General features: G+C 32.6%; 7 protein-coding genes across 9 annotated transcripts in view; 4 read left to right on the forward strand and 3 right to left on the reverse strand.

The window, feature by feature from the left end:
* The window catches only part of LOC105131379 (uncharacterized), a 3,021-nt gene extending 809 nt beyond the window's left edge, over positions 1-2,212 (forward strand). Inside the window, exons 2-4 of one of the 2 annotated variants that reach the window (XM_011034320.1) lie at positions 1-60; positions 180-604; positions 1,250-2,212. The exon at positions 1-60 is cut by the window's left edge and continues 4 nt beyond it. In XM_011034320.1, coding sequence (XP_011032622.1) covers positions 206-604; positions 1,250-1,999 — 1,149 coding nt within the window. In that variant the 5' untranslated portion in view covers positions 1-60; positions 180-205 and the 3' untranslated portion in view covers positions 2,000-2,212. The remainder of the gene's footprint in view (positions 61-179; positions 605-1,249) is intronic. The other variant, XM_011034319.1, reaches the window with a different exon arrangement.
* A 1,053-nt stretch (positions 2,213-3,265) lies between these two features.
* LOC105131378 (guanine nucleotide-binding protein subunit gamma 2-like) lies at positions 3,266-5,864 on the reverse strand. The gene is made up of 4 exons (XM_011034318.1): positions 5,197-5,864; positions 3,816-3,868; positions 3,646-3,690; positions 3,266-3,561 (listed from the first exon to the last, which is right to left on the reverse strand). Exons 1-4 carry the CDS (start codon positions 5,353-5,355, stop codon positions 3,477-3,479), a joined length of 342 nt encoding a protein of 113 aa, XP_011032620.1. The 5' UTR covers positions 5,356-5,864; the 3' UTR covers positions 3,266-3,476.
* An 874-nt stretch (positions 5,865-6,738) lies between these two features.
* On the reverse strand, positions 6,739-8,967 carry LOC105131377 (ammonium transporter 3 member 2-like). Its single transcript, XM_011034317.1, has 3 exons — positions 8,428-8,967; positions 7,960-8,245; positions 6,739-7,521 (listed from the first exon to the last, which is right to left on the reverse strand). Exons 1-3 carry the CDS (start codon positions 8,965-8,967, stop codon positions 6,977-6,979), a joined length of 1,371 nt encoding a protein of 456 aa, XP_011032619.1. The 3' UTR covers positions 6,739-6,976.
* Positions 8,968-14,425: 5,458 nt separating this feature from the next.
* LOC105131376 (2-methyl-6-phytyl-1,4-hydroquinone methyltransferase, chloroplastic) lies at positions 14,426-17,845 on the forward strand. The gene is made up of 3 exons (XM_011034316.1): positions 14,426-15,351; positions 16,061-16,367; positions 17,528-17,845. The coding sequence occupies exons 1-3, from the start codon at positions 14,792-14,794 to the stop codon at positions 17,681-17,683; spliced, it is 1,023 nt and encodes a 340-aa protein (XP_011032618.1). The 5' UTR covers positions 14,426-14,791; the 3' UTR covers positions 17,684-17,845.
* Positions 17,846-20,323: 2,478 nt separating this feature from the next.
* On the reverse strand, positions 20,324-26,533 carry LOC105131380 (peptidyl-prolyl cis-trans isomerase CYP63). Of its 2 annotated transcripts, none has more exons than XM_011034322.1 (14): positions 26,384-26,533; positions 26,029-26,117; positions 25,877-25,931; positions 24,471-24,559; positions 23,575-23,599; positions 23,418-23,456; positions 23,209-23,326; positions 22,876-23,036; positions 22,447-22,789; positions 22,203-22,336; positions 21,807-22,029; positions 21,347-21,721; positions 21,182-21,262; positions 20,324-20,949 (listed from the first exon to the last, which is right to left on the reverse strand). In XM_011034322.1, exons 2-14 carry the CDS (start codon positions 26,104-26,106, stop codon positions 20,628-20,630), a joined length of 2,043 nt encoding a protein of 680 aa, XP_011032624.1. In that variant the 5' UTR covers positions 26,107-26,117; positions 26,384-26,533; the 3' UTR covers positions 20,324-20,627. The 2 variants fall into 2 exon arrangements, with proteins under 2 accessions (XP_011032624.1, XP_011032623.1); XM_011034321.1 differs by having other exon boundaries at positions 26,029-26,125.
* Positions 26,534-34,816: 8,283 nt separating this feature from the next.
* LOC105131381 (calmodulin-like protein 11) lies at positions 34,817-36,596 on the forward strand. The gene is made up of 4 exons (XM_011034323.1): positions 34,817-35,183; positions 35,504-35,661; positions 35,998-36,075; positions 36,336-36,596. Exons 1-4 carry the CDS (start codon positions 35,108-35,110, stop codon positions 36,471-36,473), a joined length of 450 nt encoding a protein of 149 aa, XP_011032625.1. The 5' UTR covers positions 34,817-35,107; the 3' UTR covers positions 36,474-36,596.
* Positions 36,597-53,158: 16,562 nt separating this feature from the next.
* Positions 53,159-56,969, forward strand: LOC105131382 (calcium-transporting ATPase 12, plasma membrane-type). The gene has a single exon (XM_011034325.1). The coding sequence runs from the start codon at positions 53,329-53,331 to the stop codon at positions 56,506-56,508; it is 3,180 nt and encodes a 1,059-aa protein (XP_011032627.1). The 5' UTR covers positions 53,159-53,328; the 3' UTR covers positions 56,509-56,969.
* Positions 56,970-72,089: the final 15,120 nt, after the last annotated feature.

The raw sequence follows: 72,089 nt of genomic DNA on the forward strand, positions 1-72,089 counted from the left end.
CTGATCCTCTAAATCTTTGATCTGATGTAACAAGATGGAATTTTGAGTTTCTGTTGGCAGGTTTGGGACGAATCCCTTATAATTTTTCTTCGTGTTCGTTCTTGTTATGATATTAAAAGATGGCACATGGATACAATGCTAATTATTCTTTCTGCTAAATTCATTGCTTATATTTTCAGGTTCAAGCTTGAGAGGCTCTTGAATCATGAAGTTTAAAGAAGGGAATTTGGTGGAGGTTTTAAGAAGAGACCATGAGCCATGTGGTTCGTGGTTTCCCGGAAGTGTAGTTTCGGCCCGTGGCAATTATTGTAAAATTAGGTACAAATCACTTTCAGACAACAAGGGAGAGCCAATCATGGAGAAGGTGCGTGAGGAGGATGTCAGGCCTCAGCCCCCTCGTAAAAAAAGGAAAAGATGGATGGTTGGTGATGTTGCTGAGATATTTGATTTTCAATGCTGGAGAGAAGGAAAAATTGCAAAGGTTTTGAATAATAACCTCTTTGTTGTGAGGCTGTTCGGGTCCATCCAACTCAAAGAATTTCATGAATCGAGTATAAGGATTCAGCAGGCCTGGCATAATAATAATTGGTCGGTGATAGGAAAGGTATTTGTTTTCCTGCTTATGCTTATGCTTATGCTTTGGTTTACCTTCAATTTCTCCTTGGCTAACCCTTTCGAGCTGTTCAAAAATCTGCCTCCTCCCTCTGTATAAATGCTAGTTTATCATACTTTGAGATTGAACTGCATTTTGATCTGCAAACTGAATGTTTGACATTCTCTTTCTAATATTGAATTGCATGCAAAAGTTCTTGAAATATCAGCTTAATAGTATGCTTTTCTTGACTTTTCTATATGAGATCTTGTGCATGTGTGCTGCTGCTTGTGAACACCAGTCTTCTGATATTTCTGATAGTTTATCATACTTCTGGTCTTAATGTATTATGTCACTGCAATGTTTCATTTAACCTGTTTCCTCTGTTTTAAATCCATGTATTTTCTAGTCATTCACTATCATATGGCTAGAAGTTTTCTTCTTTGAACCCAGTGTGTCTAGCTGCTCTTGATAGAAGTCTTTGTTTATTTGCTTTTAGTTTTCCTCTGCTGTGCATCCATACACTCGTGTGAGAACAATTACAATTTATTTTGACAAGAATTGTGTCATTTTATTCTTCTAGTCCAAATGGTAAAGGTTTCTAACAAGTTTTGTAGGGAGAAACTGTTACTGATATCCAAATAACTTCAATTGCAGGTTTCTCAAAATATAAAACACACCAAAAAATGTGCAGAAAATAAGTCAAAGCATTCTGGTAGCTTGGTGCGAAGGGCTCTGGTGCCAGTGACGAGGAAGGATTCATGCTTACGAGAGAAAGATGGACAAAAACACCTTAAAGATGGACACCATAATGTTAAAATGGGTCTTGACCAGCATCATCTTGAAAGATCTTCAAAGGACCTGGTTTCTTGTATGGAAGGATGCCACAAGCAACTTGTACGGAATCTTCCTTTTTTTAAGCGGGCAGACAACATTTCTTCTGAAAAATTAATAGTGGATGAGAAATTTAAGGGATCTAGTGAGATGAATGCCAACATGGTAAAAGCAACTACTGAGTGGTTGTATACTTCTTCCGGGCCTCTTTTGACTGCAGATAGCAACCAAAGTTCTGTTGCTAGCTGCAGTTCTAATGGCTTCGCCGACTCCTCCAGTCATAATTTCCAAACACCATTGGATAATGCATCCCATAGGTCAGATGCCGAGTCATCATTTGTTTCCTTTTCTTTCATCAAGCGTTTAACTCCTTATTTTGAACAAAAGCTAGAAGCTGAAATCCATGAGCTAGAGTTTCATGCTTATCGGTCAACTGTGCAGGCATTATATGCCTCAGGTCCCTTAAGTTGGGAGCAAGAGTCACTTCTAACAAATCTTCGCCTATCCCTTCACATTTCAGACGAGGAACATCTGCTCCATCTGAGGCAACTATTGTCCACTCAGGTCCTGTAATCATCTTCTTTTCTTCACCACCTTTTTCTTTGTAGGTCTACACAACGATAACTCTGGAATTGGTTCCAGCTGATTTCAAACTACTTCATGGTTGGTGGCCTCGTTTCAACTTCTGATTGTACATCACTGTTACCGTGTAAATTGTTTTGAAGTATTCTGGTTTTTGTTTTGAAATATTCTAGTTTCTGTTCCTCATGCTTGATATGATAGAAATCCTTGTCTTGCACGTGCTCTCGGAATTCAGCACCTCACCAGGTAAGGTTACACGTATGAGTAGAATGTTTTGGTCTGTCTTGTTAAAACTAAGTTGGCTTGCATGGCACTCGTGAAGATCCATCGCCAATCATGCCTGCTCATTTCTATCAGGTGGTAGACTGCATATACCGGACTGTGGTTCTATCACAGGAAAGGGCTCATATGATATTATAGGATGGATATGGAGGCGTTTGCCTAAATTAGCGACCTGCTATGGAAATTATAGTGTTTTTCGGCTGCTTCTTGAAGCCCTGAGAAGTTGAAATCGATCCATTTGAAATCAAACAGCAAGTTAGTTTCTGCAACATTGATCCATCCTACATCTAGTTTCTGGAAGTCTGGTGCAAACCATTCCAACATGGCAGTCTCTTTGTAAGTGTCATAATATCCATTACATCTGGCTGTTCACGGTGCGTGCGCATATGTCGGATATTTTGGTCTTCTAAAATCTGGCGTCGCAACTGCTGCTTCAAGACAACAACGACCGCTATTTCTGGCTCCGGGTGTCAAGAACCCACGCAACCCCTTAAGTCAACCCCGCTCCAAGGGAATAATATTGGCAGCTTTGTTTATGAAAACGGGGGGGATTTCTCGTATGGAGGTCCTTTTATATATATATATATATATATATGCATGCATATGCAGTATTAAGTTGCATCGACGTTCCTTGCAAAATATAATAGGGTGAAAATGCAAAGGGCGGTTTATAATAAGATTAGGAGCGCCTCTGAAATTCATCAAAAGCTCAGAACCACCACCATGTTATGACTTCTTGAGCTTTCCCGTGTTGACTGATCATGTTTCCCGAAAGTGTTGATTTTGTAAAAACGAGTAAGGATAGTGCCCTTTTCTCATTAGCACATTGTTTCAAGCTAACGGTTATATAGCGCGTAAACTGCTTTCTGGAATGTAAAAAATCCCCCTGATGATTCTCAACAGCTATCAGGAATCTGTCAAAGAAAACAAAATAGCGACTGGTGTTAACATGCTCAACTTGCTAGATGGGAGGATACGTCCTTGAGAGAGTGAGAATCTCTTAGATGTCATTGATTTATAATTTTATGAAGAGGAAATGGCTGTAATATCAGTTGTCAAAACCCAAAATTTCTCTATTGCGGTGGGAAAATTCATTGACCATTCGCTAAAATAATAATTGTGCTGTCATATTTTCACAAATCTGTTAGATAACAGTCTTGAAGTTTCCAACAACAAATGTTACAAATCAGAGTATCCTGCACACGCAATCTTGTGATTTCTGAGGCCCCTCAAACCATCGATCCCACAATGGGTTTGCAGGGCCATTTGTTCTGTAATGGAAGAAACCAATGAATGAGCATCATAAGTCATAAGAGGAAAACAAGAGGGCATATTGAGGGTGTTAGTGAAGTTACAGTGAGAGAAGTGGATCGGGTGTGTTCTCCACATTGCGCAGCAACCTGAAGAACAACAATTAAAACATATTCAATCCTAAGAAAATTCTTAACAGCTTGGAGAAGAGATTGAGGAACTCTTGAGCAAATCCCATAGTTTTGAAAAAAAATAAATCATTTGTTATACTTACTCTTCACACACAGTTGATACATTATCTGTCTTTTCGAGCTCCTCCAACTCTTCCTAAAAATGTGGATGAAACATTCAAAATAAGATGAATCCAGAATACACTCTGCCTCCAACTGAGTCCATAACAATGATGCATAATTAAATGAACATGAAGAAATGGAGATGATAATGCCCCCACATTGATCTGCACAGCATGGCTGAGAAAAACATTTTGAGTGAGGAGCAAGCCTCGAAGACTCCTACCATTAACCTCCACACCAACAGGGTGGTTGCATTTCAAAACCCTATTGAAGATGCCAGGTTAAAGCAGTTGTTTTTTATTCAAGAAATACAGTCAGGAGTAAATGCATAATAAACCTGTAGCTAGATGGTGATTTTCACAGACATGTTGATGTTTTACTCGCTTTTTCTAAATTCTCCAGAGTCACAATGTCAATGGGGTACTGTGCTTAATCATAAGCGAACAGTCCAAAGTAGCCACAAGTATACAACTAGAAATGCTCCATCCCAATGCTATAAGCAACAAAAGGACTAAACTCTTCCTAACATCTGAGCCAAAGCTCACCTGCTATGATGCTTTGTGTGGTATACAAATATTTCCCAAGCATAAAAAAACAGCTCTTGAAACAAAATGTTAGCCATGAAACTTAAAAGTCACTCCGTTGACTAGAATCATCGAAAGAGATTGAAGATCTTCAACCATAGCTTTCAAAAACAAAATTCAATGAGCACGGCCAAGTAATATGGCTTGGATAACAACAGTGTAGTCAAACAGTCCAACTTTCTATAGCTAAATAAAAACAACAGAATTCATGTTAAGATATAAGTCATCAAAACTAGACACTAAAGATGAGAAGTATAAATTATGTGCTGCATTCTTCAAATTTTCCCCCAAACCATTCCTACTTGATAAATCCCAGAACTTTGCGCATGACTTTTAGTCCACTCAGGAAAATTGCATCATGTTAGGCTCTGCCAATTTAGATAGCATAATTGCCTTCCCCATTTACATTGACAATGAACTCAATTTCCAACCAGAAAGGATCATTTTTCCTATACAATCATCTAGCTCCCACCAAGTTCCCAGTGATCTCTACTTCGGTCTTTCCATACAATTCAATCAAAGCATAAACCTTCTATGCCGATGCCCAGTCTAAACCCAGTCAGCGGGATTAAGCATAAACCTATGCCAATGTCCAGACATGCCAAAAAAGAAAAGCTTTCCTGTGATCTAGACAAAATAAGCTAAGGTCTTAACGACATCATGGGAGAAAACTACTTTCCCATAAAACCAAACCTAAACGGCACATCTCATACGCTAATAATGTAGGCTGTCTATAGCATTTAAAATATCCAACACAAAAACAAAAGTTCAAACTGACCTCCAAAAACTTCATTTCTTGCTCTACGCGCTTTAGTTCAGCAAGAATCCGATGTTTTCCTCTCGTATCAGCTACCGCCGACGCACCTCCTCCTCCTCCTCCTCCTCCACCACCACCGCTAACTTGTTCATCAACCGACGACGCCGTTTCAGACTCCATTCCTTTCCGGCCACGATTGAGTTCCTACTCCTCCATCACCACTTCTTGTTTTTTTAACATAAAAATATCTCACTTCACTGCATTAAATTGAAAACAAGAATCGGTACATACAGCCCTACGGATGGATCTACAACCAAACAAACTACTAAGAAAGAATGCCCGTACAACTCTTGGAATTTTTGGGGGGTTTTTATTACTGCGTCCTCCTCCTCGAGGCTCCAGTGGCTCCTGTCTCTTATTATTTTATTTAAGAGGCAGAAAATACAGCGACTTTCTTTTCTTCTTCCCTTTGAACAAAGCTGCTTTGCTTTTTCTAACAAAAATTAAATAGTAAGAGATTTCTACTATCCCACGAGTCTGCCGACTAGTCTACTTTCTTCTTCTCCTTGTTTTTTTTCTTTTTAATGAACCAGACAACTCATCTACTTCCACTGCCATTGCTTTTTTTTTATACCTTTTATAAATTAATGGTTATTCAAATGGAAATTTTAAATTCCTTAAAGATCCATATTTTTCTAACCTTTTTCTTTAATAATATAAAATTCAATGTGTGATTTACTTTTCTAATATTTTAATTTATATTTCATTAAAATTATATTCATTCGTCATTCCATACTTGCACACACCAACATGTTCGCTGTCCTATATGAGTTCACACCCAGCAAATAAGGAGCCCAACTTAAACATGTTTCTTCTTGTTCATTGATGCCATTGTCAATTCTTCTTGCAAATTTACTTTGAAAACTTCAACTCTTCGCAGGTTGTATAAATAAGCAACTAAAAAACAAAGAAGACCTGTGAGATTTCCATGTCAGGTGCCCAGCTAAGAATTGTTTCGGCATTTTGTTTTTGTTTTTTTATAAAATATAGAATACTTTACAGGGCATCCACTCGTTGGTGGCGGCCACCACCATCAACATTCCGTATTTATCTTGGCAAAGTTGCTTTTCTTGATAGGCACTCCCCCACACATTTAGGCTGTCTTTTTTGTTTGCGTCTGTATGTTGGCACATGCCATTTTTTAATCCATGAAGCCTCAAAATCATTAAATTATCTATAAGAGGTATTTAAATACATATTTGGTATTATAATGTAAAGTATTTTTTATTTGAAAATAAATTAAAATAATTTTATTTTTAATATTATTGTATTAAAATCACAAAAAAAATCACAAAATAATATTAATTTAATATTTTTTTAAGATAAATATATTTTTAAAAACACTAAAAACTAAAAATTAGCAGAACATTAATTTATCATACTATTCATGAAACTTGAATCCAATTATCCATGGCAACGAGGAAGAAGGAAAATGAATACAGGCGACACAGCCCACTCCAAATGTTGCTTCCATTCACGCTATTTTACAGCCTTAATTGTTTAGACTTAAACAGAATATGTCAATTAAACTTGCAAATTAAAGCAACATTAAATGCAGAAATGCCACGCAATTAGCACAAGCAATCACTAGAAATCCCATGTCATTGTGCATGCAGGTCGTGTTTATTATTTTACAACGTCACCCCAGATTAAAAATCAAACGAAGGAGAAAGAAATGTAAGAACACACAACGATATGAAGAAAAAAGAGGAAACATTTTCAAATAAGCACGACCAAATCATCAAGCCATCTCAACCTCTTTTGAAACAACTTGAGGGAACTCTTCAACGCCATGAAGTGAGTTGTGCTTGGACTCGTACTTTTCCCCATCACCCCACAATGCATAGGCTTCTTCTCCGTGAATAGCATCATCACCAGTTTGCAATTCCTCATCAGTCAATCTTAATGGAACTACCAACCGAATCAACAAGCATATCGCACTAGTGACCAAAACGTTAAGAACAACAACAAAAACAATTCCTAGCAACTGAACGCCCATTTGCTTGAGTCCTGCAGCGGTCCTGCCATTTTGTAGGCCATAGGCAAGTCCTATGTAATGCTGCCAGTCATCTACCATGTAAAAGATGCGGTTGAGCTTCGGATTAGCAAAAAAGCCTGCGAGGATGCCTCCTAAGCTCCCTGCAACAGCATGGGTGTGGAAAACTGCCATGGTGTCATCAACTTGTTTGAGAAACCATATTTTCTTGTGCAGGACCATCATGCTGTACCATGGAATGCTTCCGGACAATATCCCCATCAGGATGGCAGCCCAACCTTGCACAACTCCTGTTCAATGGTAATTTTCTTACTTCAATAAATTTGGCCAACGGCAAGCTAGGTTGACTAATCTTATGTAATTTTACGGAGGATATTTTATATATATGCTAAGAGTCCGACTCACCATCAGCCATCACATCGCTGTGTCTATGGACTAGTGATGAGTCCAAAATTTCTTCCTATTTAAGGATGTAGATGCTTTGCATTTGCGGTCCTTACAAAATTTGAATTCAAGGGATGTAATCACCTAACATACTAATGCTATAATTAAGCTATACTGCAAAAGTTGATGTTCACAATGTTTCTTTAGTCTCTTAAGAAATTTAATTGGTTTGATCCGATATTGCCAAAAGATAAAGGCCTTGAAAAGATTAAAATTAATTTGCAGAGGGTAATGGCCAAAAGGGCAAAACAAGTGTATCGTTATATATATGGGCGTGATATTACCGGCAGCAGGGGTGATACAAACGAGACCAGTGATCATGCCCTGTGTGGCTCCAATCACAGAGGGCTTTCCAAAGAAAACAATGTCAAGAAGGAGCCAGGTCAACAAGCTGGTAGCAGTGCACACATGGGTGTTAAGAATGGCCAGAGATGCATCTGTACTGGCAGCGAAAGGACCACCGCCATTGAAACCACTCCACCCCATCCAAAGCAGCCCAGCCCCTGCCAGCATCAGTAGAATGTTGTTTGGTGGGAACCTTTCCCTGTCCTTGTTTGTCCTTGGTCCCACCTGTTCCATATAAACCGTTAGCATTATATAAAGGTAGATTTTCCACTTTAATCCATCATCTTCGCAGGCTTTTGAGCCTTTTTTTTTTTTGATATTATATGGATACTAGCTAGTAACACTACAAGTTTCTAACATATGTCCCGTTTTAACTGAGCCATGTGTGCTAGTTAACAGTTAGTTACCCAATATGCTGCGGTAAAACCAGCAACGCCAGAGGAAAGGTGAATGACATATCCTCCAGCGTAATCAATGATCCCTCGCTTAGCTAACCAACCATCTGGATACCAAAGACTATAAGCAGTGAAAGTGTAAGAGAAGGTAAGCCAAAGTGGTACAAACAGCATCCACGCATGAAAATTCATCCTTCCAAGCAACGCCCCAGCCACCAGAATCAACGTGATCGCTGCAAACACAAACTGGAAATAGACCAGGGTCGCACTAGGCAAGAACCCAACATAGGCTCTGTCCAAAAGAAACTTTTGGTCCAAGGAAATATCGGGCCTGCCAAGGAAAGGAAGCATTTTCTTTCCGAATGACATGTGGTAGCCCCAGCCCACCCAGCACACGAGCACAGCCGCGAAGGCGTATAAGGCCATAAATGCGGAGTTAACAGCCCACTTCTTTTTCACGATACTGCCATAAAGGATCACAAGGCCCGGCACACTTTGGAGACCCACAAGAGTTGCTGCCGTGAGTTGCCACGCGTTGTCTCCTTTGTTCATCCACCCCGGGCTTGCCTCATCGGGCAATAGGTTTGCTGGAATTTCTGCCATTTGGACTGAGCTTTGTCTTGGGCTACGGTTTTTTTCCCTCCGATATACAGGAGTGGTGTTGAATCTTGAAGCAGACAGGGTGCGATGATTTTTAATTTGGAGGGTATTTGCGCCTATATATAGGTGAAAGTAGTGGGCGAATCTGCTCCTGTGCTTTCTCTAAGGTGCCTGGACTCTGCCCCCGTAATCGGCTTTTGTTAAGTTACTTATTAGCCCTAGCATCGATATTTTTGTAAACTGAAATTTGTCATATTGAGGGTTAAACAAGTAATGTCATTGTCTAACAAGAAAAAGAAGAAGAAGCTCAAGTACTGTGTCTTTCTTCGGTAAGCGGAGAATCCTACGAGTTTGGAATCTCGGCAATGAAATGCTCGCCGGAAGTTGGCTGTTATAAAGATACTACCTAAGGAATGAAAGATACGTTAACAAATGATGGGGTATTTTCTTTGTTTTTTCCTTTGTTATAGAAGCTACAGCTTTTGGCCTGATTATATTAACATATATGGGTACAGCTTATTGATCTAAACGCAATCATCAATGTTTTGGGGAATATTAAGCGACATGGGAATGATTTTGTCAGGTAATACGTTGATCGCATTCGTGTCAAGCAGTAAAATCCGTTGAAACGGAAAACTCATAGACAGCAAAGAGTTGTGAAATCCATCAGAATCTCGTACCGGAGGAGCAAGCAGAAAAAATATTATCTTTTGTGCTAGCAATCAGTACATTGTGCTTGAATATAAATTACAACCGATCACCTGCATCAAACTGATAATTAAAGTCGATGGCCGTGAAAAGGGCTGTAATTAATGACTTTGTAGCACCGAATAGATGTCGAAATTCTCTCATTACTTGAGTCGTAGGATTATCTGCGGATTCTACACTGCATGGATTCCGACTTCCATCCACTCTGTATTATTTTGTTTTTCCTCTACATTCAACGTGTTAGTTTTAGTACCACTACAATGTAAAGATTTTAATGGCTATTTTATAAAAAAGAAAAAAAATAAAAGATTTTTGTCAATGAAGGTTCTATGGCCAACTGGCTTCGACTTTTTCCAATTAACTTTTGTGTTTCAATTTCCAGTGCCAGCAAGAAGAAAGATTCCTCGTGTATCTGCCATTAATTCTAACGGAAGCCTGGAAAATTACTGTGATAAACTTAAATTTAATGAGATAAAAAAAACATGGGAATGCCTAGTATCCCATGTGGCTTGAGCTACCATTATCAAACCCAATGTGTTTTAATTTAGGTAGGATGTTGCATAAGCCGAACACTTCCTTGTAATTTTTTTAGGATCTTACACGAATTTTTTAATATTTTATATTAGTTTAATATATATTATTTTAAATAAAATATAATTCAAAATATTATAAATGTAAAGTTGTACTTTAGCTACTCATTTCTATAAAAAGATAACACTTATAAATTATAAATAAGATTTATAATCTCATATATATTTTTAGAGCTTTTTTATTTAAAATATCATCGTATTTTCTCTCTCTGTAAAGTTACTTACTTAAACACTCAAGAGTCTCTATATTTATTAAGATGAATCTTTTGCATGTATTAACTATTAATCATTTGAGAGTTTCATATCAAGCCACCAAATACTTTGGCTAAATAAAATAAATCAAATTGCTTGAACTAAGAGATTAACTTATTATCTAATATATAAGTTTTATTCTAAGCATTTTGTATTTTAATACTTTTATCAAATTGGATCTTAGCTCGTGAATTTAGAATGGCGAGTGATTCATTTAACATTTAGTTAACAAAGAAACAAAAAAAGATAACTTTCATTTACGATGAAAATTGTAACATAGGTCAAGTTTTATACTCTTCATATCTGAACAGTATAAAATCACTATTTAAATCCCACTCAAACTCGATTGGATATAGGTTTTTTATACCTAAACTCAATCCGATCAAATTTTGGATATCCATTGAGTATCTATAATTCAAATTCAAACCTAAACCTAAACCTAAATAGTGGTTAATAAAACACATTATTTATGATCTTTCAACTTTTTTTTATTGTTATATATTAAAAATGAAAAATATATATTGAGCCTAGATCCATGTAATATATTTATTGACTTAAATCAAATTAGTATAATTACTATGTAGTACAAAGATAAGCTCACTAAGCATTTTATATCTCTATATTTGTACTAGTACTTGTAAAAGGACTTGTAAACATGTAAAAATAATACATCAACATGAATATAGCTAAACATATTCATTGGTTATATAACTTTGGATATATATATATATATATGCTTCCAGCTCTAAAATAATTAGTTCATTTATAGATGATGATTCATGATTTTCTAATAAAAAATCCATTTAAGACATTCTTTTATGTGAAAAAAATTAAGTTGCTTTGGATTAGACAATGCATACTCACCACCCAACATCAAAACTGGAGATGATATGCTTTGTTTATATTTTGGCTTTTGTTACATGCATATCAAACCCACATGAATGCATCTTAACACTTTAAATACAAAATAAAATGGATTTTTAAGGTCTTAAAATGACTAAGAATAAGATTGATTGGAGCTTTATTATTAATTTTAAAACTTTAAATTTCAATCATGCTTATAAAATTGGCACCATATATAATATCAAAAAACACAAATTAAAGATATAAGAATAGAGAAAGAAGCACACTAATTTTTATAGTGATTTAGATAATCACCTACTCAACTTATTGAACTTTTATTCAATTATTTACTATTAACTCATTGTCTTTTTAGTGGGTGATATTTTACTGTTTACATTAATTTTTTTTTCAGGATCAAGATTAGAAAACGTTACACAATGTTTTTCAATGATTAAAATTTAAACTTTTCACAATCCTTTTTAAATGTTAAGATTAAGTCTTTTACTGAATGACTCATAACTTAAGATTAATTATCCAAGTGGTTCAAGTATCACTTTGCTTTCACAATAATTATAACTTTTACAAGAGTTATTACATTGCATGAGATAACGTGTAAGAGGACTAAGCTCAAGTTTTTATATAATTATAATCCAAATAAAGAATGTGAATGAAATATGAAATAAAAGCTTTTTAAAGGATCAAAGCATTAAGAGTATGAATTGTAGAATTATAAGAGTGTAAGAGAGTTTTCTCATAAAATCAAATAGGTATTTATAAGAGGAAAACTTATTTAGTAGTTACTTTCATGACAGAAATAAGAATAATAGATTTTGGTTTTTCAAATGTTATTTTTCTTTGTGAGAAATAGTTAAGAGCCTTTTATTTTAGAAGAGACAAAGAATTGCTATAAAAAAACTAGAATGGTAGACAAACTCACTTCCAAAATCACAAGTTTTCCATCTAAGCTAATAATAGTCAAATTTTAGTTAAAAATGGATAAGAAGCTTTGCTTTTTATAAAAATAAATGAAGTGATTGTATCAGAATATATGATTAACATGGTTTTTCATAATGTATTTATAACTATACAAGTCTTAGTAATAAAAATAACTTGGATGATGAATTTTGGCAATATAAAAATAATTTTGGATGAAATTTTGTAAAACCCGACACACACTAGCGCGGGCGCGCGCGCGCAAGAGGGGAAAAAATGATTTCAAGAATTGAGTAAATTGATTGATATGACTTGTATAAGTATGAAATATAAAAATCTGAATTTTTAACAAAAAATTACAAACCAACTAATTTTATGTTCTAGTACATAACTTTAAATCTGGTCGTTATATGAAGTTTAGATTTTGCATGGAGTCTTATAAAATATTATTTTAATCTCGGTTAAAGTTTTAGAATTTTTGGAGTATAATAATAATTTGTTTCAGATAAAAAAACAAATAGCACAAATAAGTATCTAGAAATTATTTAAGGGCCAAATTAAAACTTTACCCAAAACAATTCTCTTCACAAGCTGCCAATAATAAAAAAGAAAAAAAAAAAGAAGAGGGAGTGTGCAGTCGGCTAAGAGAAGAAAAATGTGAAAATAAAGTTTTTGTTATTTTTCATGGAAATTGCTTGAAAAATAAAAAATACAAAGTATAAATTAAAAAGAATATTAAGTAATTAAAGAGAGGGTCTGATACATTAAAAAGACTATAAAAAATTATTTTTCATGAATTGTATTTAACTAATAGAAGAAGGAAAAATAACATGTTGAATTAGATGTAAAGAAATTGAAAAAAGTTTTATAGTGATATAACATTCTTGTATATTGTGATAAATTAAAAATTCAAGTAAATGTAGCATTATATAAATTATTTGTAGAATTATTAAAGAATATAAAATTATATTAAAATAATTATAAAAATTTCAAATATTAAAATTATATCGATCGAAAATCTTACTAAACCTTTTATCACCAATAACATGCAAGGAAAAAAAAGAGAGACCACCAGCTAAAAAACACGAAACAAATAAAAAAAAATGATGTAATAAAAAAAAGCTTTGAAGACTAAAAAAGCAACAAGCAACAATGAAATCTACAGTGCTCGGCAAGGAGTTGCACAGTACAAGACTGAACATCAAAACACCTAGTAGTTTTAGTTAGTCTTTTTTTTTGGTTAATTGTTAATTATTATAATATAATGTAATATGCATGATGTACGCTTTTTTGTTTTTTCCTCGCCAGGAAGGGGGTCAAGGCCCAGAAAAGGGGTCAAGGCCCAGAAAACACAAGAAGACACTAATTAGTAATCACATCGTATTTCATGTCCTATGCCTTTGTAGCCTGGAGTGTCTTGCGCCGACACAATTGTACATCAACAGCACGATGACGTTTTATAACTCAGTGCACTGGGTAATTTGTTAGTACTCGTACACTTGTCAATTTGTACTTGCTTGTTTAATCACTATCAAGTCTTTTCTTTTTCCTTGTCTGTTTTTCCTTATTCGCATGAGAATCCTCCCATACGGCGAAAAAGGCTTGAGGTGTATTTTTTTATTTAAAAATTAATTAAATAGTTATTTTTTAGATTTTTTAAAATTTTATCATTTTAAAATTATTAAATATATTAAAAAAAATAATTTAATATTTTTGATGACAAAAACATCTAAACATAATTTTAATAAAAAATAAAAAAACAAACTGGCTTATAATCTCCATAGCTACCTCCAGGTAATTTTATAATCACGTGACAAAGTAGTAGAGGGACTTATAAAGTTAAATTAAATGTAGAGAAATCAATTAAACAAAATTATAATAGTAAAGGACCAATATGGTTTTTTAACTTGCTAAAATGACGAAGCGTTGCTGTGAAGTTGATCGGTAATATGTTTAAAATAACATTTTAAAAAAAATTGAGTTTATTTATTTATTTATTTATTTATTTGATGTATTAATATTAAAAATAAAAATAAATATTTTTCTAATATATACACACACTTCAAAAAACAAAGTCATTTCCATTCATATCCTAAAAACCAGTGCGTTTGTCACCGGATTGGGATCCTTGTTTACCACCAACCGAACCCACTTCTACGCACATAAATCCCAACCTCAAGTACCAAACCCACTGCATGTTCTGGTAACTGGTGGTGAGCCTCCTCGACAGCTGCTCTAGGTCACTTACTGGTTGTTTTATCTATATTTTGTTTCGGTTCTTGAGAGATATAGCGAGTAACCACAACCTTGCACACTAGAAACTTGTACATCAACATCACTTTTTGAACAACGACACACCACAGCCAGTTAAGTTTTTTGCAAGTGGGTTTTCTCTATAATCTCCAAATTCATTTCTATTCCTCCGTGGGTTTTCTTTGTTTGGCTCGGTCATGACATCCTCAATGTTCAATGGAGCTGAAAACCTCACTCTAATAAGAGGCATAACCCCTAAAGGGTTAGGCTTTCTGGGGTCAGATTTGCAAGGGAGGCACTTTTCTAAAGTGACTTTAATCTCTAGCACTAGAATCTCAAAGCCAGGAACTTTAACACCCAAATGCAGTTTATCAGCCCCTAGGCCAGCTTCACAGCCTAGGTTTATCCAACACAAGAAAGAGGCTTTTTGGTTCTATAGGTTTCTTTCAATCGTATATGACCATGTCATAAACCCTGGGCACTGGACCGAGGACATGAGAGATGAGGCACTTGAGCCTGCTGATCTCAGTGACAGGAATACGATAGTGGTGGATGTTGGTGGTGGCACTGGTTTCACCACTTTGGGTATCGTTAAGCATGTGGATCCCAAAAATGTAACCATCCTTGATCAATCTCCGCACCAGCTTGCAAAGGCCAAGCAGAAAGAGCCTTTGAAGGATTGTAAGATTATTGAGGGCGATGCTGAGGATCTACCATTTCCTACCGACTATGCTGATAGATATGTGTCTGCTGGGAGGTATATCTCCGAATTACATGCCTTGCCTTTTGTTTGAACTGAACTATTGTTTATGCTATTAGATACTGCGATTTGTTGTGCTAAATTCTGGTTGTTTCATGTTCTGGTGGCCGAAGAAACAGTCATTTAAGTTGGACTACAAGGAGGCTTTTCTGCAAACTCTTTTACTACCTCTGAGCTTTTTAATTTCTTTTAAGCACTATCCAGAATGATTCTCCTGGTCAAAATTCCATCGAATGGTTTTCGTGAATATGCTTTCCTGTAATTTGTCATCTACTTTCCAGAAGGCGTCAGAACTTAAAAAAATACAGTTCCGTCAAAGTGGCACCGGGCAAAAAAGTGGAAGAATTTGGAGAGAGTCATCGTCTTCAATATTTTGCATTAAGTGGCTTCTCCTGATCTATAACCTGCATATTCCAAGTCTTACTTGATTTTAGCAAGCGATGGCCTCTATTTGGTTTCTATGAATCAAGTATGTTAATGGTTACTCTACATGTTGGTAATGTACCATTGATGTAATAGAAGCTTTTGGGTAATCTCTTAGGAGTGTGCATACATCAATTGTGGTCACTCAGTATGTAGCTTAAAGAGTAAGAATATGGTGGATTTTCAAGAAAAAATAAATAATTGGTGCTTTGTTGTTGAAATTTGAGCGAGGTAAACTTCATTAATGATTTTTTATGGGAATTACATGTCTGCACCTTCTCAGTATTGAGTACTGGCCTGATCCCCAGCGTGGCATCAAGGAAGCGTACAGGGTTCTGAAGCTAGGAGGTAAAGCCTGCTTAATTGGTCCAGTGCACCCAACATTCTGGTTGTCTCGCTTCTTTGCTGATGTCTGGATGCTCTTCCCGAAGGAGGAAGAGTACATTGAGTGGTTCCAGAAGGCTGGGTTTAAGGATGTTCAACTAAAGAGGATTGGTCCAAAGTGGTATCGTGGTGTTCGTAGGCACGGGCTGATCATGGGATGTTCTGTAACAGGTGTCAAACCTGCATCTGGAGATTCTCCTTTGCAGGTAACTATTCTTGACTTACCATTGCATGATAATAACTACCCACTTTACTCTAGCTTTGCATGTCATTTAAATGGAATTAATACGAGTCTGTTATTTGCACCTGGCTGGCTTACCTGCCATGTTATTTTTTGGTCATTGCCATTGAGGTTTCAATTTTTAGATCATTATTAATTTAGAATTAGAGCTTATGTTTATATTAATATGAAATATAAAACTCGAGTTATGAATTGGTTGTACTCTCTTGGAGATTCAACAGGAGTTTATTGATATTGAGATGGCAGTGGATCTTTTAGTCTTCTATCATCAGTCTTTTCATTGCTGGGAGTAATTCACTGTTTTAGGTCATGGGGTTGGATGTAAACTTGACAGCATAGAATCACCAATAAGAAGCAAGTCATTGATCCATATTCTGCAAAATGAATTCCAGTTGCTTGGATCTATTCTGTGTTGATCCTGGCTGAAAGAGCTTGTAATTCCGAACAGTTCAGGTTCCACCAAGAAAAGAAAGAAGGTTGTTGCCCTCTTGTAGAACTTCTTTAGGTTCTGGACGTAAATGAACTTGGCTTGAGCTTCCAGATTTGAATCTTGATCCTGAAATGATATAGGATTTTTGGAATTTTCCAATATAGCATTTTAGGAGAAAGTTGACAAGTTGAAAGCTAGAATCTGATCGATAGGTTCCTTGCTGAGTAAGAATATGATTTAACACACAACATTTGTAATTAGTCTTAATTTCATCATCTTTGCACCATTGAGGTCAATATCACTGCCTACATAATCAGCATCACAGCATGGTTTTGTGCCCAAATTCTTGAACGGCTAAAATGATGAAATTGAGAAAATTCTTCTCGCCCTGTTTACAGGCACCACAACTTTTGGTTTTAATAGTGGCATGATCAGATTCCTGCAACTGACTGGAAAGTAGTTTGACAACTTTTGGTTTTAATAGCGGCATGATCAGATTCCTGCAACTGACTGGAAAGTAGTTTGAATGCAAGGTTTTTAGTTGACTTACGATTTTGTATGTGGCCATGAAACTGATGCCCTTGGAGCAATTGACATTGGGAATCTATTTGAAAATTATGCCTTGTTCTGCAATTGAAAGCTTCTTTACTAATCTTATCTTTCACCTTTGCATTATTTCCTTTCTTTTACCACAGCTTGGCCCAAAGGCAGAGGATGTGTCAAAGCCAGCGAACCCCTTCGTCTTCTTTCTGCGCTTCATTTTGGGTGCCATGGCAGCAACGTACTATGTGTTGGTTCCCATATATATGTGGCTCAAAGATCAGATTGTACCCAAAGGTAGACCAATCTAAGAGAGAGGTTGGAGCTGCTCGTAGTCCTTGAGTTTACATGCATTCCCCTGTTTTGTTTTTCTAATCACAATGCGTAAGTCATAGGCATGCTGTGATATCCAACCCTAATTGGGTTTTAAACTCGAGTTGTTTATTTAAAATCTCCTCAAATTATTCGTGACATTTCTTCCTCATCTCCTCTAGTTCTCTTTAACAAGCATTGGTGATTTTAAAAAGCCATGCCAAGGCTGCTCGGATATGGAGTTTCTTCCAACAAAATAGGACGAAAGCCACTATACTTGAGACAAGCGATGCTGCTCTTCTCTGAAGAGCACCTGACAAATTTATGTAAGCAAAAATAGCCCCTTATGCTACGAGGAAACAAGCGTCTCAGGCCCCTTCTTCCCCGCCCATCACATGCAATTTGCACGGCATGAATAAATACTTGCGATGGTAATGAATCATGAGGATAGAGAGAAATATATTCGAATGAATCCCGAGTAATGCTATTGCTGCAGAATATAGCCTTCCCGAATAGAATACTCCCATGTTAACACTTATTCTGAATTAATTTACTGTGAAGTGGACCTTCCAGTTTTGCTATCCCTGTTTGAGTCTTCATCTCCACCAGATAAACATGAAAACGTCAATTGCATCGTCCCCGGTGTCCCCCAGCCGTTTGATCCACGGGATTATATCTCCGTCCGTGGTAGCTGAAAGTACCATCACCGTTTATTTGCTGAAAAGTGGATTTTATGAAAAAGGTAGCCATTCGCATTAAAAGCTAACCGGAATAATGGTGGTTGTTGGTTTTGGTTCCCGGTTGCCGAGTGTTCTGGTTGCTGATTTGTTTCCTTAAAGCAAAAGGCAGCTATTAGTTACCTAATAAGATAAATGGCCGTGCTACTCCAAGAGTTAAGAGTTAATCTATTTTTTTCATTGGAGAAAAAATATTAAAATGATGTAAATATTTGTCTTAATTTTTTTTAAAAATCTTAGTCATTAATTTGAAAAAAGTATAAACTTAGTTAATTTAATAATATGATTGAAATATGAAACATTGATAACAAAAGCAGAAAAAAAATAACAACGATTCAATACAAAAAATAAACATTTGTTAATGTTATAAAAATATATTTACAATATTTCTAAAATGTTTTAATGATTTTATTTGTTAACAAAGAAAAACTTAAATTAGAATGAGATGATTGCATAAAAAGAAAAATAAAAAAAATAAAAATTAATTCCCAACAAATAAAATGATAATGACAAAATTAAAAAAAAAAAAACCTGAATGTGTCTAACATAGGCACATTCTAAAAAGTACATCCTCCGATAGAACTAGACATGCAAATTTTGTCATCTAGCTTTAGCAAAAATTAAACCAAATATATAACTTATTCGTGAAACTAGGATAATTCTGTGAAAATTATTTTGAATTAAATCATAAAACTCAATTTTCAAACCAGCTTAATATTGAAGGGACATTAAAAATTAAGATTAAAAAGCAATGAAAAAAAAAAGCTCAAGTCAAACTTGATGAACCTGGTGAAATCATGACCCAAGATATGATATCAGGATGACCATAGAAAAAAAAAAGTAAAAAAACAAAGCATATCAATTTCCAACAAACCTAATAATAATGGATGAAATTAAAAATAAAAATGACTAAAACCAGTTCGGCTCAATTTTTAAAACTTGTGATATGAATCGTGCAGGCGGATCACAATGTAAAATTCTCAATCAACCAAAATAATTAAGGATAAATTTGAAAAAAAAATTAAAAAAACATAAAAAGAAAAAAAATATAGATTTAAAAAGAATAAAAATCAAATTTAACATAAAAATCATAAGGAATGAAATTTAAAAAAAAATCATTAAAGGATTCAAGATCAAAATATTGCAATTAAAAAAATAAGGATTAAATATGAAATAAAATTAAAAAATTAAAAAAATAAAATTAAAAAAATAATTTAATAAATAACTCAAAACCAAATACATTGCATTCAAAAAAATGCTTACCTAATTTGAATCAACAAATAACCTTAATTTTTTGTTTTTTAAGAGAGAGGAGAAAGGAAAACAAAAATACATTATCGGAGCTCAATTATTGATTTTTTTACTACACACACCTCCCCATCGTGATGAAATCGCTGCGCATATCAACTGTTATATATATAACCTAATTATTCTTGAAATCACAAATCACATGAAAATAATAAAATAACCAAAATTTATTTAAATTCAAAGCTAAGAATAATTATTTTTAAAGGTATTTAATTAATTTTGTTTGACAAAAAAATTAAAAAGCCCCTTAACCCAATAAAAACGTTTTTTTTTCTTTAAAGATGATTAATTAATTATACCGTGGATAAAAAACATGTAAAAATAACAATTAACCCTCTCCATTCTATAATAACTAGTAGGTCCTATTAAAAATACCTTCATACTCCGAAACCCAGGATGCGAGTTTACCGACCAAGAATAAAATAATAATTTTACAATACAAATGATCTCTTTTAGTTTTTTTTTATAATTTAAAAATTAAAGCATTGACGTGGCCTGCGGAGCAAATTGCCAGTCATTCGGGTAGACTATTCGGGAATGCAATTCTGTAAAAAGGCTTTATTCGTATCCCTACTGCCCACTCGGCAAGGCATCTTATGATAGTCAAACCAACCTTTTCTCGAATACGTCAATATCCCATCGTTCTTGAAATTGAAACGACTATAAAGAGCAAGAAGGTCGTACATGTATCAGAAACAGAAACAGAAAAAAAGAAAAAAAAATGCTGAGCCTCGTGTTTAAATGGAGAGCAAGAAAGAAACATACGAAAGTTCATTTGGCCCAAGTTCAGAGACACAGAGAGCATAAACTCCCACCAACTATGCCCACCACCATAATTTGAACATGGCAATGATTGCCGTTCTCCTGTTCCATGACAAAAACGCCTCTCAAGGCTACCTCATTTCAGTATATCAGGACTAGCATCCCCGTAGGAAACTAAAGCTTGCTGTTCAGACGGTGAGCTTGATGGAGACATGCTAGCTCTAGCTGCCATGCCTCGATGTTTTGGTGGTACAGCATCAGGAGATCTAGAATGAGAAGATCCACGGCTGCTAGACCTGGAACTGGACTTGGATCTCATTCTTCCTTTGTTAGGAAATGGCTGATCATCAACACGGGGACCTAATCGAGATTTCAAACCCTTGCTTATGGAAGGTCGCTTATCACCAGGTGTAGGACTTCGTCGTGGACTCCTGCTTCTACTTCTCCGCCTTCCATACCTATGAAAAATCAAGTCTGATTAAAAATCGCCATGCATGTAGTGCCTCAGTTTGCAAAAATAAAGCAACATAACTGCCAAGAAACTAAGAAAATGAAAATAGCATGGAATGGAGTTGTCTGACTGCTGGCATCGGTCAGAAAGATGGTGAAAGCCAGCCTAGCCATATCTCATGCATGACAGATAATTTGTGATTTTTGAAAGACAGAGAGAGGGAGGGCGAGAGAGAGAACCTAGGGGGACTCCTGCCTCTTGGTGAGCTTATATAACGTCTTGGTGGAGAGCGCTCAGAATAACTTCTGTAGCTTGGCAGCCTAGAGGGTGAGGGAGTAAAAGAGGATTATATTCAGATGATGGAAGTCCTTCAAATGAAATGCAATTTATGGCATTGAGCTTACCTACCACGGTTCCTCCCATCGATATTTCTTCCTCCATAATGGTAGGACCTCCGAGGGGATCGTTCGGGAGAAGGGGTGCGATACCGACGTGCAAATGCATAACGATCTGTGAAACCACGCCCTTTCCTAATGCGCGTGGGGGCACCATTTGGGGATTGATTCTGGTTTGACATAGAAGGTTCATGGCGGCCTTTGTTGACAGGACTACCCAGTGGACTCCTTGATGACCTTCCCTGGCTCAGCTCCCCAGACTTCCTAACTGGACTTCTACTGTCAGTTCTGAATCTTGGACTCCTGGAAACTTCTTCAGGACTCATGCTAGGACTGCTCCTACGGTTATTGTTTGGCCTACTTTTGGAGCTTGGCATTGCTCTCCTGTAAGAATGTGCAATTACAATAAGTTATGAACCAGTGAAGAATGTGCGATGCAACAAAAGCACAAACATGTAAAAGCAGAAACCTGGACTTGTTTGAGTTATCTGAATGGGGATGCTGATTAGGAGTTGCGCCCGATTTAGAATCCATCCCATGCCCATTATTTAGATGTTTGTCATTCCTGGGAGACAATTCACCTTCTTCATGTGGCGAGCTGCCCGCAGCTTTCATGGGCTTTTGATTCCTTTGGTGTTGTTCCACCACAGCTTCTTTCTTGGAGAGATGGGATGGGGATTTTCCACTTGCACCTGCAATATCAAGTCAGCAAAAAGTTAAAACATGCAGCACCACTATCAAAAATCTCAATGCAATTCACAAGTCTTGCTGTATTACAGCATTTAAGCCAGGAAGAGAACATCATGTAAATATAATACAATATAATGGAGTTCGTAACATGTAGAAATACAAGGAAAATGCATACCACAACTCTGAATTGATTTCTTTCCAGCCTGAGTTGAGTTACTGGTCTTATGAGCAGCAACAGGACTTCTATCATCAGATGTGCTAGTAGTGCTAGAACTATCAGTCTCTGTACCACTTGAGCTCTCAGAACTCCTGAAACAAGACCATTATGTACAATTAACACCATTGAGAAGTACATGAAAATACAAGATGGGAAAGGGCATCATTATAGAGGTTGAACTTCCACTAAATATAAACCTGACCATTTAGATTTCCGCCTTGATCGTTTATCACTTCGGCCTCTCTTCCTCTCCCTTCGTCCATTCTTCTGTTTTCTCCCATGGTACTTACCTCTTTTCGCTGACCTTCTCCTTTTCTTATGCCTTCCATCACTAGATGAGCTTGAATCAGAATCTGATTCTGAAGATGATGTTTCAGAATCAGATGAATCCGAATCCGAATCTGAATCTGAATCTGAATCTGAATCAGATGAAGAGTATCTCCTTTTTCTTTTCTTCCTTGTATCCTTCAGGGATTTTTTACTTCTTCCTCTAACTTGCTCATTGGGACCATCGTTTGAAGGCTTCCCAGCTTTCTTATTCTTTCCTGAGAGAAAGTAGCATCATAGCGTACATCTTAAGAAGTTTGGCAAGCATGCTCCAGAAACAAAAGTGCAACTACCCGAGTTTTACCTGTATCTTTCCCAACAGCATCCTCAATTTTACTTTCAGAAGTTTCACCACAATCCACAATTTTTACAGGTCTGGCAGGTTGGCCACGGGCACTTCCCACCTGTTCAATTTTCTTCACAATGTCCATTCCCTTAACCACCTTTCCAAAGACAACATGTTTCCTGCCATACATCAGAAAATGGGAACCTAACAATATGAGAATTTTTTAATAGTTACCCTTATTTGAAAAAAAGCTTTATGAGATATGAAAGCAGCAATGAAAGGTAAAAGATTTGAAGGCTAATGGACAAATAAGAGCCAAACAAGTGAACGGAACAAGTGAAGGTCAAATACCCATCAAGATGGGCCTGAGGCTTTAATGTTATGAAGAATTGGGAACCATTTGTGTTTGGACCACTATTTGCCATAGAGAGACGACCTGCTCCTTCATGCCTCAGTATAAAATTCTCATCTACAAAACAAGAGCATAAATTTTTATAAGAAGTAATGATGGGAGGAATCCATCGTTGCAAGCGCACAGATGATTAAACATGGAAGATTACCTGAAAACTTCCCTCCATAGATGCTTTCTCCACCAGTGCCTGCAAACCAATTAAAGGTCGAACCTCAACCTTATTAGTCTGGCTGAGAGTATGGGGCTCAAACAGAGAAACATGATTCATTAGCAGGATAGAGAACATATGGAGTCAAAAAGTGTACCATTTCCCTTCGAAAAGTCACCACCCTGTCAGGACAAGAAAATTGATTGAAAATTTTGCTCTTAATCATATATACAAAAACCTAAATAACTTGCTTCTTTCTGCAGCACTATTTCATAGATAGAAGCTACCCTCTGATTGCAATAACTTTTGATCTGTGTAATTCGATGTACTCTGTTATTCCATCTCCCAAACAATGGATCCAGTTAAATAGTTGTGCAGAACTTTGATCTCATAGAAACAACATATACAGAGTAGGTATACTAATTATTTGCACAATCAAGAAACCAGGATACAGCTGTATAGGGGTCACATAAACAACATCTACTGAATGTACAAGTTTATCCACAAGTTGATGCGTCATAAATTCATACTGCGAAATCAAAGTTGGTGATTTAAAAATATAACAGCCAAGAAATATTTGTAGATAAGTAATCTTTAAGCATGACATGTTAGAAGACAAAAAAATTGATGATAGGTCAAAGAACCAGAGTTCAGTATTTACAAGTATTCGACATGTTCAGAAGCATGCATCAAGTCAATTATTTAATTCATTGATTATGGCAATCAGTAAGTTCCCCGCCAAAAAATGATCTCCTGAAAATTATTTGGTGCGCAGGTATCAAAGCTTGACCATATCAGTTTATGGACAAGAGACTATGGCGTCCATAACATTGGGATTCAAGAACATGTGCATAGAGATAAAAACCTGTCTTCTCAAACAAATATGAAAACTTAGAAAATCTTAAAAATGGAAAGCAAGCAGTGAGAGAAACCAGGTAGCTTTTGCCAATAGCTTGACAATGTTTAAAAATTAGCAACAAAACTACTTATAATCGAAAGACAAGCATCACAATATCTCACAGTAACACTTATTCACAGGGGAAAAAAACATACTTGGGCCATGAATTCTTTGATTATTCGATGGAAAGAAGAGCCTTTGTAGTGCAGAGGTTTCCCAGTGGTTTTTCCAATACCCTTTTCACCTACAACGGACAACAAATAGAGGTGAAATCCACCACACTGCTAGTTAAACTAAAAAGGAACACCTTCAAACATATTGACTAGCAAAGAAGAAAATTCAATCAAAAGAAACTATGCCACTCATTTCTAATGCCAACAAAAAGAAAAGGATAACATCCAAATTAAAATTGCAGAACTATAATAACGGATTGAAAACATCTTTTTGATGTGGCAGCACTGACAAGAGATATAGGCATACTACCACAAAGCTGACCAGTCACGGCCAGAATTTCTGAAAAAAGAAATGTCCTGCTAAAAGGAAGTGCAGATGCTAAAGACAACCATCCTTTTCAGTTGCATCCCCTTCCTCATGGAGAGGTCCAGTATTCTCAGCACCATGATAAAATTTTCAAAGGATTACCAAAAAGGGGAACAAGTTTGACCAGGCAATTCAATGTACTTGCTATTAAATTCATATTCACAATGTCACCTATTTTGATCCCATCAAAAGCATAAGTTGTTCACCATTTTCGAATTTTCAGTTCTCTTAATGTGGTTTAAGGTGACATTATAGTGACATTTAGATATATTAGGGATCCGGAGAGCTTTAAACAACAGCATGCTCATGGAGTTGGTCTTCCAATTTATAACATAAGATTTCTTGTTTCTGATCCTTTTGAATGCAGATCACTCTCCAGAGTCCAGACATGTGTAGTAATTAGAAGTTAAATATACATTCTTACAGTTTAGTGAACATTTTGGCCACTATCATGTCAATACATCCTAGTCCTTTGTTCCTTGTCCCACCCAAGAATATCCATCAAAAAACCATGCACATTTTCTTAAATTGTTACAAGGAGTGAACTGCTTATCAAAATTTCAATAAGGTATATTGGCGGGAGGCATTCTGAAACACTGTCCTTAAAGAATAAGTAACTTGGGCCACAAAAGAAAGAAGAACAAGGTATTACATCTATAATCAAGCAGAAAAACAATTTGGAAGTGGAATAGGATATTATGAATTGAAATAAGCTTCCATAACTTAGCAGATCAGAAATTAAAATCAGACTCTTTCATTCTTGGCATGAATGCTAAATGGTTATACACATTATAATATGCAACCATTTAATCACTAATTCGATTTTGCCAACAACTTGCATGTTTCAAATGGAAATTCATTGCACAGAGAACACAATTGGATGAAACACAAGATCCCATCAATAAATTACAGGCAAAAGTTCATAGTACCAGTGCCTTCAGCAGCTTTTCTTAAAGCCAAAAGACGACGAGTACGAACTGATAAAGGAATTGTAAGAATGTGAGAAAGAGATTCAAAATACCTGTACAGAGTGCCCGAAAATTCTCCGCAGTCCTGGGGACAACATCTGCGAAAAGCTGTCCATTCAAATGAAACAGGTTTTATCTTTATCTTGATGCTGAAAAAACAAACTTCAGTTACCTTCCAATACAGAAGATTAAGAAAACGCATTACCTCGATAAAAATCCTTTCGGCAGGATCTCCGTCGATGGACACATCTAAGAATACGAGAGGATTCTTCTTCTTGTTCATCTCTACTCTATCTAAAACACTAGACAACAGCACAAGATTAGAATTTAATTTAGAAATGCAGCCTGCTATTAAAACAGAAATAGAAAAATCCTAAACCCTAAATCTTAGATTCAATCCCAGAAAACAATAGAATCAGGCTTTTTTCGCTTTAAATTCATCGAACGTGTACAGTGGAACAAGAGTTAATTATAATTAAAATGCTCGAATATCTTGAAAGAAAAAATAAATCAAGGAGATTAGTAGAAGATTTCAGTGCGAGATGGCTTTTCGATGTTACCTTAATTACGTGATTAACTTAACTCGGCTCTGAGTGGACTAGCGAGTTACAACTGGAGAAAAGAAAAAACAGCGGCCGCAAAAGTGAGCCGACGAGCGAGAAATGTATGTTTTTTGGCTGGGCTGAGCGTGTGCCCTGCGAGGTTTTGGTACAGTTTTTACGTGTTTAGTGAGCTGGGGTACATTCTCGTGTTTCGCAGGGAAGAAGTTTTTCGTGGGGATACATGATTGCTCCTTTATCTGACGCCACGTGTTGAACCGTCGGTTATTTGGGCTTTTTGCTTAGAACCGTTAGTAGTCAGATACAATCCGTGTCTCATGTCACCTATGGGCCAGCCATGAGCTGCCGTCCATTTGAAAAAACAACATGTGAAAACACCGTCATTCAATTCAATTTCGAGAGTTGCTCTTATGAACAAATTCAATTCAGCTTCGAGAGCTTCGAGTCCATTTGAACCGAGGAGGTTCGTGGATACAACGGGTGATGATGACGCCGGGATCCGTTTGTTTCCGAGTGCATTTTTTTTTTTAATCATGGATTTGCGAGTGTTTAATTAATTAATTAATATAGAAATTTTATATTTTTTTATAATATACATAGAAGTTCGGTTGTAATGCCTAACCGAGCAATCCTCTCCTCTTTCTTTTTTTTTTTTTTCCTTCTCTTTTTCTCTGATCAAGTCTAATTGAGCTCGAATTTCCGTGTGACTGACCTCACTAACCTTAGTTTATAATTAATATATGCATGATACTATTCATAAACCATACCTTTTCACTTGTTTTTATATTAATATTTTATAAATATTTTACAATGCTATATATTCTTAGATTTTATAAGGGAAAGTTCATAAAAACCAACACTATATAAAAAAACACACACGCATGTTTATTTATATATAACAAAATACATATTAAATCATTTTGATTTTTTACATGTTTGTCACTTATAAAAATACATTGATATAGTATTCTTCTTCAAGTGAAACACACTCAAGAGTATAAACTACTACACTCCTAAACACTCATTTAATAAAAATATTTTATTTAATGTTAAAAGATTAAGTTGATAATTTAATATTGAGTGTCATCAAAAATAAATACGGTGGCATCATCAACATATATAACATGAATATGCTTACATTTCACAAGTTGATCATTTATGTTTTCACTACAAGTTGGACCTTAAATTTTTAAAACATAAAGAAAAAAAAATATAGATTGATTAGTACTTAAAAGTGCATTTTTATCATGGTTTTATATCATCATTTTGCACTTGAAGTATCAATAACTCCTTAACTTAAATATGTTTTATAATAATGTATCTAATAATATAAGATACCTATAATTTGCAAAGCATGTTTTATAATAATATATCTAATAATATAAGATACCTTTAATTTGTGGTAAATGTCTATTTTTAATGCAGGCCTATCACATAAATGAAAGGATTGATTGATGACTTGAAGAACTTAAATTGCAAGGATAAAGAGATGGCCAAACTTAGAAAAGAGATGTCGGTGCAATCCAAACCGGAACACTGTTCGGTAATTGGGTCATATCTGGAGCTACAAATCTCAGATTTAGGTCCAATTTATATGGATGGAAAGGTAAGACATAGGCCTACAACTTTCATATGGAGCCCAAGATCTAAAAAGGCCATTATCAAGTCCAAATTGTAGCAACAACAAAGAAGCCCGAATCTGTCTTCCAGCCCGAGCACTGTTCGGTATTTTGGCCATATCTGGAGTTCTAGAAGTTCAAATGAGCTGAATTTTTAACACAAGAAAGCTGAGACAATTGCCTACAACTTTCATGTTTACAACTGGCTCCAATTTTGACGTTAGCAATGACGTTTTGGGCAGACAAGAGAAGATAAGGATTGTCACCAATTCAAAAGTTGGCCACCCACTTATCAATTAGTCATCAAATCAATAGTTCCCAATTTTGGCCTATAAAAGGAGGCATTTGCCATGCATTTAGGCATCTTGGTTTCCAGATCAAGATCATGCTCTTCCTTTCTCTCTTTGTATTCTTTGTAATATTTATGCTTTGCTTTCATTAATATCAAGTTTATGCCTTTCATTTCCTTTCCTTTACTTAGTTAGCTTTTATGTTCTTATTTTGTTTATCTATTTTGCTTTCTTTCATTATGTCTAGCTAAGTTAATTATGTCAAGGTGAAAAGGTTACACTAATGGTGTGAGAATAAGTATAATGTAAACTTAATATGGACTTTAATGTTTGATACTAACATGTTTTATATTTGTTATCTTGTTCACTCTTTAATACTTTGCTTGTTAAATGACTAATTTTGATTTATGTTGTATAACACTTGGTACAACAAATGCTTGGCACTTTCATAGCCCATAATGTATGGTATAACCGACACCTGAGCTATGAAAGGAACTTGATTTGTTGTTAACATAAGTTATAATCATGAATGCTTGACGAGATTTACAAGTATTAGCATTAATTAAATAAGATGACTAATGTAATCATGTTAACAATATATAATCTGATTGGAACCTCCTTTGTGTGTGGTTTCCAATTGAATAATAAGAGTTTATACTATACTTGTTTGATATACCATTAGTGGAACCTCTAACCTTGACATTTGTTATTATTATTGTTTAATCCTTACATTAATTTTCCATCTCCAAGTTCTCATCATCTTCTTCTTCTTCTCTTTCTTTATTATTATTATTATTATTATTATTATTACTACTACTACTACCACTACTACTACTAGTATTATTATTATTATTATTATTATTATTATTATTATTATTATTGTTATTATTATTGTTGTTGTTATTGTTATTGTTATTGTTGTTGTATTATTGTTATTTATAATTTGTACAATTAACCTCCCTGTGGTTCGACCCCGGTCTTGCCGGGTTATTTATTACTTCGACACTCCTACACTTGGGAGAAGACATCAACCTTTTAGTCGTGTCATAGATCATTAGAAACTTTATGACATTGTCACTAAATTTGTTACATCAGTTCAAACTTGAAAAACTCAAACCTAAGTATTTTCTTAAACTAGGTTTTAAATTAAATTGAATGAGAGTCAACTCTATGTAATCTTGTTCACTAGGTAGGTCTAAAGAAAAAAGAAAAACAAATTGTTCATGTTCACCCCAATCAACCAACAAAACTTACAACTCAGGTTATGAACTTTATTAAATTAAATTATTTTTTTCATTTATAATATAATTAAAAAAATATAAAAACTAATTCACAATCAACCCAATACTAAATGATAAAATCAACTAAAAATCATAAGATATACAGGTCCTGTTAAAAAATCTGTGGCATATGGGCCAAAGATAGGTTAATACGTTTGGGTTGTGTTTTTCATCCACAATAAGTTGTCTATCATTTAAAATAAAATATTGCTCCAAGTCATAAACTCACAACTTCAACATTATTTTAATGTGTTAACCACCGAGCTACAATATAAAGTTGTTAATTAAATAACAAAAAACATATGTTAACCTAGTCATTTATCATTCATAAGAAAATATTGTCCCCACAAGTTTCAAACTCGAGACCTCAATGTTACTCTCACATGTTAACCATTGAACAATAACATTAATCTGTTAACCAAGCAATAAAAAAAAAATACATCAACATGGTCTATTGTTCACACGAATAGTAACCATTTTTCTTTTTTCCGTTTGTTTTTTGTTAATGAACCATTATAGAAACCTCACATTAGTTTATTATTAAATTTGACTTTTTATGTATAATGTGAGTTAAGAATGTCATCTCCAGTATGTGTTAACTACCACTTTTCGCGAAGTTGATTTGATTAGGTTACTTTGAATTCAGTTTTTCACTAGAAAATCTAATTTGTTTTGAACTCTACAAAATTAGATGGCCCATTGTCATTCTTTGATTGAAAAACTAAATACATTTAGCACTCAACGATTTATTGCAAGTCACAAATAAGAAAACTAGAACTTATAAAACTAATAACATTCACATTAGAAATATTTAGTCATGAGCTACTAGCTTATTGTTAAAAGAATTGTGAATGCAATTCAGTAGATGCTAGTTGTATTTTTACCTCTATTGTATGTTAATATACGATTCTTATTATAGATTACTTCCATTACTTCAACCATTGAGCTAAAACACAGAGTTGTTAACCAAGCAATTAAAATATATATTAATCTAGTTGTTTGTCGTTTATAAGAAAAAATTATACCCTCAAGTTTCAAACTTGAGACCTCAACATTGCTCTCACGTATGTAACTAATGAAAAACAACATGAATCTCGTAATCAAATAATAAAAATAAATACATTAACATAGTTTATTATTCATATGAATAGTATTATAGTAACCTAATTTTATTTTTTAAATTTTTTTGTTAGTATACCATTATAGAAACCTCACTTGAGTTTATTAAGAAAAATCAACTCTAATCTATGATGTGAGTTGCGTATGTAATCTCTAGTTTATGTCAACTACCACTTTTCATAAAGTTTATTTAACTAAGTTATTCTAAATTAACTTTTTCACAAGAAAATCTAACGTGTCTTGAATTCTACAAGATTAGATAGCCCATTACTATTATTTGGTTAGAAAACAAAATAACACCTAGAATACAAAGATTTATTGCAAATCACACACACACATATAAAACCTAGCACCCATTATATGAATAACATTCACATTAACAATATTTAGCCATAAGCTAATAAATTGTTATTAAAAGAATTATTAATGCAATTCATATTATAAATGGCAATTGTATTTTTGTCTTTATTGTATGTTAATCCATGATTCTTATTATAAATTACAACTAAATTCATATTTATTATATTCGATTCAAAAACCAACCTCAAGAAAGATAAGGGTAATCAGGTCATTAGATTAATTCATATGTTATCAGATCAATTTGGCTCAACTATCTTTATTAAAAGTTTGGAACTTATACTTTTTTTTATAAGACATTAACTAAACTTTAGACCAGTTAACCAAGTCACTAAAAACTTAGTCATGCAAAACAAGTTTTGTAGAATCAATGTCATGTTCAATTGAACTAGAAATTAAAGTTAAGACAAGGTATAAGTCCAGTTTTTTTTAAATCAACCTATAAAGACAAGCCAAATTTAACAATTATAGTTGTATTTTTGCTTTGTTATATGTTAATTTATATTACACATGAATAACAATTAATATTTAATACTAAAAAAATAAAATAAAAAGTTTAATTTTTCACTTTGTATTATTTTGCATGCTCTTTTATTTCATTGTTGATGCAATAATTGATGAACAATGCTGTTCTTTTATTTTTTATTTTTATCATTCAATTTTTTTTTCAAATACATTCCTTTCATTTGATGTTTGTGATATTTGATTTGTTGATATTTTATTCTTCTTATATTTGTTTGATAATTTAATGTGCTTGATAAAATTTTAGAATTGAATTTGAAACTAGTCTTGTTAAATAAAAATTAAATCTATAATGTTAATTTTTTCTTAAAAAAGGATAAAAAAATCAACAGGAATGCTTTAGATTTATACAAAAAAAAGGTAATTTCATCCAAAAGTATCCAAAAGTTCTCCACCTCTGACTTATGTTCCGTAACATTATATGGACAGAGAAGACAACAATTTTCATTTACAAATATTGCTGCTTTACTCATTAAAGCTTTCCTGGAAAGTTCACGTACCTATTTTTATTTATAAATTTGTACAATCACACGTGTGTAACTACAAGACACAAAATTATTGATGTTTAAAATGAATTTTATTTTTTTTGTATTTCCTGCTTTCTGTTCACGTGTTTAAAGATTGGTTGGAGTTTTAAATTTATTGTAGCTATGTATTAATTAATTCCATACCAAAACAACTAAAATGCAAGGTGTGTTTACTATATACTCGTATACATTTTAATAACGATTTTCATTTACCAATACTGCTACTCTACTCATTAAAGTTTTTTTTGGAGAGTTTACGTACCTATTTTTGTTTATAAATTTGTACAATCATACATGCATAACTACAAGATACACAATTATTGGTGTTTAAAATGAGTTTTTTTTTGTATTTATTGGTTTCTCTTCACATGTTTAATGAAGGGTAATATGGTCTTTTTAAACATGAATTGTTATATATCAATCAAAAAAATGTTTGGTACGTGCTTCTCACAGGCAATCACGTGGGAGGTGCATGCAACGCCTTCTGGTGAAATAGCCAACCCTTTTGCCATCACATTAAATGCATTGTTGTATTCTATTTCTCTTGATGTAATATGTGTTGGTATTAACTAGAAGGATTGTCACTAGGAGACCCTTTTCTTTTGTCTCCCCTCCCTAGAAAAATGTAGGTTTATCATCTTTTTTTTTTGTATTTTAATTTCAGTTCTTTTCTTTTTCTTTTTATCCTTTTTATAGAAGTATTTTTATTTTGAATCTTTTCGTGTCTCTTTACTATACTTCAACACATGGATTATACCTTTTATCATATCATTTTTATTAAACTAAAAGTTTGCATACATCACGTTCTTGAATCCATTTGAATATTGATTTTGGTTGTTCAAGCATAACTTTAATATGCTTGAATTGGAAGGTAAAGATGACAATACACTCATTTTTGAGTCCTTTAATTTTAGAATTTTAAGTTTTAATTGTAAGCTTTGCATGTTTAATTCTTATTTTTTTAGAAACAAGAGAAAAAATCATAGAAAAATAAAGGAGGGAAAAGAAAGTGATCAATTAGTCACATTCTAGCACCAAAAAAAATTTCAACATTGGTGTCATTGGATTTTTCTTAACAAGAAAAGTACCATTAAGGTTTTTTGAACTTTCATCTCGTTAGAAAAACTAGATTGAGGCTCAAATTCTTTTTTTATTTGGTTTATTATTATTATTATTTTGCAGATTTAGGAGTGTCTTGAGATAAAAAAAAAATGAGTTTTTTTAGATGTTTAAGGTGTTTTAAAGTAAAAATAAAAATAAAATTATGCTTTTAAGATTAAAAAAATAAAACCTTAACTTTTCAGTCATCTTCAATGCAAGAATTTTTATCAATAAACAATATATTGTATGTTTTTGTAATCGACACACCTAATTATTTATTTATAAATAAAACATGATGAACAACCTACTCTATATATAAAACAAAAAAAAACAAACCAAAAAGTCAGGTGTATAGGCTTGGTTTTGGAGGCCTACACATGCTTGGGCTTCTTTATATAGGGTCATGTATATAGATCTAATCATCTATGTAGAGGCACCTAACCTCCTTAATGCAACCCTTTGGTTTTTATTTTTCCTTTCTAGTTTTTTTCAAAAAACAATTAATTGGTTTACAAAAAAATTATAGAATAATTTTTTTTCCTATCAATTGCAACAAAATATTGAGACATGATTTTTACTTTTTCTATTAAAACTTGTTTTGTAAACCATGAGAAGTTTTTTAATTTAAAAAATAATGCTTGTGATAAAAAAAAAAGATGTATTAATAAGAAAATGTAGTTTGGATTGAAAAGATACATTTTTCCTTCTTATTTTAAATTATTCTAATTTTTACAAAAAAATTCTTTAATTACCCTTACTTTTAATTGAAAAAAAAAGCTATTAATAAAAATAATGTTTTGGTAAAAAAATGGATAAAAAAGAATAATTTATTTAATAAAAAATATATTTTTTCAAGAGTTTAAATTATGATTTTTCTATAAAAATATCTATTTCAAGAACTATCATACAACATCATATGAGTAGATAAAAACTAGTATTATACTATAATATCAAACAGGATTATATAATTGAGCTAGTAGCTGAAAGTGATAATAATAAAGTGATAACGAGTTAATAAAAGAAAGAGGATGTCTTTCGTTAGAATTTTACCACTAGTATTTTCCATTCCAACCCACATGCAAATCTATGATTGACTGAGAACCTTGAGCTACCTACTCGTGAGTAGTGTTTATATATATATATATGTATACACACACACAGAATCAGTTAGAGTATAAAAACTATTTCTATAATAATCTAAAACTCTTATTTAATAAAAAAATAAAAAAGATATATTTATAAATTATACCTTATGAAACGAGAATTGCACAAGAATTGCTCTTCTACGTACAAAAAATGAAGATATTACAATGCTTCATTTATAAGATATGCATAAAAATATATCTTTAAAAATATTTCACTTATAATTAAACTCCATATCCTTTCACAGTCACTTTAGACTGCTCTGTACACATGTTCCGACTCGGTCCACCAGCGGAGATTCATGCGAGCAATTATTTAAATTATTAAATACTAATTACTAGTCTCCAACATTTTAATTAAATTTTAAATGTTGTCGTATTTTGAAAGGAACAAAAGGTTTCACGGGAAATCACGTGCAAACGAAAAAAAGTCACCGCGTAGACGACATTTTTAAGGGTCAAGACACAGACACAGACGCCCGGTAGATTATGAAAGTGGGGTTTTGAAATCTCGCCCATTCAAGCTTTGATTTCCGACTCTATTCTAGATTTTTTCTACCTTTGAATGGAAATCATCGACTAAAGCGTGTATGACTGTTTCAATCTGCCCCCTTGAATAATTTTTAATTTCTACCCTTCTTTGGGAGGCCTCCATGCCTAAACCCTAAAGCTCAAGCTTCCATATAAATCTCTTTCCTCGTTGCTCATATTTTCCATCTACCGGCAAACAAGAGAGTTTTGTTTTGAATCTCTAAGGAAAAAAAAGGATGGCAAATTCTCTGACAGAAGAACAGATTGCTGAGTTCCGAGAGGCCTTTTGCTTGATCGACAAGGACGCGGATGGTGCGTCCTTCTACACTTGTATTTTATTTTTGTTCAATAATTGAGAACCTCGTTGTCACATTATTTATTTGATTTCTGTTTATTATTTGTGTTTTATTACTTTTATTTTATGAGAAGTTCTATTTATTAGATAGTCATGCATTGAGACCATGTTAGGAATTTCTCGTCGTCAATTGGTTCCAAGATTCATCCATGCCAAGAATATATAGACCCCTGGACCGCGCTCATAACTAGAGTTCATCGTATTTCAGTCGGGGTTCAGCTCGAAAATATTGTTGTTTTAAAAAAATATATATATTAATGTCATTTGTAACGTGTAGGTTTCATTACAATGGAAGAACTGGCAACCATTGTCCAGTCATTGGATAGACGTCCCACGAAAGAAGAAATTCAAGACATGATATGTGACGTTGATCTTGACGGAAATGGGACGTTGGATTTTGAAGAATTCTTGAACGTCATGGGGAGAAAGCAGGAGGTAATTGAAAATATAAAAATAATATTGTTGAAACACGATTAAAAAAAAAAATGCGTTATTGTTAATGTGATAGAATGTAATTTTTGTTTGAAAATATATTGAAATTTTTTTAAATGATTTTAATATTATAACATTAAAATCATTTAAAAAATATTAATTTTTTTTTAAGATAAACATATTTTTAAAATATATCTAACTATAGTTAAAAATGTGATATCAAACAAGCACAAAACACATACACACACACCCATTGTTGGTTTGCTTTTATATATATGGGAATGCTCGTTGTTTTCTCAGAGACTATATATGGGATTAATGTAAATGTAATTCTTGCAGGAAAATGTTACTGAGGAACTAAAAGAAGCTTTCAAAGTTTTTGATAGGAACCAAGACGGATATATTTCGGCCACTGAGGTGAAGATCATCGCCACTGCCTTTTGGATATTCCTAAACTTACTCTATTTTGATCTTTACTTTCTTCTTACATAGTAAAATTTTTGGTAAAAGAAAAAACTACATTTGATTTCTCCCTAATCTTAAAATACATAAAAAAATAATTTAAACCAAAAAATAAAAAATATAATTTTAAAAAATACTTTTAAAATACATAAACAAAAATTGATTTTGTTTAATAAAATTTATTTAGATTTTCACACAGTTTTGATAATCTACAGCTGAGACAAGTGATGATGAATTTGGGAGAGAGACTGACGGAGGAAGAGGCTGAACAAATGATAAGAGAGGCAGATGTGGACGGTGATGGTCTAGTTAGTTTCGAGGAATTTGCAAGGATGATGATGGTTGCTTTCTGATTGTTTTGTGAACAACTAGCCACCACTTTCATTTTTATTTTTATTCTCCTTGAAAGCAGACATTTTGTCGAGGATTTATTTTATAAAATTAATATATACGCAGTATATGAATGTTCACGTTTTATTATTTTAGAGTAGAGATTATTTTCAAGTTACGAGTTCTAATCACAATGGAGTTAGGACATATTGGTATCGTAACACGTAATATTTTTTTAAAATATTTTTTATATAAATATAGATTAATATATATATTATTTTAATTTTTTTATTAATATATCTAAACTATCAAAAATTAGTAAAAAAACATACTCGGAGTTAGGATTTTTTTATATAAATATACATTAATAGATTTTTTTTTATATCTTTTTTCTGTATTTGATATTCCTGTCTTCTCCTTTTATTTGTATCTCATTATAAATGTTGGTAATTATAACCCGAGGACGTTAGGATTTCTCAATTTATTGTTACCACTATTATTAATGCCAATAAAACAGTATATTTTATCTGCATATCCTGTATTTATTTATTTAATCTATAAGTAATTTGGACTATATGTATAATTAACAATTTTTCCACAACCTCAGTTGAGAACATGGGTCCATAATAACCATTTTCTTTACAATACATGGAGAGAGAGAGAGAGAGAGAGGCAAGTCTTATGCATGTATATAACGTTGTAATTTAAAATGAAAAAGGTATCGAAAGATGAAAGAGGTATCAAAAGAAAGAATAGGAATTGAACAGTTAAATCAAACCATTGAAATGTCGATATAATATAAAATAACTAAAATAAATTCTAAAATCGATAATCTTAAAGAAATCAATCCAGAGTTGGGGTAAGTCTGAATTCTTTCAGACTTTGGATTGAAAATACTAGTTTTTTTTAATTATTTTTGTCATAATCCAAGTTTTAGTTTTTTTAAATAAAATAAAATCAAAGATTGGGTTAAAACAGTATAAATTGAATATTTAAGGATTAATAAGAATTGAATTATAAATTTGAGAGTCAATTTGATCAATAATTAAAAGTTTAGGGATCTAATTGAACTTAAAATTAGTTTAATTAATAAAATTAGAGGTTTAATTGAAAAAATATCAAAGTTTAGAGTCAATTTGATCAATAATTAAAAATTTAGGGACTTCATTGAACTTGAAATTAATTTAATTAATGAAATTAGGGGCTTAATTGAAAAAATATCAAAATTTAGAGCCAAGTAAGAACTAAATTGAATGATGCAAAACAAATAAGGACTTTCTTGTAAATGGAGATAAAATCTAGAGATACAATTATAATTTATCCAGGAGCTTGATTACAAAATAACGAACATCCTATGATCAAATCGAAAATAGCCGTTTGAATTGGAAAAATGGAGCCGTTTTCAGAAGAAAAAAAACTATTCATTGCCTTCTTCCTCAGAAACCGTTTCAGGGAGGCAGAAAACCAGAGGAATACTAGAACGGGAACGAAGAACATAGACACAAACAGAGGGGGAGAAAAGGATGAACCAGCGAACTGAAAACAGAGGGGAGGAGGACGGTAACTGAGGCAAACAGAGAGTACGGAGAGCAAACCAAAGAAAAACCAGACGACGGAAACGAAGCTACACAGCACACAGAAAAACGGGAACAACAGACCAGAAACAGGAGCATGCAACAGAGATAGAAACAGAGGATGAGAGAAGTTAGCTTTGTCCAATCAACACATCTGCGCCATTGTCTTCGTCATCAAACTCCAATTCCAGGCAGACACTGAGATAGACAGAAAGAACAAGGAGCAGGAAGGAAGCTGAAGACAGGAGCTTCGCCCCAAAGTCTCTGCAAACTAGGTAAGTTTCCGCTCTCCCCCGTTTTGCAATTTTAACTACCTCCTTGCGGTGCAAAGCGTGCATTACCTGATGCACGAGTGATCAGCCAGCCGGGTCACTGGCTTGGGCCAGTGACCAGGTTGGACTTGCTGGCTTGATTCCATTCCAAAAAAACAAATAAAAATTGAGGCCGGGCTGGCATTAGCCTCAGCCCCATCCAACCCAATCTGTTTTGAGTCAAAGATGTGTTGAATATCTTTGATATTTTATTTTCATCTTTTATTTTTATTTGATATTTTGCTAAATAAGTATTTTTAAAATAAAAAAATTCCAAAAAAATTCTTACTTTTTTAAGGATATTTATTATCATCATAACTATCAACATCTATATTGCTGTTGATGGTGATAAAAATACTGTTAACAATGGTAATTTTATTATTGATGATAGCAAATTATTAGTTTTTTTTTCCTTGCACGATGTTGTGGGGGTAGTTCTTACTTTTTAAAATCAAATTTTATCTATTTATTTACATTGAAATTAAAATAGATATTTTTAAGAAAAGCAGCAATTTAAATCTTGAAAATGAAATATCTATTTATTAGGTGAATTTTTATTTTTTTTATTAATGTATTTTTTTGTTTGTTTTAACAATAAAAAAACATGTTTTTTTATTAATATCATATTTTTTGAATAAAAAACTAAAAGCTGTTAAAATAAATATTCAAAAAAAATGTCAATCATTTGATTTAAGAAAGGAAATGTATCTCTTCAATTGAAACTCTGTTTTTTTTTTTTCCCCGATTACAGAGATAGCTAAAAACTTGGGTTTTGGATTCTTGGCCCCGTAAAACTATTTTGAAGTTGTTTTATATGAATTTTTTTTTTTTTCCGATTACAGAGATAGCTAAAAACTTGGGTTTTGGATTCTTGGCCCCGTAAAACTATTTTGAAGTTGTTTTATATGAAAAAACCTACAAAATATCATAGGAGCCGAATTATATCTATTTTAACTTCAAAACATTTATCAATAAAATAGACAAAATAAATTTAAAAACTTCACCAAGCTTCGCTCAACTTTTGTTTGGCAAGGTTAAACTTCAAGATTATTTTTATGAAATTCTATTTTTCAATACAAACGCATTAACAATAAAATAAATATTTTTAGTTGTTAGGATATGCTCAACCAAACATCTCCTCTCTCATTTCTTAGTGTAATAATATAATTATTTTTATCTATCAAATAAACTTATTAAGCATATAATTGGGGTAAATTTGCTTTTTTTGTGTGGTATATTTGGCATTGAAATAGTAATTAGAGACAAAATGATCCAAGTTGCGTTATATACTGACACTAATTTGCTTTTTAAAACATAAAATTTTATAAAAATTAAAATAATACATTTTTCATTCATTCGTACAAGAGCTGCATTTCAAAGAAATTTTATTATGTTTTGGAGTAAACAGTAATCTCTCTTATTAGTTACTCTTTGAAATCTGGTTTCAAAAAATAAATAGATATAAATATAAAGGTTAAACACCGAATAAAGATATTATTATTATTATTATTTTTTAAAGGTTACACCTTTACTCTTTATTGAACATGTATCGACAATGAAAGATATTACAATGTGAAACACATAATTAAAGGCAAAGGACCACGGCTTCTAGTGATACCTTCCAGCTTTTTTCAGAACTTTTTTTGGAGCTTGTCGGCAGATGCTTGGACGACATGAATGTATTATCTAATTTCCAAGTTTTCAAAAAGAATGGACCTGTGCATCGATGCCAAGAGATACCTCTGCATGGGTTAGAATACTCGAGGTCGGCAGAGATAACCCAGTTGCTCGTTTCGATTAATTTCACATGAATTGGACCAGGTTCAGCTTGGTCGTATACGACACGCACCGACGACTACTTACGAAAAGGGCTATGAACTTGTCCGGCCATTTGATAAATTAAGTTACTTTGGACATCGTGTGCCAAAGGACATGTTCAACTCTACAAACACTTCAAGCAAGCTAATTTTCTGATGGAAGTACACCTGTTCTTCTTGTAACATTATACACCTGTTCTTGTAACATTATAGGGTTTAGATAGTGGCTAACGCAAGGATTTTGATGAGAATGCGTTTCTTAGTTGCTAGTTGACGGCTGATGTGTTAAACGAAGCGTGTCAAGTATTATGTATTTTGAAAATACTATTTTATTTTTAAAAAATAAAATTAGATAAATATTATTTAATATGTATTTTAAAAAAATCTAATTAATTCAAAAATAAATTTTTTGAATTGAATAATTAATTAATCAGTCAATTATAATAATTTTATCTATTCTTTCTTGTTAAATAGTTGTTGGTAGCTTATATTTAATATTTGATAAGTCATAATAATTTATAGTTAGTATATGTAAAAAATTTTATTTGATGAAGGTTGAATTATCTGATATTTAAATAAATATTTTTTAAAATAAAAATATTCTGAATACATATATATATTTAAAATAAAGAATAAAAATTACAAATATTTGTGGTGATATATAATCTTCTCTTTTCATAAAAAAATATAAATATATAATTTTATTCTAATAATATTTAATAAAGTATAAATATTTATCAAAAGAAATTTATTTGTTCGTAGATGTTCAAAATTATTCTGTCATTGTCGTGGGGATAGATATCTTAAATTCAAATGATTTGATGGATATTAAAATATCTTAGCGCAGTTATCTGGACGTTTCCGAAGCTCACGATCTTAAGAAACTAATACCAGTTTTCGTACGGGCAAGAACAAAACAAAAGGAGACGAAGAACATGCAAGAACATTGCCTGGCTCAAGTAGAAAAAAAATAGTTATGCAATAATGCAAGCATTCTCCTCACCGCATCAAAACATAATCACCGTCACACTCGTCGTCGTCAAACACCAATATCAAAAGAAATTGCACGATAAAGCACCCCTCCCTTTAGAAAATTATATTTCAGAGTGCAGCCACCTCAAGTTTCGAAAATTTCATCGATGTATGTGTATACATGGAGACTTCGAAGAAGCTGCAATGGCGGCTACGACTAAATTAGCAACGTCCTTTCAATCTTATCAAAGTTTGCAACGAAATTACAAGGCAGCTTCCCTTGTTTGTATGGTGATGGTGAAAGTTGTCGTGTCAGGCAGGCCATCCACTAGTAGCGGGACGTAGAATTTATTAAATAAAAAAATTAATTTTAAAATAAAAACATTTACTTCATAATTTTTTTTTAAAAAAATTTATATTTTAAAACTACTTAATAATAATTTTATTTTTAATCTTATTAAAATTAAATTTTAAATTTTAAAACTATTTAATAATAATTTTATTTTTAATCTTATTAAAAATATCTTTTTTTATAAATAATTTTTTTTATTTAATTTTAATATTTTAAGAGTCATTTCACTATAAATAAATTTTTTTTATTTATTTAATTTTAATATTTTAAGAGTCATGATAATTTGACAATAATTTTATTGTAATATCTAATATATAATATTTAAAATTATAACTTAAAAGAATTGTCATAAATTGATGTTGTTTTTACTTATTTATTGTTTTATACAAGTGGATTGAATATAAATATTAAATATTTTTAATTTATTTATTATATTTCTAATTTTTTAACTATCATGTATTTTATTTTTAATAATAATTCATTATTATTATTTATCATATAAAATTTATAATAAAATACTTATTAATTCATTAAAATTTATATTTATTAATATATAATGTTACTTGTATATATATTAATTCAATAAATCTATAAAATTTATTAATATATAATGTTACTCGTATATATATTAATTCAATAAATCTATAAATTATTATAAATTTTAATATTTTCAATAACTTATTAGTATATATAAAAAATTAATAAATAGTTAAAAAAATTTATTTTTTTAAAAAATAATCTAATAAATAGTTAAAAAAATTATTTTTTAAAAAAATAATAAAGGGTCAATTGCCTCCTTTCCACCCATGTGGCTCCGCCACTATCGACAGCTTATTATTAAACACAAAGTTGCAAATTTAATAAGAACGTTGACAAAAAGAGGAAGGAAGCTGGGAGGAGATCGTTGCGTAATAAATTGCAATTGAAAGAAAATAAAAAGGATCACAGTCGTTGACTGAGTCATCGGAATTTTTTTTCTAGAGGGGTTGAGGGGTCGGGGGGAGATGCATAGAAAATATGAACACGATATTAATTTAAAGCAACTGCTTGTTGATATATTTCGTGTATTAAAAATATTTTTGCCAAAATTTAATTTTTAATTTTTAATTTATTTTAAATTAATTTATTTTTAATATTTTTAAATTATTTTGATAGACTAATTTAAAAATAATTTTTCAAAATAAAAAAATTATTAACATGTATTTTAATATAAAAATTTATTTCAAAAGTAATTATGAATATATTATCAAATAAGCTTATAATCATGAATAAATTGAGAGGATGATCATAACATGTTAATTAATTTAAGTTTTTCTTTATTGTATTACCATGGAATTTTTTTTTTTTGAAATTAACATGGTTAAATTTTTTTTAATAAAACAACATGATTTATGTTATTGCAGTTTTAAAACAAAATAAACAAAATATATAAAAAATATAACATTAAGTACCAAAATTTAATTTTTTATTTATTTTAAATTAATATATTTTTAATATTTTTAAATTATTTTGATAGACTAATTTAAAAATAATTTTTCAAAATAAAAAAAATTATCAACATGTATTTTAATATAAAAATTTATTTGAAAAGTAATTATGAATATATTATCAAACAAGCTTATAATAATGAATGAATCGAGAGGATGATCATAACAAAATTGCAATAAGCTGAAACTATATGGACCTATCAGTTAATGTGAACCTCTAAACTAGTTGAAAGCTAAATAAGTCTGGGAGGGAGGAAAAGCAAGTAGATAGCATGGTTGATGTTGTATTTTAAATTTTTTTATTTAAAAATATAATTTTTTTTATTTTTTAATATTTACATTTAATATCAACACATTAAAACAATAAAAAAACTAAAAATTCAAATTTGAGACAAATGTTGTTTTAACCACACCCTAACTATTTATTTTGTATTATGATAATGAATTTTTTTTTAAAAAATTTATATTTGATATTGACACATCAAAACAATCTAAACATATAAAATAAAATTAATTTAAAATAAAAAAAATATTTTTAAACAACACGAACCAACGTACTCTTTGGCTCAAAAGGAAAATCAAAAGGAAGTGAGAGATAACGGGGAGGAAAATCTCCTCTCATGTTTCGACGAATTGAAAGTGGGAGTGATGAATCCTGATGGAAAGGGAAGAATATTAGATTTGCCTGTTCAACGAGATGAAAGCTTGTTTTTGAAGTAAAAAACAAAATTATAAAATTATTTTTATCGGAATAAATCTCAATTTCGCCACTTATATATTTGATTTTAACAATAACGACATAGGAACGATCACATTTTAAAATCGACAAGCTTCAAAGGTTAATGACTTAATTGATACGGGGATGGATAATCATTGCGGTGAAGTGTGTTTTTTATTTAAATATATATTATTATTATTATTTTAATCTTTAATATTAACATATTAAAATCATAAAAAATTATAAAAAATATTAATTTAATAGATGCATTACACGAATATCTTCCTTTCGGAGCACGAAACGACGAACATCATTCTCCCCTTTGGCTCCTCGCAACTATTCTCGGCGCATGGATTGAATGGTTATTTGGGAGGGTGGAAAGTGAAAAGGGTTCGGACTGTTTAGTTGCATGGTTGGCCGGAAGGAAAGGATAGAAATAATTTAATAAAAAGTAAAATAAGAGGATATTCTAAATTCATGGTGTGTCGTGACCGGAATCGCTTCCTCCAAAATTTTCCACGCGGGGTTGAGGTGGGCGACCAGTCATCCAAAAGTGGAAATAATCTGAGAAAATCTATCCATCACATGATTTTCGAAAAATCTAGCATTGCTCTTTATGGATAATTTCAACTCAAAGAGATTGAAAACGTGTGAATGGAAGAAAATAATGTATCTATGATTGCATAATCCTCGTTAAATATATAAGTTGGATAAATACATTAGCCATCCTCGCCATGCAAATACCAAAGAATGAGACTCCTTTCAGGGCATGCTCATCATTGCCATGCTAGTCGAGGTTGTTTAGAGTATGATAATAGTATTTTTTAAAAATATTTTTTTTTTATAAATATATTAAAGTAATATATTTTTAAAAAAGTTATTTTTAATATTAATATATTGAAATAATCTAAAAATATAAAAAATTTAATTTAAAATAAAAAAATAAATTAAGTTTTTTAAAATACAAAAATAAACAGGCTCTAGTAAAAAAATAAATTAAGTTTTTTAAAATATTTTTAAAATACAAAAATAAACAGGCTCTAAATGATATTGTCGCTACCCTAATGTTGTTTTGGACCTCGACTTAAACAATTAAATTTAGTATTATAAAAAGTTCTCAATTGTTAATACATATTTATATATTGTTTGCAAGTATAAACTTTTTTATATATAGATAGCATTAAACAATTTATTTTTTTTGGATCCATAACTATTTATAGCCAACATATTATTGATAACTATCCATTTCTCAACCAATGGAGGGACATACATTACAACTGATGATAAACACTAATAGTTTAATCAATCAATTATCATGAAACTTTTAAAATCTTAAGGTGAGTTGATGTGATAAATATTTAAGAATATCCTAAATCATTTAATAATCAAGACAAGTAAGAATTTTTCTAAACTCAATACTTCTTTAAACTTATATTTTCTCTTAATAATTTGAAGAAATTCTTAGATTTAGATTCTTGATTTTTATTTTATATGTCAAATATTCTTAAATAGCCTTACGATGGAATGTAAGCCCATTTTATTTTCTATGCATGTAATTTGTTTGTATTGTGGTATCCTTAAAATATGAATATATAAATCCTTTTCAATTTCAATTCAATATATATTTTAAAAAAAACATACTTTAAGGTCATATTTTAATGAATATAATTTGAAAATCTTCATTTGCATGGTTAATGGATTCTTTTCCACTGCATATATATAGCACAAAAAAAAAATTATACCTTCTAGATGTAATATTTATTTGCTTATAGATCACTCGTTAGTACGGGGCATAGATAGACCTTTATATGCTAGTGGCCGGTGTTAGGGAATTTCAAAAATCAAATACACATAAATTTACATGGTTCAACAACTTTTCTACTTCACGGAGCTACTGGTTTGTATTAATCAATTAAAAAACAATACAAGCAAGAAGAAAGAGAAAACACTCTTATCTACTCAACTTACTCTCACTCAAGCTCTCTCTATCTTCTTCCACTCTAACCCATTCTCAGCTTTTCATGGAGTCTATTTATAGACCAAGTTAAGAACGAGGACCATCAATCACGATAAGATTTTTGCCTTAAATTGAGCCTCCACCTTGTGCTAAGTAGAAGATGAGTTTTTCCCACTCGTATAGGGTAGAGGTAGGGCATTGTTTATCTCCATTTTACTAACAATCTCCCATTTGGAGATAAAAAAAAATAAAATTATCTTTTATCATTGAAGACCAACCGAAGTTTTACACAACTTTAGTTTATCAGGTGTAACTCTTTTGGTTAATATGTCAGTTGGATTCTTACTTCTACGGATCTTTTATAGCATTAATTGCTCATTGTTCAGTAATTATCAAATTAAGTGATACTTGATCTGAATATGGTTAGTCCTTGACACGACGAAAAGATTGTTGTCTTCCAGCAATTATCAAATTAAGTGATACTTGATTTGAATATGGTTAGTCCTGGAGTGAAATGCTGGATTCTTGGCAGGGAAGATTACACTCTGACTATCGCTATACAGAGTACCCTTTCCATTCATCTTACCTTATTCTTTTAGGAAACTTTGTAGCCATACTATCTTTTTTGCAGATTCTAAGACTATAATATATTGAATTTCTGTTATTGAAAAAGCGATGATCTTTTACAAGGTAAAATTTCAAGAAACAACAGTACCTCACACAGTATATACATATTCTGTAGTGCTCTTTCTACTATCAATATCTCCTGCTAGATCAGCATCTACAAACCCTTCAAGTTTCAAACCATCAGCTGTGAAGGTAAGACAACTATCCGATGAACTTTTTAAGTATCTCATGATCTATTTTATCACCTCCCATTACTGCTTTCCAGGATTGCTTATATATCAGCTTGCAACTCCCACTACATGAGCAATGTCTGGTCTGGTACAGACTATAACATGCATCAAAGAGCCGATAGCTGAGGCGTATAGAATCTTATCCATGTATCTACATTATAACTCAGTTTTTGGTGATTGATCTTTGTTGAGCTTATAGCTTAGTTTTTGGTGATTGATCTTTGTTGAGCTTTAAATGATTTCCTAGAGATGCACTTAATGGTTTAACATTATCCATATTAAATATGTTAGGGACCTTCTCGACATAATTTGTTTATGAAAACTTTAGTATGTCTTTATCTTCATCTCTGATGATTCTCATGCCAAGTATTTGTTTATCAACTCCTAAATCCTTTATTTCACATTGTTTTGATAACTATTGTTTTAACTTGTTAATCTCTTCAAAGTTAGATTCTGTAATCAACATATTATCTATATATAATAGTAGAATGATGTAGGAGTTGTAAAAATATTTAAATAGCAACAATGATCAGCTTGGCATCTTATGTACCCCGAACTACACATGAAGTTATCAAGCTTTTTGTACCACTATCTTGGAGCTTGCTTTAAATCGTATAGGCTTTTTTTTAGCTTGCAAACTTGGTTCTTCTTTCCTTGTATTACAAACCTTTCTGGTTATTGCATATAAATATCTTTCTTTAAGTCGTCATAAAAAAATATAGTTTTTACATCTAATTGTTCAAGATTTAAATTTTCTACAGCTACTATTCTCAGAACGACTCTTATTGTTGTGAGTTTTACGACTGGAGAAAATATCTTAGCATAATCAATCTCTTTTTTAGTTGAAATCCTTTTACAACTAGTCTTACCTTAAACCGTTTGCTTCTGTCATGCTAACTCTTTACTTTGTAAACCCACTTGTTTTGCAAAGCTTTCTTTCCTTCAGGTGGTATAGTTAGCTCCCAAGTTTTGTTCTTTAACAATAAATCCATCTTATCCTGTATGGCTAACTCCCACTTACTTGAGTTTTCATCTTGTAATAATTCTTCATAAGTTTGGGGTTTACTACTATTTATCAGCAAAATATAATTAGTAGAAGTGTGAATTATTCTGGGGGCTTTACAGTCTTTGAAGACATGTGAACATAAATAATAGGTTCATTTGGCTCCATATCTTCCTATGTAGTAGTGGATATAGATATGCTTAAATCTTCTTGTAAAAGATCTTGATTTTTGTTTTGATCGATAACATTATGAAGTGCTTCTAATCTTATGAATTCATATTTTTATGGATTTGTATCTGAATCAGCCATATTTATCTCTACATTTAATCTGTCTTTATATAAAACTTTCTCATTGAAGATCGCGTTCCTGCTTCTGATAATCTTTTTATTTTGATCATCTCAAAACTAAAATCTAAACTCTTCATCTCCATAGCCAATAAAAAAATATTTTTTAGATTTGACATCTAGCTTGTTGCGAGCATCAAAATCTATATGAACATAAGAAACACACCCAAAAACCTTTAGATGAGAGAGTTGTACATCCTTTCCTCTCCACACTTCCTTATGTAGTCTGAATTCCAAAGGAACTGATGGTCTATGATTGATTAAGTAAACTGTAGTATGAACTGCATCAGCCCTAAATTTTTTATCATCCTGTTTATCCGTTCAGCAATGTCATTCTGTTGTGATGTGTCTGGAACGATCCTTTCCATTCTAATACCATTAATAGCACAATACTTTTTAAAAACTAAATTGATGTATTATTTTTCATTATCAGATCTCAAACATTTCAACTTCAAACTTGATTCAATCTCAACCATAACCTTTAATTTCTTAAATGTTTTAAACACTTTAGATTTATTTTTCAGAATGTCACATAATACTGAGAACCTCCAAGAGATGCCATTGGAAAAAGACCCCATAAATCTGTATGTATTAGTTGTAGCTTTATTGTTCTTAAGGTCTTACTAATCTTTAAGAAACTAAGCTTCTTTTGTTTTCTAGGAATACAACTTTTGACAAATATCTAGATCAATATTTTTTGATTCTATAAGAATATAACTTTTGACAAATATCTAGATCAATATTTTTTGATTCTAGCAGCTTTTCCTCTGACTTAAGTATCTTATTTCCCTTTTAACTCATATGGCCAAGTGTACAGTGCTATAGTTGTGTTTGATTATCTGCTTCAGTAAAGGCAATGATGTTTATAAATCTCGTGGTTCTTTTTCTGTGAGTTAAAATCATTGCTCTCTTTGATACTTTCCACATACCTCTAGAAAAAAAGATTAAATGACGACCATTGTAAAGTTATCCAATGGAGATCAATTTCTTTTTTAATCCAATAACATGTCTTACATTTTATAAGTGCATTCATGGTCTTGATTTTTGTATCTCTTATACCCACAATATCCATTGGTTTTCTATCGGTCATATAGATTACACCGTGATCTTCAACAACATGGTTTTGCATCATTTCATGGTGTGGTGTATAATGAAATGAAGCATTAGAATCAAGAATCCAATCATCAATTAGACTTTGAACAACAAGAATCAAAGCATCTTGTACCTCATCAGTGGTAGCGATCACAGAGTCAGCTTTAGGTTTTTATAGATTTGTGTAACTCTTCATGTAATGACTAGATTTGCCACAATTCCAACATTCAACCTGTTTTCTAAGTCTAAACTTATTTTTACTTTTGTATCTTGATTTTGATTTGCCTCAAGATAAGTCTCTATTATATCTCCTCCCTCGAATGTTGATGTTGAAAGCTGAACATGAACTTCAACTTAAACTTTCACCTGAGTCTTTTCTTCGCACTTCTTTAGCCAAGATCAAATATCAAATGTCATCATATTTTAGTTTGGAATTTCTGGCTGAGTTACTCATAACTATTCTCATACCTTCCTGACTGCTTGAAAATGAAGCTAGCAAAATAAGTGCATGAATCTCATCATCAACCTCAATCTCAACAGATGACCATTGATTTATGATGGTATTAAAGTTATTGAGGTATTGTGTAACAGAGGTGTCTTTTGTCATTTTCAAATTGAACAAGTTTTTCATCAAGTGCACTTTGTTATTTGTTGATGGCTTCTCATACATCCCAGAGAAGACTTTCATTAATCTTGTAGTGGATTTTTCTTTTGTAAAGTTGTGAGCAACTCTTTCTAATAAGGATAGCCAGATAATGCCCCAAACTTTTCTATCAAGAGTTAATCATTCTTTGTTTTGCATACTCTCTAGTTTACTCCCCAACAGAGAAAGATGAAGTTTCTTTCCATATAGATAGTCTTCAATTTATATTTTTTAATATCCAAAATATGTCCCATCAAATTTTTCAATTCCAACAGCTTTTATTTTATCTGCCATTTTTTATAATTTTAGAGTTTGAATTTGCTGAATCTGACTTCATGGTTGTGTTTGGAATGGCCAGAAAAGTTGGAAACGACTTTGAAATCACCTAAATCAGACTTTGGATGGCTCATATCTGATCAATCAGGCTTTTAGATTAATGGACGGTGTAGATAAAGCCGCGTGCTAGGTGAGATAGTATCTCTAGCGAATCAGATTAAAACTTAAGATGATAATGTGTCAGCCATGTAAGCAAACCAGGCCCACCTTTAATGACATGGCAAGCTGTGTGTAATTATCGCTGACGTGACATGAGTTGACATGGATTCCTGGCTGGTTAGGTAATGTGGCGGATGATTGTGCGAAATGGATGCTATGGTTGCTGGCTGATGAAGTGGTGGGTCAACCCGGTTCAGTTGCAGATAGTCGGGTGAAGAAGGAGCATGTGTAGCATGTGCTGCGTTTGAGTGCGTGGGCAGTCCTGACGAGACGCGTGCGGGCATGGAGCATGTTGGTTCTTCACTGGAGTTTCACCACTGAATTTATGGGTTTGGATTAAATATCTTTTTTTTTTTAAGAACAAGCTCTAATACTAATTGTTATGGAATTTTATAAATTAAACACATAGAAATTTAAGTGGTTCGATAACTTATCTACTTTATAAAATTATTAATTTGTATTAATCAATCAAAAAAATAACACAAACAAAAAGTAGAAGAAAATTATTTTCTACTTAATCACTCTCACTCAAGCTTTTGTTTTATCTTATGCTGTAACTCATTCTCAGCTTTTCATTGATTCTATAGATCAACTGGAAGGGCCATCAATTACGGTAGTATTTATGTCATTATTTATATCTTAAATTTAGCTTTTATTTTGTGTTAGGTAAGAAATGAGTTATTTTCACTGCCATATGTTGGAGGTGGATTGTTATTTCTCTCTATTTTACAAACAGTCGGTGCAGTATAAAATACTCTCTCCCAACACTATCGTACTCGAAAATTCTCCACCAGCAAACTGAAAATCTTTTCTTGCCAGACATGTTACAAAAACCACGCTTTTCTTCTTTGATTTTTAGGGGACCACGTGAAAAAAAAAAACCCTTACGTACATTAGATTCATGTTTTGCACAAAAATAAAAAGTTGTGGTGTTCGATTTGCCCTCTTTAATTTGTTCTTTTGCGCGTTAGACCAGAGAGCTCACATTTAGTTTTTCTTCCGTGGCTGATGGTGCTCGGGCGGCACACGCCGATTCCATGCGATGGGACATGGTGTACGAACAATTTAGATTTCAAACTGTGTTTTAATTGTCCGGCCATCGCTTGGCACCTAACCGTTTATATTGTACGTTAAGATGCCGACTGGTGGTGGTTGGTACGGCAGCAATATTATAATTTTGAGATTTTTTTTCTTTTTAATTATGAGTTATCTCTTTATATTTTTATATTATTACCAAAAACAATTTTTTCTACATTATTTCTAAACTGATAATTATTATTTTTTAAAATGATTTTTCCTAGAAATATATAAAAATAATATATATATATTATTTTGAATTTATCTGACATTAGTAAATTAAAACTATTTTAAATAATAAAAATAGTAAATTAAAAGCGAATTTTTTTACAAAAACACTTTTCAATACAAAATTTTAATTTGATCATATACAATGTACAAATTACATGAATGGATTGAACTCGTGAGCCCTTCAAGCCATAAGATTTTTGACCCTAATCTCCTATTAACTTTAAATGAAAAGAATATTGCATAAATTCTTTCTTTTACATGAATCTAGTTTGCTAAACCGTCTTAATTTACTGCATCACTGCATCTTAATTTGTTCTGATCCAGAAACCAAGTCAGTGCAATCCTGACCATTAATGGTAGAAAGAAGATTGTCATTCGGGAGGCAAACAGCTGGTCAGAACCGGCGCCGGTGGGACAATGGATGCTGTACGGAGCCGGACAATAGGAGAAAGATCAATAGCTGCAACGAGCCAAGAAAGGGAAAGATGAGCATGGTAAACGAACTCACTGTGAATGTCAAGATAGACTCCAAAGCCTTGAACATGGTGACAGCTGCCCACGTATCCAAGCTTAACCTAACGTCTCAATTAATGTCTGCCAAGAAAAGTCGGCCACAAACGCGTTTTCCAAAATCTCTGGGTCCAGGCGAGTACTATTCCACTCCGGACCATTTGCTTTGAAGAAAAATCTATGAAGAATTCTCGGGTGAAATAGTAAGTATGCGCCAGTGATTGTGGAAAATATGACGAGCATATGGCTGAAAATCTTTAGTCTCTTTTTACGAATTAGCTGAAGATAGCTCTGTCCATTGTTTCTGTTGCTGGGAAGACTAATGGGATAGATAGTCTTGGTCCGATTTTGCTGCCATCAAACAATTCATTTCCAATTCTCTAAAAGGAAATGAAACCATTTGCTTTGCAGGCATATATTCAGAGAATGTCTGGGAAGATTCTCTTAATAAAACAACCTTACTGTATTAAAAAAGCATGGGTAGGTATTGTTGGATGGATTTAGGTATATGTTTGATAAAAATTATAGTTAAAATTTATATATAGTAAAAAAATATGTATAAAATATTTTATTATGATTGTTTTTCAAAAATAATTTTTACTTAAAAATATATTAAAATTATTTTTTTATTTTTTAAAAATTATTTTTGATATTAATACATCAAAATAGTCTAAAAATATAAAAAAATAATTTGAATTAAAGAGAAAAATAAAAAAATTTAAATTTTTTTAAAATATTTTTGAAACAAAAAAAATAAACAGAATTTTATAAAACTTAATTAAAAAAATATGCAAAAACAACTTTATAAAAACTACATTTTAAACTTAATTTTTTAATAAATACATAATATAAAATACAATTTGATATATTACTAAATATCTAACTATATATTTTTTGCACTACAATCACATAAGCAAGTGAAAAACAAACGGACATCGCACAAGTAAATCCCAATCCCAATTTTTGTCCTGTGGGAACATGAATATTCGAGGCAAAACTCCAACTTTAATGAGTGTTGGAAGATAACTTCTGTTTTTGTGTTCATTTTACTTTAAAAAAAAATATTAAATTTATATATTTCATTGGAGGGAGGTTGATAGTCTTAACAAGACAATGTTTAAAATATTAGAATATTGTTGCCACTTGTTTACTTGCTTGAGAAGGGGTTTTTTTTCTTTATATATATATAAAATAAAAGATTCCCCTTCTGAAGCAAGTAAAGAAATTGAAATTCATTTCTGAGCTAACTTGGCCCCACAATGTCCTCCACGGCAGCACCTTTAGTTCATTATAAAGAAATTGGAAGGCCAAGTTAGCTCGAAATGAATTTCTAAATCCGTGTCTTTGTACCCGAACTGAAATAGTAAATCTCTTCCTAGTTCTGAACACCTCCCAAGCGTTGTCGCTTATCCGCGAAGGAAAGAACAAGAAGAAAACATGGCAAGCAGCAAGCCATCACATATCGACTGCAGCACATTACTTGCCAACACCTTCAAGAAGGCCCAAAAGAGATGGCGCATTGCTTATCTAACCATTCGCTCTGTCAGGGCAATGCTTTCTCTTGTGAGAGAGATTGTATCAGAAACTAACAGCCACCAGTTCTCTGGGGTTTTGCGCTCAGTTTCCTACACTGTACTTGATACAGAGCCAAGCAGTTCCCATCATCACAGGGAAGGAAATGAATCAACTATCAATATCCCTAATATTGATCAAACGAAACTCACTGAAATGGTGAAGGAGAAAGACTTGATATCTCTCAACCATCTTGGAGGAGTTGAAGGTGTAGCTACCGTTCTTGGGACAAACTCAAAGATTGGAATCATTGGTCATGACCAGGAAGTCAGCAGGCGGCGTGAGATGTTCGGTTCCAACACTTACCCTAAGCCACCTCCGAAAGGATTTTTGTTTTTTGTGATGGATGCTTTTAGAGACACCACGATTCTTATTCTGCTGGTGTGTGCTGCTCTTGCCCTTGGTTTTGGCATCAAACAACATGGCATAAAGGAAGGTTGGTACGAAGGTGGGAGTATCTTTGTCGCTGTCTTTCTGGTCATTGTTGTCTCTGCGTTCAGCAACTATAGACAGGAGACACAATTTGACAAGCTATCGAAAATAAGTAACAATATTAAGGTTGATGTTCTTAGAAATGAACGGCGACAACAAATCTCCATATTTGATATTGTTGTTGGAGATGTTGTCTTCTTGAAGATTGGTGATCAAATTCCAGCTGATGGCTTGTTCTTGGATGGACACTCTTTGGAAGTGGACGAGTCAAGCATGACAGGAGAGAGTGATCATGTAGCAGCCAACACCAAAGAGAACCCCTTCTTGTTTTCTGGTTCGAAAATTGCAGATGGATATGCTCGAATGCTCGTGACATCTGTGGGGATGAACACAGCATGGGGGGAAATGATGAGCTCAATAAATCGTGACTCCGATGAACGAACACCACTACAAGCCCGGCTTGACAAACTAACTTCTTCTATTGGGAAGGTCGGCCTTTCAGTTGCTTTTATAGTGCTTGTAGTCATGTTAGTTCGTTACTTCACAGGAAATACAAAAGATGAAAGTGGGAAGAAGGAGTATATCGGTAGCAAAACAGATACAGATGATGTGTTAAATGCGGTTGTACGCATTGTTGCTGCTGCAGTCACTATTGTGGTTGTTGCTATTCCTGAAGGTTTGCCGTTGGCAGTCACACTAACACTAGCTTATTCTATGAAGAGAATGATGGCTGATCAAGCTATGGTCAGAAAACTTTCAGCTTGTGAAACAATGGGTTCAGCCACAGTCATCTGCACCGACAAAACAGGCACATTGACACTAAATCAGATGAAAGTAGCCAAGTTCTGGCTTGGCCAAGAACCAGTTGAGGAAGATACTTATAAGGCAATTGCGCCATCAATTCTTGAATTACTCCACCAAGGAGTCAGTTTAAACACGACCGGTAGTGTGTACAAATCTGCATCAGGATCTGGACCTGAGTTTTCAGGCAGTCCAACGGAAAAAGCAATTCTTTCATGGGCTGTTTCTGAAATGGGCATGGATATGGAAAAACTGAAGCAAAGTTGTACCATTCTTCATGTTGAAACTTTCAACTCAGAGAAGAAACGAAGCGGGGTTTCAATAAGGAAAATGGCTGATAATTCTGTTCATGTACATTGGAAAGGAGCTGCTGAGATGATTCTGGCTTTGTGTTCAAGTTATTATGAGAGTAGCGGGATCATAAAGTCCATGGATGAGGATGAAAGAAGTAGAATCGGGAAAATAATCCAGGGTATGGCAGCTAGTAGCCTTAGATGCATTGCATTTGCTCATAAAAGGGTTACCGAGGAAGGAATGAAGGACGATGATGGCGATTCACACCAGAGGCTACAAGAAGATGGTTTGACCTTTCTAGGGATAGTTGGTCTGAAGGATCCATGTAGAATTGGAGCCAAGAAAGCCGTAGAAATCTGCAAAGCTGCGGGGGTGAGCGTGAAAATGATAACCGGTGACAATATTTTCACAGCGAAAGCTATAGCGACAGAATGCGGCATACTTGAGCTCAATAACCATGTAGACAATGAAGAAGTGGTGGAAGGTGTCGTATTTCGGAACTACACAAATGAACAGAGAATGGAGAAGGTAGATAAGATCCGCGTGATGGCAAGGTCCTCCCCTTTCGACAAACTTCTTATGGTACAATGCTTGAGACAGAAAGGTCATGTTGTTGCAGTCACAGGAGATGGCACAAATGATGCGCCTGCATTAAAAGAAGCAGATATAGGACTCTCTATGGGCATCCAAGGTACCGAGGTTGCCAAGGAGAGCTCAGATATCGTTATTCTGGATGATAACTTTACTTCTGTGGCCACTGTTTTGAGGTGGGGACGGTGTGTCTATAACAATATTCAGAAATTTATCCAGTTTCAACTAACTGTGAACGTTGCAGCTCTTGTAATCAACTTTATTGCAGCAGTTTCTGCTGGTGAGGTTCCGTTAACAGCTGTTCAGTTGCTGTGGGTAAACCTCATCATGGACACATTGGGAGCTCTGGCTCTCGCTACAGAGCGGCCCACTGATGAGCTAATGGAGATGACACCTGTGGGGCGAACCGAGCCCCTAATCACTAATATAATGTGGAGAAATCTTCTAGCTCAAGCCTTTTACCAGATAGCAATCTTACTGACATTACAATTTGCTGGCGAGTCTATCTTCAATGTAAGTGCAGAGGTTAACGATACGCTAATATTCAACACTTTTGTGCTTTGCCAAGTTTTCAACGAGTTCAATGCAAGGAGTATGGAAAAGCAGAACGTATTCAAAGGCATTCACAGGAACCATTTGTTTCTGGGTATCATCGCAATAACTATTGTTCTTCAGGTGGTGATGGTGGAATTCCTAAAGAAGTTTGCAAGTACTGAGAGGTTGAACTGGTGGCAGTGGGTGACTTGTATTGTGATTGCAGCTGTATCATGGCCAATTGGTTGGTTTGTGAAACTTATACCAGTTTCAGGCAAACCACTCTTCAGTTACCTCAAGAAGCCAATAGCAACATCTAAAAGAGTTATGCATTCCATGTACTTTAAACGAGCATTTTCCCCTGGGCCTGGAACTGGATGTGGTAGAAGGTAATAGAAGGGTTCTAGAACCAGCAAAGCCAACGGTATAGGCTGAGTAGTATTCCAAAGAAGCTCCAGATAATAGCACGTTACATGCTGAGCATCAGAAGCAAGTTACTCTTGATCCCAGTTTACGAATCCTCTTTTGCCAGATTCACGCCAGTAAAGAATGATTGGACATGAATGTGGCAGAAAAGGATTCGTTTATTGAGATAAGCTTAGAGTAATTTTCTATGGCACTGGCGCGACGCACTCTCAAGCAAGCCACTTTCAGCATACTACTCTTCCAATGCCTCGTAGCTTTATACACTGATGGATGAAATTCGCTGCGCAGAGTCTTCTTGTAAAAATGTTTCATTTTATTGTCTGATATGTAGAGAGATCCAAAACGTTTGTTAAACAGCATAGCTGGTGGGCTAAAGGCTCGTAGAAGGAAATAATAATAATAAAAAAAACCTGTTCAGTTTTGCCCAACAGTGACATCAATGTTTCTAGTCAACTTGGTTCGGCCAGTTCACAAAAAAAATTGAGAGAAGCCCAGGCAGCCGTTCGGGCTACTATTTAAGAAGACTGGCTCGCTTACCGATAGAAGAGAAAACGAGAAAAAAGGGCGGGTTATTGGAGCTCCTCCGTGCCTTCTCCACCTATATGCATCGGGCCAATAAGAAGATCGTAGCGAGACAAATCCAACGACAGATTCATGATGTCTCATCAGGCGACGCTGCAAGCGGCGAGCTTGATTCACACGTTAACGTGCGTATTACACTTGCTAGCTCATTTTATCTCTGTTTTTTTTTCAATTCAATCCGTGATTCTTCAACAGCTCTCTAATCCAGTCTCTGAATTTGATTGAGCAGACAACTTGCAGGGAAAATAAGTAAAAAAAGACAAAATATTGGCACACGTGCTCTTGCAGCACAGACACTACAAAGACCAAATTTGTAAAAGTTGGGGGTGCACGCCTCGTCAATAGAGCATCGCACAACCACCTATTCAGGCTAACATTGTGTTCTAATTTTTGAGTGCACAAATTATGGATGAACGCCTTGTCAATATAGCATCGCACAACTATCTACTAATGTTATACTAATTATTAGTGGAAGTGCCTACGTGTCTCACCAACGACTAGGATTACCTATCTCACTAATTGTTATCATGGCGCAACAACCAAAGACTCGTAAAAGTAATTATTCACACAGAACAAAAATATAAACTAAAAAAAAATTAAAATAGAATACATTTGTCACACAAAATCCAAGTTCATAGTGCTATTACAATTCTATTAAGGAATATTTCTCTTCAAAACTCTTTTAAAATGTTTTAAAATCTTTAAATGGACTAAAAATACTAACCCTAATAAATTATAAAACTTGAAAATAAGGGGAAAATAATAAAAATATTACCTTCTAGACAATAAGGTGTCAATTCACTATAGTTTTAAAATTATTAAGTATATTATTTAATTTCATAAATTAAAATAAAATAATTAAAATAAAATAATTTTTTTTAAGAACTTTTTACACCATTCTTCTTGATTGAAAAAAACTCATTCTCAAATTTAAATTATTATTGTCTCGATATTATAGATACATGTTCAAGACTTTCTAACTGTTTTTTTTTTTAGCTCTGTTTTCATAACAATTTTAAATATAAATTTTAGTTCATTCATCTTAAAATTTGTATAATAAATAATAACTAACAAATTATTTCATTTTTAGTAGTTTCTAGACTAATAAATTGTAAACCCAAAACATGCTTCAGCAATACATGTTGTCTCCACTATCCTGACTCGACTTTTTACAATAGAGTCTTCTATGTACCAAGTTGTCATCATACAATACACTGTTGGTGGTCTATAACTTGATAAGTAAAATTCGCGAGTCTTTTTAAAATGCACATAATTTTAAAGACTCTAGAGGGCAACTAATAATAGTCCAAAAGGCCCAAGGCTATTATAAAAAGAAAAAAAAACATGTCCGGTCAAGTTATCGGGTACGAGGCCCGACAACCAAAATAAGACAATAACTTGTCCAGTTAAAAAAAAAACCTCAAACACTTATCTGGATTTTGATTGCTAAAAAAACTATTTGAACTACTCTTTAAAAGAAAGAATAAAAGACCGACTCGTTTACAAGGAGAACAAAGAGAAAGAAATAGAGAAGAAAGGTGGGCTTTTAGGGCTTTACTACGCCTTTTTCACCTATACAGACTGCATAACATGAAAAAGCTTGTCGAGATAAATCTACTGATACTAAGCCTTTGTTTGAGTCATGATGGCTCTCCATGCACCACCATTAATGTCTGGGCCTGGTTCCCAAGCTAGCACATGTATTACACTCACCATCTCCCCCCCCGCCCTTTTGTTTTCAATTTAGCCCTTTGTTCTTCAACAACTCCCTAATTCAATCTCCAAAATTAATTGATCAGATAATTTGCGGTGGAGAAAAAAAAGGAAGAAAAAAAATTGTTATACATGTGCTCTCGCCACCCAAACACTTGGAAAACTTAACTTGCAGAGGCTATGGGCACCCCATCTTGCTAGTACAGTATAACACAGCCACCTACTATTGTTACACGATGCGCACCACATTAGTTTTTGTGGAAGTCATAGGTTTATGCCTTATTAACACGGCATAATGAAACCATCTACTAATGTTACGCGGCGCACATTGAATACTTTGTTTCAAATATATGGGCACATGCCTTGTCATTATGACAAATCGTAACTATCTAGTAATGTTCCTTGACACACTCGTAATTCTATATTGCTAACTAGTCTCACCAATTAACAATGTGACATAATAACTAACAAATTCTTTTATAAGTTACCTGCAAAGTAAAGATTATTATTCTTCATGATTATCCTTATATAGTATATCTACATCTCTACTCTTCATAAAATAATTTTGGTGTGATCAAAGTGTATAAAAATCCCAGATCATAAAGTAATAAACAACATGTCATAATATAATACCACAGGCAACAATCACAACATATACTCTCATGTTCCTATTATTTTTAGCTAATTTGTTTTTTGAATTTTTTGGATCTCTTGAGAAGATGAGATTTGAATATTTTTCACTATTTTACCTATATATATATATGGAAAAAAAATTAAAAAAATCTTTAAAGTATTTGCAAAATCTGTTGAGTCAGGTGATTACGTAAACATGTTCAATTCCTTGATGTTCTTTGGTTTGTGCTTTCAAATTTAGAGATAACATCCAAGAAAATTTATTAATTCTTTTGAATTCATCAAATACATATAAAATATGCGATTTTAGAATAATAGCTAAAGGACTTAGTTTCATAAATTTATCTAAAAATATTGAACAAAAAGAAACGCAGCGCGGGAAAGGGCACCATATAGCAAATTGATGACTGATCAGGGCAAGCTAGCTTTAGCTTCAGACATGGTAAAGTGTCTTTCTTGTAAGCCCAGATTCAAACGTTTAAGATTAAGCCACAACGCACCGCTTTCTTGTAAGCCCAAATTCAAACGTTTATATTTGGGTCGTTTTGGTCCTTTAGCATGGAGGATGCTCTATCGATAAAATTGAAAGGGCTAATGAGCTGGCATTGAAGTAGAAAAGGAAAGCCCAAATGCCCAAGACAAGGACTAAAGTCCATCAAGGCGCTTGATGGTTTGTTCTTTCGATACCTGTAAACTAGTTTTATGACTTCGGTGCTCTTGAGCTGATGGCCAGCATCCACTTGTTCGAATCTTAAACGGTATTATTTTGAGATTCTTTTTTTAAAAAAAACTAAATTGATTAATTTTAACCAAATCAACTTGTATGTAATTTAATATAAAACTCAATTAAATCTAAGTTTAGGATTAACATATATTAAATCGAGTTTAATAAAAACTTGAGAAGACTGTAAGGAAAAAAAAGAAAGTCAAGGCATGAGTGTTTAAAACCAATACCTGACCCAATCCAAGATTCGTGTTTCAAATTTTAACCGGGTTACTTGGTTTTGACCGGGTTATGAGATCGGCTGGATTAAAAAAATTTTAAAAAATTAAAATGGTGTTATTTTAATAAAAAAATAAAAAAAATAAATGAGCTTGTAACTGGATGGTCGAGTCATACCAGATTTTTTTTTATTTTTTTTTCAATCTGATTTAATTTTAATCTTGGATCAACCCATCAATTAAAACCGGACTGAGCTTCAAAATTAATTAAAAAACTTCCCGGCAAATAAAGAAGACAGGTTTAAAGATATTCTATTCATTAAAAAATATATCCTCAACAAGCTAGGAGGAAGACAAGTGTAGTGGATAACTGAAATTATAAAATAATATCTTGGATTCAACTCGTCCATAACAGGTAACCCTCCTTTGATTTGTCCATAACCACTTCGAGGATTCCTATGAATAAACAAGAATATCCTAATAAAAAAAATATGTATTAATCGGAAGTTTATAATAGTGTGGATTCCAAGTGCTTTCCTCTTTCTTTTTTTCCACTTTATTGTATTTATTATTTCATGATTAGTTTAAGGCAGGATTCAAATAGCAATTTGTCATCAAAAGCACCCTTATCATCATGCTAAATAAATAAAACCACATTTCACAGCCAATGAAGATGTTGTGCATATTTAGGATTATTATGTAAGGAAAAAAAAAAACAGAAGAAGAAGAGAACAGGGCTCGGTGCATGAGGGATGAGACAGGATCTCAAAAGCATCAACCATGCTATCAGAGGAGAAATGGTGCCGTCTCAAACCCAGAGAGATTGCTTGGCTAGAATAAAAGAGAACAAAATTAGAGCAAACCTTGTCCAGGGGGAGCAGGCCCAGATTGATGCGGGAGCAGTATCACCACCAACGGGCTGGACTATATATAGAACAAATTAAAGTATATTTTCTTCATCGAATGCAAACAAGATTTGATTCCTTGTTTTCTTTTTGAAAAATCTCTAAAATAACTTTACCATCTGCAACATCTAACACCCACCAATGATAGTGTATTTAACAAGCAAAAATTTGAGACTTAATGTAGGATTTAGAATAAGTAGCTAGGGTTTTTTCGTGATGCCATCAGCAGGTGAAACTACCACATGATCTAATCCATCCTTGATAAAGAAGGAAGTTAATTTAGATCATGCTGGCAGCTTCAACTGCTAGTGGTGCACGAGAGATGATCAACGGATCAATATCCAGCGATCTGGTGAGACAGGGAGAAAGGGGGGCAGATGGAGGTAGAGAGATGTAAATGTAACTAGTTTTGAGTTCTCTCTGCATATGGGGTTGCTGCTAGGGAAGAGAGGAAGGGAAGGATATATATAGCGGCCAAGGGCCAAGACAAGAATGCCTCGTCTCTTGGTGTTAGTGTGATTAGGTTATTTAATTTTTTTGGTTATAATAAGGAGACTGAAAAGCTTATATTATGAGGATACAGTAATAAATTAGGAAGAAAACAGATGGCAGTGGTCCAAAGCGAAGACAATATGAATATTATCATGCCCACGCCACCACCATGCAGACAAGGAAGCGAGTTCTTCCAAATCTCTCCCCTACACCCTTTATCACTTTTATCCACCTCTCACTCCTTCAATATGCAAGTACTATCATCCTCCATGAACCTAAAAAAGAGAGCTAAGCATAACCATAGTAATTAATCTATGTATGGGGCCCTGTTTTTCATGGCTACTTGGGGAAATTAGAAATCTCACGACCTAACAAAACCATGTGCTCTATTTGCTCAGGCCAAGAGAAAGGGAAGGATCATATGATATTCTTTGTCATTCATGTCATGTACTCCAGTGGTATATATTTTGATGCATACCCTTTTATTCCATGGAAGAACTTCCCTTTAATATTGTTCTAAATGAAGAATAGATAGATATCATTTCTTCCTTGCTTTAATTTCTTTTTCTCTTTTTGTTCTTTTTGAGATAGAAGCTTTAGCTTCTTTCTTTATAAATAATGCAGCATGCCAATTGTCAGATAAGAGGTCCTCATGCATCTAATACCTGTCAGGAACATGTTAAAAGTTATCTTTGAAGGCATTATTAAGCAAATATCTGGTAATCTAATCCGTAAAGTGAACAGTCCCACTGACAAAGGAAAAACAAGAAAATGATATAAATTCTGATAAAGTATGTTGTTGATTTTGACATTCTGTTTTCTTTCAAGTTGTTTTGATCCCCGTGGTAGGTTTGTGCAAGTGGAACCAGCAGATGGACGCAGAGTAATCCCAATATATCCATATCCAGGTCTCAAAAGGTGGGAAACATGATATTCTAAAGAACATGTTATGACTTCCCATCTATTTGGTTTGACTACTGATTGTTTTCTAAAAGCATGCAGGGCTGGATTAGCTACTAATTCACCTTGTAAGTATTCTTTCATACTCCTAGCAAAGCTGCTTTTCAAGTGATTAGTGCGGTTGCAAACAAAAGAAAAAAGCACTTGGAAGGTGATTGGTTCACTTGCCAGATTTTCATGGGCTCCTTAATAATTGGGATTCCATTTTATATTATTGGGCTCCATTGTTTCTGCGCACGATTCTAGCAGTAATTAACGGGGCAACTGTTTTTTGTTTTTTTAAGGTGTGTTTTGTTAGTATTCTAGGACAAGACAAGACATCAATACGATGTAAATAGCAGAAATTTTTTTAAATATATATATATATATATATATATATATATATATTTGGTTAAAAATTTAAAGCTAAAAACTTACTTTTAAAATAAAAAAATAGAGAAGACATTTTCATTATTTCTATCTTTTTTATTTTGAAATAATAATCAAATCTTTATAAATTTCATATTAATCACTATTAAATTCAAATAAGTACATAATTTTATACTATTTAATTATCATAAATTAATATTTTTTGTTCATTAAGTAAATTTTATAATTATATATTTTTAAACCATTTTATCTTATAGTTTCTCTTTTAAGCTAAATTCAGTTAACTTTCTTTTAAAAAATATTATCAATTATTGTTATTTTAAAATTTAAATGTTAGTGAATCTTAAATTTTCTAGTTACAAGATAAAAAATTTAACATGTGTTTACAAGCGTATAAAAGTATTTAATATTTCATAACTACTAAGTTTAGATTTAACTTAATTTTTTTCTTTAAATGTTAATATTTGTTAACTTTTAAACAATGTTCAATATAAGAGTCAATGCTAGCAGATTGAATTCCTATCTTTTAGTCTTGGAAGAGAATAGTTCCACGTTCTAATAAGTATTTCATTGATGAAAGTTTTTCATGACAAACAATAAGATGAGGGTAAAAAGACATAAAAAACCTATAATAATAAGATTTATATAAAAAATTTAACTTTCAATAAGTTGAAAATTAATTATTATTGCAAGTTACAAGAAAATATTAAATTATGATATAATAGATAGTAAGATATAATATTTATTATTCAAATATTATTGATACGATATTGATTAAAAATTAAAATAGATTTTCACAATGATTTGGTTTAAATAAATAAAAGAAATGGTCTTCATAACAACAATGATGTTTTATTTTTTTCCAAACAAGTATATTATACACTTTTATTTATACAAAAAATAATAATAAAATTAATTTATTATTCGTTATTAAAAACTAAATTTAGAAATCATGTTTAAATTGTTAAAAATAATAACAAGAAAGTAGTTGTGAGAGAATTACCCTATATTGAATTAATTTATCTTTCAGGTTAGAAAATCTAAATCTTAATTCATGGAAAATATCTAATTGATGTTGATAAATTAAATATAATATTGAATACATATAGATATAAAAAAATAGATGAAAAATGATGAAATCAACGTTGGATTCATGAGTTTAACACATGAAGAAAATAAAGACAAAAATTATGATTAAAAATATTAAATTAATGTAGATGTGATGTTCCGTTGTAAAATAAAATTGAAATTATATAAGATATTTATTGGTGTTTTATAATACATTATATTTATATTTGTTGAATAATATTTCATAGTTTTTTGAAAATATATTCATTATTTCAATAATTCTACAAGTATTTCTTTTTGCATAGCTGTGGGTTTAATTTGATCAATTATTGATTATTGGCTGAAGATACTTGATACTTTATAAGAACACCTTTTGCATCGGATCTAAATTAATCACCTTATTTAAAACAAAAAAAAAAGCAAATTCTAAATTTAGACAAAAGGCACATCACCAAGAAACATTTTCATCATTATTTTCAGCGTGTAATAGCACTACAACCACTTCAGGTCACTGGTTATTTTGCTTTCCTCCATTAAAAGGACATAAAACGTTTCTATTCAGTGATTTAGCTATAAGAAAATAAAGGAAATTTGACTGAAATAGTGGCAGAAAAAATCCACTTGATTTTTCAAGATGAGAGGATAATTCTATGTTTCTTCCAATTTTTCGAAACCACAGACGGTACGATCATTACATCTATGAAAATGCCATTGCAGATGTACAAGACATCAATAATTTCTTATTTTATAGGCCAGAACCATTGTATCGACCGGCCCCTTGCCGATTTCAAGTTGAAAGTGAACATGTGTCACAATTCACACAGTCAACGGCTCAATGAATGACCTAAACAAGAGCAAATTATTCCTCCTATCAGCCATTAATCTGGTTCTGCTCGCATCGACACCACAGCCTTCTGTCCGTGGGACAATTGTTATGCAGATCATTAGTGAAAATTACTTAGTGGCCGACATGGCTACATATTTGATGTTTGGTTTATTCCTTAGATTGGACGTTACATTGCAAACACTGTTTACTTAATTACTGCTCTCTCTCTTTATCAGATCAGAGCATGAAAACAAATAATCTCTGATAGATTCCTTTGTTAGGATACTGCTTTGAGATTTGTAATAAAATAAAGTATACTTTTGATGAAATCAATTTACTCAAAAAAGTACAGAAAAGCCAATGAAAAAACAATTAATCATAGAAGTTCAACAAAAATCAAACCCATGAAACCACTAAGATCCAGATTAACTTTCTAGAACTCGGCTAAATATAAGATCTAAGTTATCTGACAAGATATCAAGCTAGATTTGGCAAAACATCAGACACATTTTTAATAAATGCATGCCATTGCATGTGAAATATTGGGACCGAACTACTTGACAAAGGTATACATCTCCCTCTGAGAATGTTTAAAGAAATCAGCATTGGCTTTAACAATACCTCCTGATTTTAATTAAAATAGCATTTTATGCCATGACTAGATTATATTAAATTCCAGGATTCCCTTTTTTCTTTTGATCATTTCAATACCTTGATTGCAGTGACCAAAAACTGCCGTGTATGGCCACTGCAGCTCACCACAAACCGCCTACAAGCAGCTAAGGCTATATCTGCGGTACGCATTTGAAGCCTTTTTTCAAGCTGTCAATTGGGTTCAGACGAGATATAAAGGCTAGTGCAAGCTCGTGAGTGAGAGAGAAGAAAAAGATGACAGAAAGGAGGGCCAAAATGGATTACAAGTTGATGATCAGATGCAATGTAATGGTTGTTCATCCATTTTGGACGCATGCCAGTTGCTATTAGTTACAGAGTCTGCAATTTTCAGATATAGTAGACTGCTAGGCTTTCCGGAGGTTCTGTAACATTTTTTTGTCAGCGGGGTGTTCGTGAGTTGTGTAAGAATTGTGTTTTAAAATATTTTTTAATTAAAAATATACTTACCAGTTAGTTTGGGACTTTGGGCAACTGAATGACAAACCTGATTTAAGAGAATATTAACTATTATTTTTTAAAATATTTTTTATTTATAAATATATTAAAATAATTTTTTTTATTTTTTAAAATTTATTTTTAATATCAACTCATCAAAATAAATAAAAAATATTAAAATAATTAATTTAAAACAAAATAATTTTTAAATTACAAAAACAACTTAACTAGAAATTACTAACTTGGACTTCATAATTACTTCTATGCAATAGAAAGCATGAAGTTAAACATTTTTTTTATTTAAAAAAAATTTTGTTTTTTGAAAATTATATTTTATAAACTAAATAAGTGAGTAAAATTTTAACTATCCTAAATTCTTAAAAAAATATATATATCTTAACTCGAACTCAAAGATAAACACCCATTAATAAATTAATTAAATCCAACAAAGTAAAAATTGCATTCTAACTATAATTTTATTTTTATTTTTAGAGAATGAAAGGTAGAGAATCACCGTATTACAAAAATATGGTAATTTTTAGACAAGCAAAACTACATATATCATAAAAAGCAACTACAATGCATGTATATTTTCTCAAGCAAGAAAGTCAATACTAGAATGATAGCCCACTATTAACAACTGGGCTGGATAAATTTTTTTTAGTAAAAAATATTCAATATTTCAAATTAATTTTGATTAATTTGATACGTAATTTAAAATATAAAATTAAAATAATCTCTAAAAAAAATATTTATAATCAAATGTCAATTAATTAAATTTAAAAAGTAATTAATTTTAAAAAAATATCAATTTTTTTTTCAATTTATCTCAACCAATATAACACCCAACACCCATAATATGAGGACAAGATAAAAAATAAATAAAAAACATAGAAAAAATTAAAAAAACTAAATAAATTCAGGTTAATTTAACTGATTTACACTCAAATAATACCATAACACCACAAAAAAGCAAAAATATTACAAAGTTTAAGAACCAATAATTTAATATAAGAAATTAAAGTTAAAAAATCAATTTCATAAAAACAACATTAACAAAAAATAATTCTAGTTAACTTGATTATTCTGCTACCTAAAATGAGTCAAGATGATACTACAAAGAAAAAAAAAACCAAATAATTGGAACAATCTACAAAACTCAAGATCCAAAAAATAATGTTAAAAAATTAAAAATTAAAAAAACAATTAAGAAAAAACTAAAAAAAAAACTTAAACTAGGTTAATATTCAAAACCAATAACTCAAGTTTTGAGACCATAATTACCTAAAAAAAGATAAACACAAAAAAATAAAATAAAAATCCCTAATCATAAAAAAACAAAAAACAAAACAAGTAACAATCAAAAAAAAACAAAAAACAAAACAAGTAACAATTAAAATAAGGAGAATCAAATTTAATAAAAAAATAAATAAAAAAATAATTAGAAACTAAATAAAAAAATAAAAAAATAAAAAAAATAAAAGAAAATAAGGATCAAGATTGGATACAAAATAAAATAAAATTAAATATTAAACGATAAAATTAAAAAAATAAATCAAGTGTTAATAAAAAAATATAACCAAATTGAATAAGAAATAAAATGCTCTAAAATAAAGTTAAAAAATAAAAAAACTTCAAAAAGTATTAAAATCAACATAAATAACAAATAAAAAGAACCACATTTAAAATAAATACAAATCTATTTTTAAAAAATACAAATAGGAGGTAGAATTGAATTTTGATTAGACTATTATGAATCTTAAAGCTAGGAAAGAGAAAAGATAAGGGAAGAAAAAAAAATATCAACCACCCCACCATGAATGCCACCTCAATTAGGTCAAGAGTAGTCCAAAAGCTATGGGTAGCATCCACTCACTTTCATAACAACTACTACTTTTTTTTTTAATAATATTTTATATTTATTAGAAGAATAAATAAATCCTTGTTAAAATTAATTATAATACAATACCCATGAATTTTAATTTTTTTTTGGCTTTTTAAAGACAATATAGTAGTCATCTCACTGAGCTATAACAATAAAGGACCAAAAATCTCTTAGTTATCAACTTAAAACAATTTATTTTAAAAATATATTTGAAAATGCAATACAAATTATATTTTCAAAACAATTATTTTTTTATATAATTTGGATTGTTTTGATTCGTTGATTTCAAAAATATTTTTTAAAAAATAAAAAAAAAATATTATTTTAATATATTTCAACACAAAAATCATTTTAAAAAACAATCACTTATACACTTCCAATCAAATCAGGCTTTAAAATATATAAATAATTTAACTATTGTGAAAAGGAACCACATGACCAGCTAGACTAATTTTATTAGGGATAAATATAAGTCAAGTTTAAGTAATGAGCTACCTGAGTTTAGTAAAAAACCTTTCTGTGACTTGGAAAGATATTTACACAACTCTTGCTAGCAATAATCAGGATAGCACTCTCATGAGAGATAGCTACAAACTTCAACTTGGAAAAGTTAACCAGGTAAACTTTTTAAAAGATGCTTGGCTGATTGATTACTGTTTAGCTAACTCGTATACTGTTTTATTTCAGATATCTTCCTTGAAGGCAAGCCTTGTTTGTCAAGACGGGGAATTGAATAGAGGATGCGTGGCAATGACACTTGTCTTAGATAAAAACCCCTTACAGCTAGAGAGCGTGTGATACTTCATAGGCTAATGTCTTGTATAAACCTAGCAAAAGTCCATCGAACGGATAATAAACAATAAGTTGATTTGGAAATGATGAAAGGATGGAGGGTATACTGTTAACTGCTGCACACTTGCCCTTAAACAAGAGTAGGTTTACTGGACCCAAACCATATTCTACAGATTGTTGGAAACCAGCTGGCACTTACAGAACCGAAATGACCTTACAGATAACTTTTAATGAAAGGCTCTGCACTATAAGATCATTATTCTGCCTTTTGTGATTAACATTCTGAAGCTATCTCCCAAATTCTCATGCATTCCCTCTTGGCTTGGAAACTTCGGAATAAAATTATAGCACGGAGAGTATAGAACTGGTTGATGCCTACCGACCCAAATGATCTTCAATGTTAATAGGAAATGATCTTCAATGTCAATAGCTAGGCCTTGTACGGGATAATCACTGTTAACTTCGAAGATTTGTTTGCTGTGACTTTATGTTCATCATTGTTTGGGCTCTTTGCAATACCATTAATAAATTAATGTTCGAGGAAAAACATTCATATTTGAAAGCATATCTTTTGCTGCAGGATGGATCAGGATTTTAAATAGCCTGTTATGGTATAAAGGTGCTGACCTGCATTAAAACCATGAAGACACCTCATCTCTCTCATATTCTTTGGAAAGGGAATCTATTGAGCATCTATTTATTCACCGTCATCAAGCCTGTAAGTTACGGACCAGACTTCTGCTTTGGATAGCTTTGCAACGGTGTATGCCCCCATGCTAGTTCTTTAGAATCTCGTGACAGTGGAGTTTCCTTCACACAGGCAATTTCCAACGTAAAGCTCTTCTCTTTGGCTCATGGTATCTTGCGGGGAGGGATTTGGTCGGCAAGAAATCAAGAGATCTTTGAAAATGTTATGCCAGCCTGAGACTCAGTATTTGAACTGATACTACATCGTTATTCTCTTCGATTGAAGTCCGCAGAAAGGAATTTATCTTAGAACAACTGCTACAGGTTGCTTGCGGCTCTTCTGAATTTGTCATTATATGCTAGTAAACTATCTCTTTTTAGTTTCCACGTTTTCGCATGCATGACTCTTTGTAAACTCTATTGCTAGCTGCCTTGTATCCTGGCACTAGCTTTATTATATGATATATCACATTTATTTTTATACATAAAAAAAACCCTTTGATATTCATCTTTAAAAGTTTAATTTTTTTTATTTAAAGAGTAAACAAGTCCCTTCACTGCATAAAAAATATACAAATATTACCCTTCACTCATTTAATTTTGGAATTCTATTTCAACCTCGCAAAATTATCATTTTGCCCCCCGAAACTCAAATTTGGCCGCTGTCATGGAGAACAGAAGTGTCAATTTACAGCGCAACATGCATGAAAAACACTATTGCCTTATAATTTTTTCTTTGATAGCAATCAGCATGAGCATAGATAAATACAAATGAGCACGGTAGATGGGGATTTCAATTCTTAAGATTCATGACCGAGCGGTCATCAGATACAATGAAGTAGAAAACAAGAGGCCTGACCTCCCTCTGCAAGCAAAGCTCAAATACAAACACTCGTGAATCGTTTATAATTTATCTCCCTTTCAAGAACAACCATCTGTAGTCGATGACCGAGAAGAAATCAGAGAGGCCACCGGTCATATCCAAGAGAGAGACCATCCAACCACGTAGAAAACAAGAGGCCTGCTTTCTCTCTGAAAGCTAAACTCACATCCACACAGATGAATCGTTTTATAATTTTTATCCCTTTCAAGAACCATTTATAGTTGATGACCGACAAGCAATACTTCATCATGTGGTTACATCTTGAAATGCAAGCACGTCTATAGACCATAGAGTAACAATAAAGTGCAGGCCCTAAAGCGGTCCTCCTAATTGCGTGATGTGCCTGGCATCTACGATGATAGAGTAACCTCATTCTTACTCCTGGCATGCTAACTATGAGCCCGCAGCACAAAACAAAGTTACTACTGTTTAGTGACTTCCGGCCATGGAAGGACCAGAGATTTCACAGGCCAGCATAATTTCTAACAGCGTTAAAACGAATTCTGACTACTGTTATTATCTGGGCATATTACATTAGCTCTAGCTGTTTCTTCCTCACTTCCACCACATTACAAGAATAACTCTCCTTCAACACATCGGTAATTAAAATAAATGAAAACGTTGTGCTATCATCAATTACAATTCTTAATTTGGCGCTGCCCTATGTCTTAGGAGAAGTTGAGGATTATTTGATCGGTAAAAGATTTTTGCAACTACTAATATACCCGAGTATGTTCGTGTGGAATCCCACACCAGGGGCATCTTTAATTTCCTTTCTTAAGTTTTGCACTCCTGTAAGCTTTTCTTGACCTTCACTTTTTGTCCACTTCGAAATATAGAGCCCGATACTGTTTTCTTTGCTGGTAATATTCCAGTCAATGATCTCATCTAACTTGGTTTGTTTACATGTAGCATATTGCAATAAGATGAGAGAACTGAAATTTTAGACCTCCATTAAAACAGGCATAAATGTTCTTTCGATTTTTGACACGGCTTTCATGTTTATGGCATACCCTCTTAACGTGAAAGGAAAACGAAGCACTTACCATAGCAAACAAAGAACTCAAGCTAGGTAAATGGGAACCCAGACGAGTTGGTGTGGGATTTCATTACATCCATGCTAGTACATATTGTGTGGCATGATATTTGACTTCAATATATTTTTATCAGTCGTAGTGGAGAGCGCAACAGACAGACAAATAACTCAAGCAATTGGAAAAGAAAAGGTTAGTAAACGCATGCCTGACCACACAAGAACTGAGGGAGGGAAAAGAATATACTTACAGAGAGTTATTATACATCTTTTTAGATTTGAAAGATGTGTCTGGAATCCATTATGGGTCCCCAAATAGGAAGGAGTGAGGCTGTCAGAGCATGACCTAGCTAGGGTTAGTTCTTTCGCTTCTATACTTCTCTAACCAAAGATAGATCATGCTGGCAGCTTCACCTTTTCCATTGTGAACTTCTTTCAACCACACGAAAAACAGATCAGGTCAACTCCCTGCACACTGTTCTTTAGTTATTGTATGAAAACAGAAACTGAGCAGAAGATTCCTCCTCTTTAATTTTTTTTAATAAGCAAAAAGATGCTTCTTATTGAAGGAGATAGATCAGGTAGGTGCAAGTATAAGAAAGTAGTTTCAAGCATGTGCATATAGAGAATGGAGATAGACCTTCAAAACTATAATCTGAAGATTGTAT

The sequence above is a fragment of the Populus euphratica genome, unplaced genomic scaffold (genome assembly GCF_000495115.2).
Source record: "Populus euphratica unplaced genomic scaffold, PopEup_1.0 scaffold23.1, whole genome shotgun sequence".
Classification (NCBI taxonomy): domain Eukaryota; kingdom Viridiplantae; phylum Streptophyta; class Magnoliopsida; order Malpighiales; family Salicaceae; genus Populus; species Populus euphratica.

Coding starts and splice junctions, on each gene's coding strand:
- LOC105131378 (XM_011034318.1), bottom strand. CDS start 5,355: ATGGAGTCTGAAACGGCGTCGTCGGTTGATGAACAAGTTAGCGGTGGT. Junction 3,869..5,196: donor AAGAAATGAAGTTTTTGGAG/GTCAGTTTGAAC, acceptor CCACATTTTTAG/GAAGAGTTGGAGGAGCTCGA. Junction 3,691..3,815: donor GTATCAACTGTGTGTGAAGA/GTAAGTATAACA, acceptor GTTGTTCTTCAG/GTTGCTGCGCAATGTGGAGA.
- LOC105131377 (XM_011034317.1), bottom strand. CDS start 8,967: ATGAACAAAGGAGACAACGCGTGGCAACTCACGGCAGCAACTCTTGTG. Junction 8,246..8,427: donor GTTTTACCGCAGCATATTGG/GTAACTAACTGT, acceptor TATATGGAACAG/GTGGGACCAAGGACAAACAA. Junction 7,522..7,959: donor TTGTATCACCCCTGCTGCCG/GTAATATCACGC, acceptor ACCATTGAACAG/GAGTTGTGCAAGGTTGGGCT.
- LOC105131376 (XM_011034316.1), top strand. CDS start 14,792: ATGACATCCTCAATGTTCAATGGAGCTGAAAACCTCACTCTAATAAGA. Junction 15,352..16,060: donor AGATATGTGTCTGCTGGGAG/GTATATCTCCGA, acceptor GCACCTTCTCAG/TATTGAGTACTGGCCTGATC. Junction 16,368..17,527: donor CTGGAGATTCTCCTTTGCAG/GTAACTATTCTT, acceptor CTTTTACCACAG/CTTGGCCCAAAGGCAGAGGA.
- LOC105131380 (XM_011034322.1), bottom strand. CDS start 26,106: ATGAACAAGAAGAAGAATCCTCTCGTATTCTTAGATGTGTCCATCGAC. Junction 24,560..25,876: donor TTTTCGGGCACTCTGTACAG/GTATTTTGAATC, acceptor TGTCCGTTGTAG/GTGAAAAGGGTATTGGAAAA. Junction 22,790..22,875: donor TGCTGTTGGGAAAGATACAG/GTAAAACTCGGG, acceptor ACTTTCTCTCAG/GAAAGAATAAGAAAGCTGGG.
- LOC105131381 (XM_011034323.1), top strand. CDS start 35,108: ATGGCAAATTCTCTGACAGAAGAACAGATTGCTGAGTTCCGAGAGGCC. Junction 35,184..35,503: donor GATCGACAAGGACGCGGATG/GTGCGTCCTTCT, acceptor TGTAACGTGTAG/GTTTCATTACAATGGAAGAA. Junction 35,662..35,997: donor TCATGGGGAGAAAGCAGGAG/GTAATTGAAAAT, acceptor TAATTCTTGCAG/GAAAATGTTACTGAGGAACT.
- LOC105131382 (XM_011034325.1), top strand. CDS start 53,329: ATGGCAAGCAGCAAGCCATCACATATCGACTGCAGCACATTACTTGCC.